The 51,309-nt window shown below is 46.6% G+C and overlaps 1 protein-coding gene and 1 pseudogene across 3 annotated transcripts; both read left to right on the top strand.

Annotated features, from left to right (window-relative positions):
• The first annotated feature begins 1,164 nt into the window (after positions 1–1,164).
• Positions 1,165–26,772, top strand: LOC118670353 (annotated as a pseudogene).
• An 11,393-nt stretch (positions 26,773–38,165) lies between these two features.
• FXYD4 (FXYD domain containing ion transport regulator 4) lies at positions 38,166–42,406 on the top strand. Of its 3 annotated transcripts, none has more exons than XM_036337309.1 (8): positions 38,166–38,707; positions 39,901–39,960; positions 40,779–40,811; positions 40,900–40,923; positions 41,511–41,585; positions 41,689–41,725; positions 42,025–42,062; positions 42,255–42,406. In XM_036337309.1, exons 2-8 carry the CDS (start codon positions 39,921–39,923, stop codon positions 42,272–42,274), a joined length of 267 nt encoding a protein of 88 aa, XP_036193202.1. In that variant the 5' UTR covers positions 38,166–38,707; positions 39,901–39,920; the 3' UTR covers positions 42,275–42,406. The 3 variants fall into 3 exon arrangements, with proteins under 3 accessions (XP_036193202.1, XP_036193200.1, XP_036193201.1); XM_036337307.1 differs by having other exon boundaries at positions 38,169–38,312; XM_036337308.1 differs by having other exon boundaries at positions 38,172–38,286.
• Positions 42,407–51,309: the final 8,903 nt, after the last annotated feature.

The following is a 51,309-nucleotide window of genomic DNA, read 5'->3' on the forward strand; positions in this document are numbered from 1 at the left end:
CTGGAGTACTAGGTGCAGTAAACAAGCCTTTATCCGTAACGGGAAGAAAGCCATGTGTTAGAAGCACTGGAGCAGAGGCTGGAAGAAATGTTAATGTAAATTCAGACCTGAACCCTTCAACTGGAAATCCATCAAGTGAACAGAGTTCAGAGGCAGCAGACACGGGACTTAGTGAAAATGGAGAGAACCCTGTGGAAATTATTTCTGTCACACCTGTAAAGAACATTGACCCAGACCCTAGCCGGTTTGGCTCAGTGGATAGAGCATCAGCCAGCGGACAGAAGGGTCCCAGGCTTGATTCCGGCCAAGGGCACATGCCCAGATTATGGGCTCAGTCCCCAGTGGGGGGCATGTAGGAGGCAGCCAATCGATGGTTCTCTCTTATCATTGATGTTTCTCTCTCTCTATCCTGCTCCCTTCCTCTCTGAAATCAATAAAAATATATATTTTTAAAAGAATATTGACCCAATACAGAATGAGATTAATTCTGATCAGGCTGCTCAGGGCAATATCAGCAGTGACCAGGGAAAGAACAGTAACAGCAACTGGTGCAGAAAATATCTAACAAAAGACAGAGGAGAAAGTAGGTGAATCAGGACCACCTGCCCCTGCAAAGCCCAAGAGAGGACATCGACCTGAATCGGAAGCCTAGGATAATACAACCAAAAATAACAACATAAGTGAACCTCTTAGCAAGGGAAGAAAGAAAGCTATAGGCAGACAGAAAAACCCTGGGGGTTGGAAGTGGTATGCCAAAAGACCCAACTTCAAGATGCAGCCAAAAAGACAGCACCAGCCCAGTGGGCGTGACTCAGTAGTTGAGCATCAACCCATGAACCAGGAGGACGCTGTTCAATTCCCAGTCAGGGCACATGCCTGGGTTACGGGCTCCATCCCCAGTAAGGGGTGTGCAGGAGGCAGCCGATCAATGATTCTCTCTCATTATTGATGTTTCTCTCTCTCTCTCTCTGAAATAAAAACATATTTTACAAAAAAAAAGAAAGAAAAGACAGCACCAATAGAGACAAATTGACTTACAATAGTAACCAGAAAACTCATTTGCAAAGGAGAAAATAAAGGCTAAACAGAAACTGGCTCCAGCTTCTGCAAAAACTTGAATTGAAAATGTAGGCGGCTGAGGGAGCGGGCGGAGGAGGAAGTGTCATGGCGTCGGGCCGTGGAGCTTCTTCTCGCTGGTTCTTTACTCGGGAACAGCTGGAGAACACGCCGAGCCGCCGCTGCGGAGTGGAGGCGGACATAGAGCTGTCGTACCGCCAGCAGGCGGCTAACCTTATCCAGGAGATGGGACAGCGTCGCAATGTCTCACAGCTTACGATAAACACTGCGATTGTTTATATGCACAGGTTTTATATGTACCATTCTTTCACCAAGTTCAATAAAAATCTATTTTTAGAATGCTATTCTGAAAGGTGTGTATAGAAAAATGGACCATGGAAGACTATATACTATTTGTGGATTGTCATTAGGATCTTTTTGCTAAGAAAAGCCTTTGAAAAGGTCCTTAAAATTTTGTTTTGGATTGGAAAATTGGAAAGAAAAGCTTCATAATTTAGATTGATTCTTATTTTCATCTCTTCTGATCCTGTCTGATTCGGTTTATTAGATTGGCATGTAGGTTTGTCTTGAACAGTATGTATCTGTATCCATTTTGGTCTCTTGCATCCTTTGTTTCTTCTACTTTTTCTCTTTTAAATTTGTGTGATTCTTGATCTGTTTCCATTTTCCTAGTATTTCTTGTGCACAGAACTTAGGTCAATGATGGTGTTATGGAAGAGAGAGGAAGCCTTTTTGGTAATAACATTTACATTGAGAGAATTAAGTTTATATTTAAATTGTCTGCAATGACAGTAGTAAACCAATGAATACTAATATAAATGTGGCTTTCCTTAAGTAGCCCTGGAAAATGCTTGTAGAAATCACAAGGCAAAATAGTTTGAAAAATCTTTATGTGGCTACAGATGTCCCATTTGCTGAATCAGGCTTACTTTTCTACATCTAGTAAATTATCTCTCCACAAGACTACACTGATCATTTTGAATCCTCCCTCTTTCATAATTTGTCCCTGTAACATGGTTGGTGTGCTTTAAAACAACCATCTTGCTTACAGCTAAAATTCACAGCTTTAACTTGAAGTTGACTGGTGAACTCCAGGTCACTTGCATTCTAACTTTCACTATTTTATTTAAATGCCATTGTTCAATAAGAAAAGCTAGAATATTAACTTCTATTACCCTATTTAATGTCTTTATATGTGTATGGAGGTGAACTTTAGCATTTTGCATTGACTTGTAATTAGCAGGATAATTGAAATCTGGTGTTAATTTCTATTTTGAAAAGTAATTTTGCACCTTTCATATGTAATTGTTGTCTTTTTACCTTTACTATTAAATCAAAAGTGGTTTTAAAAAAAAAAGAAAAAAAAAATGTCCCTGAACAGAAAATGAAGTTACTTTAGAACACAAACTTTCTGCCTTGAAAGCTGAAAGAAACTGTCATTTCCTTTCCACGTGATCGCAAGTCCTTTGATGGAAATGTACAGCAGGCCTCTTCAGAGAGAAGCTAAAGCAACTCCTACCTCCCCCAAAGCTTTTCTTGCAAAAGGTTAATAATTAAGCAAATTGCGTAACACTTGGTTCCAGTTCCTGCATAGCTGGAGTTTAAAGGCATAATACACCATTAATTTTCATGCTTCCGTTTTTAAAGAAAGTAACAGAATGTCCTTCACTGATGCTGAAAATTCATCAGTGGAATTGCCATGTTACACAAGAAAAGAATGGAAGTCTACTGAATTAATTTTTTAGAGGAAAAGAGAACAGATTAAATATTTGTTTTTCCTTTTGGAAACTTTTATGTATAACTAGAAAAGTGCAACTGGTAGGGTCCCTAGTGGCCTCCAGCTGCTGGCTGAGTACTCCCTCCCTTCACCTGGCCGCCTGCTGCCGCTGCCACCACCAACAATGGCCAGGGCCTCCCTCCCTTCCCCCGGCTGGCCCTGCCCCCTGGTCGAACTCCCAGACAACTCCTGGATGAGGGGACAATTTGCATACTACACTTTTATTATATAGGATTCTTCCCACCTGCCTACTTTTCTGCAAAACTGCAAGATACAGATTGCAGTTCCCTGCTATGAAAAGTGATGTGGCAATTTTATAAATTTTGCTTTCTGACTTTTATCAAAGTGAGAAAATATTTAAAATTATTATTGATTTTATATCACTTCATATTTTGATTTCTGCTCCATTTTAGTTTAATATAATTTGCAATAAATGTACATATTGTTGCTTCATAAAGCATTTAACTTTAAAATGGTTTTTACTCCTGTGATTATGTTGGAATATCTGGAATTTTAAAGGAGTAAACACTGTCCAACATTTGGTTTTATGACGTTTGTCACCATGTTTTTATTATTAATGTTAAAAAAAAAGTCAACATTTTAAAATAGTTGGACTTTGGTAACTTTGTGAAAAACGTCGGAGATGTTTAAGGTTGCTATTAACTTTCAGCATTGTGCTCTTAGGAGGTAAGATTTTTGCTTTGGTTTGCCAGTCTGGGCTCAGCTTCTATGTTTATCCTAGAAGACAACTGTTGCATCAATAACTGTTGCTTGGCACCGTTCCGCATAGGTAACAGATGCACCTTTGTGTACACATAATCATATCTTAAGTTTTTTGCATAAATAAATGCTTCTAGATGAAAAAAAAAGTGTGTAGGTGAGTATTCTCTTCTGTGTATTCAAACTCCTGGTAGTACTTCTCCATGAGATTTCTTTGTAACAACTGGAACTCAAGATTCCAGGATAATATCTTCTAAACATCCAACCACACCACAAATGCTGCCTCAGAAGCACTGAGAGACAGCCAAGCTCTCCTCCAGGAGGGTGTCCATCTTTGCCTCCATGTCCACCCCCCAGCAGGGGAGCAGGCCCTCCTGCCTCCTGCCTTGTCCGAAACCCAGGCCCAAATTCCTTTCTGCTTTGCAGTGCCCCCACCACCAGGGGAGGGCTAACCACCAAGGCCACGGTCAGCTCACAGTCCAGCGTCCAGCAGAGTCAGTGCCTGCTGGAGGCCACAAGCCCCGGCCTTGAGCTCCCCAGCTGCAGCTCTTCCAGGAGTTTTATGGTTTAATTTTATGGTTTTAATCCATTTTGAGTTTATTTTTTTCCTATAGTGTAAGAAAGTATTCTAGCTTTATTTTTTGCATGTACCTGTCCAGTTTTTCCAGCACTGTTTATTAAAGAGACTGGTTTTATCAGTTGTATATTCTTGCCTCCTTTGTGGTAGATTAATTGTGGTAGATACAGGCATAGATTTTCTTCTGGGCTCTGTATTCTACTTCATTGACTTATGTATCTGTTTTTATGCCAGTACCATGCTCTTTTTTATTTATTTAAGGATAAAATAAGTTTTTATTTATAGTCTTGTAGTAAAGGGAATGGAGTAAATGTAGGGAATGGAGTAGAAAAAAGACAAAAGTTGCAAGCCATAAGTTGCAAGACAATTCTTCAGCAGTATGTATAACTGTAAAGAGTTCCTGGGAAGGCACGTGAGCATTTCTTTAATTATTGTCAGCTAAATCCAGTGGCATAGGCAGAGCCACATCCTGGAAACACGCCTTGCCAGAGGCAGGAGTGTTGTCAGCCTGACCTTCAGCCCAGGTGGCAGGGGGTGGGTTTTGTTATTGAAAGCCAGCCAAGCACCAGGAATGAATAGGACTCGAGCCCACCCAGGAATGCGCATACTCTTTGTCTGGACCTTTAGTAAAACTTCCTGGTTGTTGCTGTATAAAATAAACACGCTGTATTGGCTCTGGGTCCCTGTCTCTCCATCAGAGGACAGTGGTCCCACCCGGCCCCAGCCTTTTCCTTCCATCTCTGAGTCTGTCTCTTTCTTTCATTTTCTCAATCCCCAGCAGCCCCTACTCAGGAACCAGACCGCTCTCTAGCCACACTGGACTCGGAAAAGAGTGAAATATTTACATACAACATACTTTTTATTTCCATGTAATGGAATCAAACATGGACTGAGACTACAGAGTATAAACTAGAAATCAGCAAATGTAGGGAATGGAGTAGAAAAAAGACAAAAGAAATTAGCACTAAACACACAAAACCCTTCACTGGGATCTGCTGACCACAGCAAAAACCAGGGCTGGATCTCCCAATGGGGACAGGTTCTAGAACAGTCGGAAAGGGAGTGGGTGGAGGGTTGGAAGGGGCTGCACTGGAGTGCAGGTTTCATAAATTGCTCTTGGTATTTATGCAATAGCAGTTGGCTCAGAACTTAATTGAATTGTAGGACACTCAACTGGTGTTACAGAATTGCTTGGTGTATGGAAAACCTACACATCTGGTTTCAAAAATGTTGTGTGGTAGTAGTGTGAGAATAAGAGAAACATCGGATTGTTTTTCTTACACAAAAAAGTTACTGGCCCAGCTGGCCTGGCTCAGTGGTTGAGCGTCAACCTATGAACCAGGAGGTCACAGTTCGATTCCCAGTCAGGTTGCGGGCTCAGTCCACAGTGTGGGGCGTGCAGGAGGCAGCCAATCAATAATTCTCTCTCATCATTGATATTTTTATCCCTCTCTCCCTCTCCCTTCCTCTCTGAAATCAATAAAGATATATTTTTTAAAAAAACAAAAAAGGTTACTGTGCTTCACCAGGAGAAGTGGGCCACCAGCATTTCTCATCTCCAACTTCAAGCTGAAGAGGCTAAATTCCTAGTGAGTGTGTCTGAGAGGTCAGGAATCCCCTTTCTCAACAATAGGATAATGGCTCCATCTCAGGTGCAGCAGGTCAAGAATATTGGGGTCCGGATCACTGGTTCCCCAGCTCACCAGTAAGGCAGAGGTCCCATACTAGGAAAGGAAGCTGAGAAGACCAGACGCTACCACACCGACTCAGCTCCCTGAACAGGGGCTCACAGATATTGCCCAGAGGGAGAGGCTTCCAATAAGAAAAGAGAGGGGTTTTTTGTTTTTTCCTTTTTGTTAGAGAGTGGAAGGGAGAGGGAGAGACAGAGAGAAACATAGATGTACACATAGAGGGACACATCAACTGGTTGCCTCCGGCACACACCCTGACCAGGGTTGGGATCGAACCTGCAACCACGGTATGTGCCCCAGACTGGACTTGAACCAGGGACCCTTCAGTCCACAGGCCAGCGCTCTATCCACTGAGCCAAACCTGCTAAGGCAAGGAAAGAGAGTTTTGAAACTCTCTCCAAAGAAACTGACTTTCCTTGAAATAAAGTATGAAGTTCAAGTTCCAGTTCAATAGCTCCTCTTAATTTAAAGCAACTAACTAAACTGCAGGCTAGCTAGTTCGCCTGAGAAAACCAGTAGAGACAGTTAAGAGCCCACCTTCTCAAAAACTGTCCTCAAACACTACCCTTGACTGAACTTAATTGGATCAGACTATGAACAATGTATGTCCCAGGGCACTGTCGAAAATAATACAGTAATTAGCCAGTAATTAGTGCAGCCTGGTATTACACATACGGGTGTAGTACCAAATGAAGCAGACAGCTTAACAGAGATCAGGGCAAAGACAGTCAAAAAAAAGCCCTGCTAAAAACATGGTCACCCCTGGGTGAATGTGGAGGTGCCCACAATGCGCCCTCAAGGAATGTCATCAGAGGCTCCTCACTGCAGGGGGAATAGGCTCCACTCAAATAAACTCCTGAGACCACAAAACAACAAAGACAAGTCAGGAAGCCTCTTCCATCCTGTGAGGACACATTGAGAAAGCGGCCATCTGTGAGCAGGCTCTCACCAGACATCAAATCTTCTGACACCTTAATCTTGGAGTTCCTGTCCTCCAGGACTGTGAGAAATAAATGTCTGTTGAGCCCGGCTGGCATGGCTCAGTGGTTGAGCATTGACCTATGAATCAGGAGATCATGGTTTGATTCCCAGTCAGGGCACATGCCCAGGTTGTGGGCTCAATTCCCGGTGTGGGGTGTGTGGGAGACAGCCAATCAATGATTCTCTCTCATCGTTGATATTTCTGTCTCTCCCTCCCTCTCCCTCCCTCTCCGAAATCAATAAAAATATATTTTAGAAAGGAAGGAAGGAAGGAAGGAAGGAAGGAAGGAAGGAAGGAAGGAAGGAAGGAAGGAAGGAAGGAAGGAAGGAATTCCTCTCACACCTGCTAGAAAGGTTAACATGAAAACACTGGAAAATGCCAAGCCTGTGAAGGGGAGAGCAGCCAGGCCTATGCATATCCTGTGCTCCCTATGACTAGCATCTCACTGCCAAGAAGAGACCCAAGAGAAAGGTGGACAGAGGTTTACCTAATAGCACTATTCTTTTTTTTTCCTTTTCTTTATTGATTACGTTATTACATATGTGTCCTTGTCCCCACATTACCCCATCCCACCCACTCATGCCCTCACCCCCCTGTTGTCTGTGTCCATTGGTTAGGCCTATATGCATGCATGTAAGTCCTTTGGTTGATCTCTCCCCCTTACCCCCACCCTCCCCTACCTTCCCTCTGAGGTTTGATGGTCTGATTGCACTATTCTTTTTTAAATTCTTTATTATTGAAAGTATTACATATCTCCCCTTTTCTCCCCGTTGTCCTCTACCAACTTGCCCCCACCCCCAGCCCCGGCCTCCACCCCCCTCCATTGTCTGTGTCCATGGGTTATGCTTATATGCATACAATTTCTTTGGTTGATCTCTTCCCTCCCAACTCCCCGACACACACACACCCTCCCGTCTTCCCTCTGACGATCTGCTCGATGCTTCCATGTCTCTGAATCTATTTTTGCTCACCAGTTTATGTTGTTCATTACATCCCACAAATGAGTGAGATTATGTGATACTTAACCTTCTCTGACTGGCTTACTTCACTTAGCATAATGCTCTCTAGGTCCATCCATGCTGTTGCAAATGGAAAGAAAACTCTTAGCATTTACAACAGCACTATTCTTAATAGCCCTATTTCAGAAACTGCCTACATGTTCATCAGCAACAAAACTCAAATAAATGGAAGTGTATCCACCAATGCAAGACCAGGAATGAGAATAAGAAGGTCTTGCCAAGCTGGCACGGCTTAGTGATGGAGCGATGATCTGTGAATCAGGTTCCTGCCTTTCCAGCAACACTACAGCAAGGTGGCGACTGACTGGGAAAGCCCCCAACTTCTTCAAGCTGGTGGAGAACCTCAAGACCCAGGAGAGCGAGGAGCAGAAGCGGAACAGGGTGGGTGGTATCCTGCGATCATCAAGCCCTGAAACCAGGTGCTGATCTTGTCCGTCCCCATCTGGTATGATGGCTCCAGGGAGGTCCTTGAGGGCTACCTGGCCCAGCACAGCCAGCACTGCGGGCCCTGCCAGGGAGGTGTTCGTTACAGCACTGATGTGAGTGTAGAGGAAGTGAAAGCGTTGGCTTCTCTGATGACATAAGCGGGCAGTGGTTGATGTGCCATTTGGGGGTGCCAAAGCTGGTGTTAAGGTCAATCCCAAGAACTACCGATCATGAATTGAAATGATCACAAGGAGGCTCACCATGGAGCTGGTAAAGAAGGGCATGATTGGTCCTGGCAGTGATGTGCCTGCCCCAGGCATGAGCACGGGCCAGCTGGACATGTCCTGGAGTGCTGACACCTACGCTAGCACCCCTGGGCACTATGGTATTAATGCCCATGCCTTCTCTGGCAGCCCATCAGTCGGGGTGGATTCCATAGACAGGTGGATCTCTGCTACTGGCCAGGGAGTGTTCCATGGGATTGGAAACTTCACCAGCGAAGTTTCTTCATTGAGCATTTTAGGGATGACACCAGGGTTTGGAGATAAAGCATTTGTTGTTCAGGGATTTGGCAATGTGGGCCTGCACGCTGAGATATGTGCATCACTGTGGTGCTAAATGTACTGGTGTTGGTGAATCTGATGGGAGCATGTGGAATCCAGATGGTACTGACCCAAAGGAACTGGAAGACTTCCAATTGCAACATAGTTCTATCCTGGGCCACCCCAAGGCCAACGCTTTATGAAGGGAACATCTTTGAGGCCGACTGTGACATGCTGATCCCTGCTGCCAGTGAGAAGCAGCTGACCAAGTCCAATTCACCCAGAACCAAAGCCAAGATCATTGCTGAAGGTGCCAATGGACTGACAATTCCAGAAGCTGATCAAATTTTCCTGGAGAGGAACACTGTGGTCATTCCAGATCTCTACTTGAATGCTGGGTTAGTGACAGCATCTTACTTTGAGTGGCTGAAGAACCTAAATTATGTCAGCTATGACCATTTGACCTTCAAATATAAAAGGGATATGAGCATGTACTATATAAAACATTTTTAAAATATATTTTTATTGATTTCAGAGGGGACGGGAGAGGGAGAGAGAGATAGAAACATCAATAATGAGAGAGAATCACTGATCCGCTGCCTCCTGCATGCCCGCCACTGGGGATGGAGCCTGCAACCCCAGCATGCGCCCTTGACCAGAATCAAACCGGGGACTGTTCACTCCGCCGGCCGATGCTCTATCCACTGAGCCAAACCAGCTAGGGCTAAACCATGTTTGATAAAGCACAGAGGGAATCTGACATGCCAGACATTCAAGAAATGTATTACACATCTATCTTCCTACAGATACACATGTAGACTGGTTTAAACAACAACACCAAAAAGAAATATAGACTGGTTTAATAAAAATTATATATAAATACATGGAATGGTTAGAGAAGTATAGTGGTTACATAAGTATTGAAAGAATGACAGAAGAAGTGTACCATAGTGTTAAAATTAGTTCTAAGGGAGAGAAATGGTACAAATATGCATATATGCACACATGCTATCTCTGTAGATTGGTAAAGGTATACATTTGTATGTATATAGTGATTAAATAAATATAATTTTTAAATGGACACTAAGTGTAGAGCTCATTTCTTCAGATTTCTTGACAGATCACATAGATACCGTGATTCAAAAAATATACGCTCAGATATTTAAGTTAAGTACAATTGTTAAGGCATCTGGAGTCTGAAAAGTTTTTCCCACCGAAAGCTCATCAGGTCAAGAGAGTGGTCCTGTCCAGTGCTGTGCCCTCGGGCACCCATGGGAGCACATGCCCAAGGGGGCAGCACCAGCCAGCGGTGAGGCTGGATGAGAAATGTGAGAAAGTGATGACAAGGGCACAGAATCAGCACTGAGCACTCAGTATGTGCCAGGTGAGCACCTCCTTTCAAATTCCCTCCAGCAGAAAATTATTCTATTATCCCCAAGTTAGAGTAGAGGAAACGGGTCCAAAAAGTTACACTAGTTACTCTGTAAACCTAACTTGTGAGAATTAGTGGGAGGCAGGAATAGCGCTGCAACAGTCCTTCACTGCCACCTTCTGGCCAGTGGAGATGGGCTCAGTCCTGTTTCCCAAGGTGAACACCTGGGGATGCTGTGCCCTTACCTGCCTGACTCGGAGGCCAGGCCCCAGTGGGGCCAGGGTGGGTAAATGATGGGCCTGGGGGGACTGTGGCCTGGGGGGAGTTGCTGTGCCTGGCATGGAGGGAAACACAAAGGAGATGTCTGGAGCCACAGAAATTTCAGAGATAAGCAAACACAGGGAGGCATTAGATATAGAAATAAAAATTGAACAACTCAGAGACCAAAGGGAAGAAACAGAGAAGACCCAGGAAGAAACAAGGGATGCAGAAACACTAAGCCCCACAGAAGGCTGAGGGCCTGTGGGAGGGTTCTCCAGCAGGAAGGCCCTGGCGGCTGCTGTCCTGGATTCCCAGGCAATCCTCCAGCCCCGAGTGAGCACCCACCTTCAGAAGGCCCTGGGCACTCCAATTCCTAGTCCTTTCTGGGATTTCCTGGCACAAATCAGTTCATCGCAGGGCTTTCCCCAGGACAGGCGAGGTGCTGCCTCTGCTCTGGGGGGCACAGCCTTACAGCTTCCCTGTGTCCCTTCTTTCTCTAGGAGAATCTGTGTGCTGTTCTCCTTTGTACAGAATGTGTATTTTCACATCCATAAAACTCTGTAGCACTTGCCTGAAACAACACTGACTCAGGGTTTCCTTCCATCTGGCTCTGTCCCGTGGAAGCTGATCAAGTTGGAGGGCCTAGAGATCATTCCTGGGCTTTGACCCAGCCTGGCGGACAGACAACTTACTCTGACTTAGTGTGGATGCCTGTGGCTTCAGTGCTCAGGGGAGTCAGCTCAGCAGAACCAGGACCAGCTCCTTGCTGGCACTTAGCAGGCTCCTGGACGGTGCAGGCGAGTTGACAGTAGAGGGACTAGTGAAGGGAGGAAACGCTGACCTCCCCTGCTCAATCTACCATTCATTCTCCTTCCCCACCCTTCGTACCCTCCCCACCCCGTCTCACCCCCAGGCACATTCAACAAACACTGCAATTTATGGCCCAGAGGCCTTTATCCCTCTTTTGTAGGAGGGAGCCCTAGGGGAGGGTTGCAGCAGAACATTCATGGGTTTTCAGTTGTACTTTTTAGTATATTGATGCAACAAAATGAGGGCATAGAGGGCCAGGGTCATTTTCCGGTCAGCTTTGTCTCGATCTTGGATTTGTTTGGTCTAATTGGGTTTTTTTGTTGTTTGTTATTTAGCCCCTGACTTCATCTGTCCTTGAGTTTGTCTGGTACTGATGGCACTAAATGGGTCTGTTATTTATCTCCCAGATCAGGGTGATTTAAATTCTTTATTCTCTGGTTAAAGAGGAGTGGTGTAAATCATTTACTCTCAAGTGTCCTTGGTTGGGGAAGACAAGATCTTGTGGTTAACTAGCTGGCTGTAATTTGCTTGACTTGTTTGGCCCTATTTGTCTAACCGTTTGCCTCGGTTTCCCTTTTCCCACTTGTCAAAAATTCTCCTAACATGTAACTATCCTGCCTCTTCGCTACATCCTAACTGCTCTCCACACCCTGCTCCCCGGGGTATAACACAGAATATCAGCAGTGCCAACTTCATGGGCTGACCGAGGGCTCAGTGAGTTTGCATTGCAAAGTGAGGTACTGGACAGAGGTAAGACTGGGGGCTCTGGAGTCAGACTAGCCTTGGAGAATACACTTAAGCTCTTCAAACTTCGTTTTTCAACTGTAAAATGAGCATAATGATTCTATAAACACATGGCTCACATCTACTTCAATTACGAGAGACCCTGAAGGCCTTGAGAGGTGAAACTTGGCCACTATGGCCCTACCTCTTCCTCTTCCTCTCTAGAATGACCAGCCTGCCCAGCCATGGCTGCTGACTCTCAGAAACACCGTACCACGCCAGCACACACTCCAGGCTTTCCCAAATTAGCAGCCCCTTGCTTCTTCAGAGCCTCCTCCTTCCTGGCATTCACGGAGGGTCCTTAATTAGGCGAATGGTGTTCAGTTGGTTTTCTCACACAGTGTAAACACAATAAAGTGATAGGCAGTACCCAGTCCAGTTTTCTTTTGTTCGTTTGTTTTTATTTTGTTAATGCTCACCCGGGGATATTTTTCCACTGATTTTTAGAGAGTGGAAGGGAGGGGGAGAGACAAAAACATCTATGTGAGAGAGACACATAGATTGGTTGCCCAGACTGGGGCCGGGATCAAGTCCGCAACCAAGACATGTGCCCTTGATCAGAATCAAACCCGAGACCCTTCAGTCCACAGGCCAAGGCTCTACTCACTGAGCCAAACCAGCCAGGTCAGTACACAGTCCTGTTTAACAGCACCACCTTCACTGGGACCTGTGAAACCTCCCATGTACTAGTTAGTATACTCTGCCTCGCTCTTTCCTGCCTTTTACTGCTGTTCAGTGTGAGTGAGTCTCAGCAGATCTGTGTAGGGGCCCTTTAAGAGAGATGCCTTGGGACTCCAACAGCCGTATCAGGACTGCTTTTAATAATAATAATAAAGCCCTAACCGGTTTGGCTCAGTGGATAGAGCGTCGGCCTGCGGACTGAAGGGTCCCAGGTTCAATTCCCGTCAAGGGCATGTACCTTGGTTGTGGGCACATCCCCAGTAGGGGGTGTGCAGGAGGCAGCTGATTGATGTTTCTCTCTCACTGATGTTTCTAACTCTCTATCCCTCTCCCTTCCTCTCTGTAAAAAATCAATAAAATATATTTAAAAAATAATAATAATAAAAATAACCCAAGAAACAATGTATTAGGGAAGAAAAATTTTCCACTACCTGAGGCAGGGGGTCCCGCGGGGGTGAGGCCGACAGAGTCCTAACGAAGCATGCCCGACTCCGGAGATCAGGTTCAAGACGCAGATCTGAACTTTATTGTTTAAGTACAGAGACATATATAACATTCCAGACCAATCAGAAGTTTACAACATCCTTAGGGCAACCAATGGTAGGAAAGTTAGGGTACTATGTAGGGGCTCTAGGGGGCTTACTCAGGCGGGCGCTGCCACTTCCCGGTGTGCCGAGGAAGCTTGTATAGGCGGAGTGCGCTCACGCCATTGCATCCGCCACTGCACTGAGATAAATCTCCTGAGCTCTTCCCACAACTACCATTGAAGACAGAAACAGAAAAAGGGATGCTATAGCCTGGCCAGCATGGCTCAGTGGTTGGGAATAGACCTATGAACCAGGAGGTCACTGTTCAATTCCAGGTCATGGCACATGCCTAGGTTTTGGGTTCAATCCCCAGTGTGGGGTGTGTGTGAGGCTGCTAATCAATGATATATTCTCTCTCTCTCTCTCCCTTCCTCTCTGAAGTCAATAAAAAGATATTTAAAAAAGAAAAAGAGCCCTGGCCGGTTTGCTCAGTGGATAGAGCATCAGCCTGTGGGCTGAAAGGTCCCAGGTTCGATTCTGGTCAGGGTCACATGCCTGGGTATGGGCTTGATCCCCAGTAGGGGGCATGCAGGAGGCAGCCAATCAATGATTCTCTATCATCATTGATGTTTCCATCTCTCGCTCCCTCTCCCTTCCTCTCTGAAATCAATAAAAATTGATTTAAAAGAAAAAAGGATGCTATAATAGATTATAAATTCCTAACTAGGCAGGACATGGCGGGCAGTCATGCCCCAGGCCTATGACTTCTTTAATGAAAGGTTTTAAGCCAGCCCTGTCCATTGTTCTTGTGCCTCTAGGTTAACAGACCTTTGAACAAACAAAAGTAATACCCCTCAGAGGCGCTATTAACATGAGCATACAATCTTGTTAACTACCCTATAAGCCAATCCCCACCTTGCTTTCTCCTTAATTTCAAATGCATAAGAAAAGCTGTGAAACTGTTATTTTCGGGGGCATTTGAAATATTGCTCTGCAGCATATGTCATCAGTTTGGCTCAATAAACTCACAAAATTCTCTGCAGGTTTGGAAGTCCTTAGGTGGGCATATTTATAGTTTTACTACATACACAGCCTTGAACTATATATATAAGCAGTATGCTATTGTTTCACTGGATATGCTATCTATCCTAGTCCATGTATATATGCATGACTAACTAGCTTCACTGCAAATTAAAGTTCTAACCCACAAAACTGCCATATTATCTTTCTCTGCCAATGAAGGTGAGCGGAGCTGCCACCTTGGGAATATTGATTATTTTAGGCTGGCTAATTTTAACAAACAGCAGAGTTGGGAGAAGATATGAAAACCAAATAGAAGTAATCCTTTGTAAGAGGATATTCACATTTATAAAGGACATTTTAATCTGTACATGGAGAAGGCCCTGCATGTAAAGCTGCCTAACAATCTTACCCTTGTTTGTTGTGCTTTACCTGGTAACTTCCCATAACTACCTCTTCACCCCCAACATCTTCTTTTGCTTTTAGCTGAAAGTGGATGGGATTTAAGGTGACAGCTTCCACTATTTTAGCGAGTTATTCAGTGTTCTTGGGTCTCTCCCTTGTAAACAGGAGGTGTACATATTATTAAAATTTATTCCATTTTTCCCACATAACCATCTCAATTTGATATTAAACCAGTCAAAAGAACCTTCGATGGGAGTGGAAAATTTTTCTTCCCTAATACATTGTTTCTTGGGTTATTTTTATTTTTATTTTTATTTTTATTAAAAGCCGTCCTGATGGGGCTGTTGGAGTCCCAAGCATTCCTCTTAAAGGGCCCACACACAGATTTACTGAGACTCACTCACTCAGAGCTCAGCACTGGGACAGCAGTACGCAAGGTGCCAGGAACATACTGTGAGAAACTGAATGGCCTGGCTTCAGGGTAGGAGCTGGAGGAGCAGCTTTCTCCCAGACAAAAATGGTGGTAGAGTGTGGGGTGCGGCTACAGTGTTTTGGACAGGTTCAAGCCTTGGACTGAGGAGAGGGCACAGTCCTCTCATTGCCACGTGCAAGTCCCAGCTTGGAGGGCAGAGCCCTCCCAGCACAATTATAGCCAACAGCTATAGTTGTAAGCTTGAACCTATGGTCCAAACACGTGGCCCCACGTGCCTGAGTGATGTGGGAGTGATAGAGTTCAGGTGCATGTAAATTGAGTGGGACTGAAACCCACAAGAATGTTGTAAATATCTTGATCACGCCCTTACTTTGTCTCGTGGCATCTGCTATAAAATAAAGACACAGCTTGTGGGAGCTGGCACTGTCTCTCCATCAGTGAAGCAGCGTCCCACTGAGACCCAGCTTTCATTCTCTTGTCTGTCTTTTCTTAATCCTTCACTGCCCCCTCTCAGGGTCTCTGAACCAGGTTGAGCTGGCACAGCACATAAGGCGCCCTGGGGCTGAGTATGCCAAGGCCGTGCAGGCTCGCCACAGTAGAGGCCATTGTTCCTTTGCTTACCTTTCCCCTGCAGGCACAAGCCACTCATGCCATACCTGAGTCTCCATCAACCTGGTTTACACTGTTTGCCTATGTCTGGTGATTCCCTGAGACCTCACTCCAACCAACTTACAGGCCCACCCAAGCTGACTCCAGTGATATTTTCATACAAATGGCCTGTCGTGGCTCCTGCTGCAGACTTTTCTAAAATCTCAAAGGTCCACAAAACCCAAACAAATAGCATCTGGCCTCAACATGTCCCGTAACTCTCACTAAGCAGCCTCAAGCTCTGTACTAAGCAGTAGCTGGCTTCGGTTCACAGCTTGGCCTCTCCTGCGTATCTCCATGTCCAGCACAACTGGCAACCATCTGCAGACTGCATAGTAGCTAATGCCAAGAGGCTCCAGGCAGGAAAAAAGCAGAGGCTGACCTTGGACTGTACCTTTGGGAAAACCCCTTAGCCAGCCTATCCAGTGGACAGCTTTAGACCATGCTGGAGCACTACCTAACCACCTCCATGAGCGCCACACTCAAGGGATGGACTCAGTGAGCACCAGAGTCCCACTGAAGAAGGTCGTGTCTGGGTGGGGGAGGGTGGAGAAGGAGGAAACTGCATAGCAGATCCTCTACTGTAATGGAAGTGGGTCCTCTCAGCCAACTGGCCTAGAGGTCAATCCCTCCCATTGATGTGCCAAGAGCAATCGAGGCTCAACTACAATAGAAAGGTGCACATGGCCAACATGGGAAGTGCACCTGGAGCAACTCGGGTGACGGGAGGCTATGCCACTGGGCCCCACAGGACACCCACTACATAAGGCCACTCTACCAAGACCAGGAGACATACCAGCTCCACCTAATACATAGAAACAACCCAGGGAGGCAGCTAAAATGAGGAGCTAAAGAAACATGTCCCAAATTAAATGACAGGACAAAACTCCAGAAAAAGAGCTAAATAAAATAGAAACAAGCAATCTACCAGGTGCACAGTTCAAAACTCTGGTTATAAAGAAACTCAACAGCCCAGCCAGTGTAGCTCAGTAGTTGAACATCAACCTATAAACCAGGAGGTCAGAGTTCAATTCCTAGTCGGGCATATGCCCAGGTTGTGGGCTTGATCCCTAATGTGGGGTGTGCAAGAGGCAGCCAATCAATGATTCTCTCTGACACTGATGTTTCTATCTCTCTCACTCTCTCCCTTCCTCTCTAAAATCAATAAAAATATATTTAAAAAAAAGAATAGATCAACTCAGTGAGAACTTCAGTGAAGAGATAGAAAACATAAAAATAGATAGAAAACATAAAAAAGGACCAGTCAGAAATGAATAATACATTAAAAGGAGTAAACAGATTAGATGAAGCAGAGGATTAAGTCAGCAATTTGGAAGATAAGGAAGCAGAAAACATCCAATCAGAACAACAACAATAAAAAATGAAGATAGTTTAAAGGGCCTCTGGGACATTATCAAGCATACCAATATTCACATCATAGGAGAGAGGAGAGAAAGGAATTTGAAACCTATTTGAAGAAATAATAAAAACTTCCCTATGTGGCAAAAGAAATAGACATACCGGTCCAGGAAATGCAGAGTCCCAAACAAAATAAACCCAAAGAGGCCCACACCAAAACATTATAATTAAAATGGCAAAGTTTAGCCCTAGCCTATTTGGCTCAGTGGATAGAGCATCGGCCTGTGGACCAAAAGGTCCCGGGTTCAATTCTGGTCAAAGGCATGTACCTTGGTTGCAGTCTCCTCCTCGGGCCCAAAGCCTGGTCAGGGTTCGTGCAGGAGGCACCCAATCCATGTGTTTCTCTCATATCAATGTTTCTCTCTGTGTTTCCCTCTCTCTTCCACTCTCCCTAAAAATCAATGGGAAAAAAATCATTGGGTAAGAATCTTTTTTTAATCTATATATATAAAAGCCTAATATGCAAATTGTCCCAGCGGGCGGTTGACCGGGAGTTCGACCACTCACTATGATGTGCACTGACCACCAGGGGGCATGCACAGAACATGGCAGGCATCGGCAGCAGGTGGAGAGCACAGAACATGGCGGGTGACGGCCACGGTGGGATGGTGGAGCAGGTAAGCAGGGGTGCGAGACCAAGGCAGGGTGCCAGTTGCTGTCATTGGGGCGAGCCTCTGGTGGTTACTGAAAATTCTTTGCACCAGTGTGCCACGGTCCCGCCCCTCAGGAGCAGGGGGAGGTGGAGAAGCCCTGAGGGGCAATCGGGGCCAGCAGCCGCCACTCACACCCACTGACAGTGCTGAGCGATCGGGGCCAGCGCCGGCAGCAGGTGCGAGTGGCAGCTCTGGCGCCAGCAGCAGGTGCAAGGTGAGCTGGCACCATCAGCACGTGGGAGCAGCAGGAGCGGAGCTGCCAGCAGACAGGGGACCAAGGGCTGTGGCAGGAGGAGCTGGGCGGGGGTGCAGAGGATGGGCTGAGACCTGCCCCTGTGCTCACCACAGCCTCACGGCCCACAGTTCCTTTCTTTTTTTTCTTTTTTTAAAATATATTTTATTGATTTTTCACAGGGCGGAAGGAGAGGGACAGAGAGTTAGAAACATCAATGAGAGAGGAACATCAATCAGCTGCCTCCTGCACACCTCCTACTGGGGATGTGCCTGCAACCAAGGTACATGCCCTTGGCTGGAATCGAACCTGGGATTTTCAGTCCGCAGGCCGACGCTCTATCCACTGAGCCAAACCAGTTAGGGCCCACAGTTCCTTTCAAGGTGCATGAATTCGTGCACCAGGCCCCTAGTAATAATAATAATAAAATAATAAAATGGCCCTCACCAGTTTGGCTCAGTGGATAGAGCATCAGCCTGCAGACTGAAGGGTCCCAGGTTCAATTCTGGTCAAGGGAATGTACCTTGATTGCGGGCACATCCCCAATGGGGGATGTGCAGGAGGCAGCTGATCGATGTTTCTGACTCTCTATCCCTCTCCCTTCCTCTCTGTAAAAAAATCAACAAAAAAAATAAATTATAATAATAATAATAATAATAATAATAATAATATCGTGGCAAAGTTTAAAGACAAAGAGAAAATGTCAAAAGCATCAAGAAAAAAACAATTAATTACCTATAAAGGAGTTCCCATAAGACTGTCAACTGAATTCTCAATAGAAACTTTGCAGGCCAGAAGGGATTGGCACGAAATAGTCAAAGCAAAGACCTATAACCAAGATTACTCTACCCAGCAAAGCTATCATTTAATTTTTTTTTTATTGATTTGAGAGAGAGGAAGGAAGTGGGGGGGGGGCGGATTTGTTCTTCCACTTATTTACACATTCACTGGTTGATTCTTGTGTGTGCCCTGTCCAGGGATTGAACCCACAACTCTGGCATATCAGGACAATGCTCTAAACAACTAAGCTACCCTGCCAGGGCTACCCAGCAAAGCTATCATTTAGAATTGAAGGACAGATAAAGAGCATCTCAGACAAGAAAAAGCTAAAGAAGTTCATTACCACCAAACCAGTATTATAAGAAATGTTAAAGGGTCTTCTATTTTTTTAAACATATTTATGTGAATATTTTATTTTACTTTTTCCTTTTTCCTTTTTTTTTTTTTTTTTTAGAGAGAGTGGAAGGGAGGGGGAGAGACAGAGAGAGAAATATCGATGTGAGAGAGACAAATTGATTGTTGCCTCCCCCATGCACCCTAACCAGGACCAGGGATTGAGCCACAACCAAGGTACATGCTCTTGACCAGAATCGAACCTGGGACCCTTCAGTCCACAGGCCAACATTCTATCCACTAAGCCAAGCCAGCCAGGGTAAGGGCCTCCTTTAAGAAGAAAAAGAAAAGATAAAAAATATGAATAATAAAATGGTAATAAATACATATTTATCAACAATTACTGCCCAGCCAGTGGGGCTTAGTGGTTGAGCATCAACCAGGAGGTCACAGTTTGATTTCTGGTCAGGGCACATGCCCAGGTTGTGGGTTCAATGCCCAGTAAGGGGTGTTCAGGAGGCAGCCAATCAATGATTTTCTCTCATCATTAATGTTTCTATCTCTCCCTCTCCCTTCCTCTCTGAACTCATTTAAAAGAAAAAAAAAACAATTACTTTTTCTTTTTTTAATCCTCACCGAAGGATATTTTAGCATTTATTTTTAGAGAGAGTAAAATGGATGGAGGAGAGGGAGGGAGGGTGAGAGGGAGATGGAGAGAGAGAGAGAGAGAGAGAGAGAGAGAGAGAGAGAGAGAGAGAGAGAGAGAAACACCAATGTGAGAGAGACACACTGATTGGTTGCCTCCTACAGGCATCCTGACCAGGGCCAGGGACAAAGCCTCCAACTGAGGTACGTGTCTTTGACTGGGAATCGAACGCACAACCCTTCAATCTGCAGGCTAATGCTCTAACCACTGAACAACCAGCCATGGCACAACAATTACTTTAAATGCAAATGGTTTAAATGCTCAAATCTAAAGACACAGGGTACAACCAGCCTTGATTCTCAGCTTGGCCTCTCTTTGGGGCATCTCCAAGCCCAGCACAAGTAGCAGCCATTGCAGATTGGTCTGTAGCTTGTTCTGTGTGGGCCCCAGTCAGGGCACAGGCAGTGGCTGACCTTGCACCTCTAAGAAGGCCCCAGAGCCAGTGTGCCTGGTGGACAGTTTCAGACCACACCTAATTATAACCCTACCACTTCCATATGTGATACACTCAAGCAATGGACTTGGTGAGCACCAAAGTTCCACTGAAGCAAGTCCTGCTCCATAGGGTTGGCTCCTGCACAGCAGCTCCTCTGCTATAGTTGCAGCCAGTCCTTGCAGCCAATCAGCCTAAGGGTCAATCCCTGCCACTGACACCAACAGCAATCAAGGCTCAGCTACCAAAGGACAGTGCACACAGTGCACACAGAGGCACACCTGGAACACCCAGCTCGGGTGACTGGGGAGGCTGTGCACAAGTCTGGGAGATGTAGCAGATCTACCTAATACACAGAAACAAACTTAGGGAAGCAGCCAAAATGTGGAGACAAAGAAACATCTCTATATACAAAAGCCTAATATGCAAATTGTTCCGTCGGCCAGAAGTTCGACCGCTCGCTATGACATGCGCTAACCACCAGAGGGCACGCGCAGAACATGGCGGGCGTCGGCCCCGTGCTCCATGGTCCCGCCTGACACTTGCATCCGCTGCCAGTGCTGGCCCAGCCCCAATAGCCCCAAGACAGGGTAGGGGCTGCTGGCCAGGCCCAACTGCCTCTCAGGGCTTCTCCACCTCCCCCTACTCGCACCGGCTGCTGGCAGACAGAAGACCATGGGCCGCAGTGGGGGCGCAGAGGATGGGCCGAGACCCGCTCCTGTGCCCACTGCAGCATTGCTGCCCATGGCTCCTTTCAAGGTGCATGATTTCGTGCACCAGGCCCCTAGTGCCAAATAAAAGAACAGGAGACATCTCCAAAAAATGAACTAAATGAAATGGAGGCAAGCAAACTACCAGATACAGAGTTCAAAACAATGGTTATCAGGATGTTCAAGGAACTTAGTGAGAACTTCAACAACATTAAAATAGACATAGAAATAAATAAAAAAAAAAATAGAAGAAGCAGTCAGGCTCAGTCAGAGTGGCTCAGTGGTTGAGCTTCAACCTATGAACCAGGCAGTCTCACAGTTCGATTCCCGGTCAGGCCACATGCCCAATTTGCGGTCTCGGTCTCCAGAAGAGGGTGTGCAAGAGGCAGCTGATCAATGATTTTCTCTCATCATTGATGTTTCTATCTCTCTCTCCCTCTCCCTTCCTCTCCGAAATCAATAAAAAATATATTTTTAAAAGAAAATAAACTTTGACACAAATGTGTTATTTTAACATTGTTTTTTGAAACAGCAAATTTTTAGAAGGTTGAAGATTACTCTATTAGGATTGCCTCTTTGAATAAAATTCTTATGTGGATTTGAATCTATTGGAAGTTTGGCACCAGACTGAATACCAGTCTACGCCAACATTTTCTCTTTATCGTTTAGAAGCCCTGAACATGTTTTCCTTCAGATTAAAAGAAAAGACACAAACATTTTATGTTCATAATTTTGTGTTCTTTTCATAGAGAACTTATAGCACTGGACCACCTTAAGATCCCACTTCTACGATGAGCACTTCTTCTGGTGCAGGTGCTACTGTGCTATTTTAAGGACTCACCCGGGGCATCGCTGCTAGGCACCATGCTTGCACACCTTCAGTTGTCTGAAGCCATGCGGAACGTTTTCCAATGCAGGTGAACCAATTTAGGAATGGAATTGAGACCCATGCACCCCACTCTGTCCACACCTAGGAGCTAGAAGGTCTTAGTATGTCAATGTAAGAAACATTCAAGCCTATGAAGAATTTTTGTGAGTTTATTTGAGACAAAACTGTCAATAATTGCTGGGAAGCAAAATCTCAACGGATTGAGATGATGCTCCAGAGAATGACAGTTTTGCACCTTTATACATTACAATCAAAAGAGGAAAAGTAAGTGGTTTACATGAAATCCACTGGTGATAGATTAGGGAGGTGGGAGGAAGCAAAGCAGAGAAATCTCTGGGATTAGGTCAAAAGTAAAATGATAGACACATACTCCTTTTACTTAGTGGGTGCAGACTAGTTAACAGTCAACAATTAACTCAATAACAATGAGGGGATTTGTGGTCTCCACAGAGTGGTGCCTGTGCTTTGAGGGGTCTGGAAAAAGGAAAATTACTTCGCCATTCCAAAGATATGTTATTATAGATGCAAAAAGACGACAGGCTCATTTAAGGTAAAGATTGACCTTTGTCAGGGAAGATACTGGTTTAGGACATGACTACCCACAAAAAAATGCTCTTTGTTAAAAAGATTTTTATTCACCTTAACCGGTTTGGCTCAGTGGATAGAGTATTGGCCCGCAGACTGAAGAATCCCGGGTTCATTTCTGGTCAAGGGCATGTACCTTGGTTGTGGGATCGATCCCCACTAGGGGGCGTGCAGGAGACAGCTGATGGATGTTTCTCCCTAATAGATGTGTCTGTCTCTATTCTTCTCCCTTCCTCTCTGAAAAATCAATAAAATATATATATATATTTAAAAGAAGGTTTTCATTTCAGACCATCCTTTGTGGTTATTTAAGTCTCTGAGTTTGCAAGGCCACCATGCAGGCGGTGGCTAAACTAGCCAGGTTAGCATGTAACCCCTTTTAGTCCTAACACCATCAATGAAAAAGTATAATAGTGTCAACTCCACCCATCCCTAGTGGCCAAACTGGTTCTCCAAGAGCTGTGTGGTAGAGGGCATGGCTTCAGACCCTCACTGTGGAAAATTCCAATGTTGATCATCAGAAGTTAAGATATTAATATTTTACTAGTGTGCTAAGAACTTGAACACACCTTTTGGTGCACGGGCAATGATCAACACTCCAACCAGCTCCAACTAACTCCAACCAAGCCACTGGGCCAGGGCTGCTATTTAATTTTTAATATGATTTTTTCCATTGTTACTATACTTCAACTTTTTATTAGTTCACATTGCTTGAAGGTACTTGATATTCTCTCTTTATAAAATATTTTTATTGTTATTTTTAGAGAGAGGGAGAGGGAGAGACAAACATAATGAGAAAGAAACATCCATAGGTACACGTCCCCTATTGGGGACTGAACAGGCAATCTGGGCATGTGCCCTGACAGGGAATCTAACCAAAGACCTCTTGGTGCACGGGATGATCAACCAACTGAGCCACACCAGCCAGGCTTTTTATTCCCTTCTGTAGTCTGATTGGAGTAGAACACAACACTAGCCCCTTCGCTGATAAAACTACATAACAAATGACTGCAGGGTTTTTTAATTAGCTATTGCAGTGGAAAGACTCTGTCAAGCTTATATTGCATTTGAATCCTTGTAATGCATTCTTTATTTACAGACAAGCTTCTAAAAACTACTGACATTCATAGTGACATTCAATGCAAAAAACAAAACACAGATAGGCTTAAATGTAGATCCTTCCTAATCATAGTGTCTTTGGTCATTTAAGCCACTGTTTTTAGTCTTTCAACTTCAACATTCAGTGCCAGGAAAAACATTCTTTTACTTTATTACTGCCAAATATGTAAATAATTCTTCTTATCAGATACTTAATCTTATTATAACTAACATATAAAGATGTAGATAAACAAATCACATTGAAAGACATTTCTTGGGATTAGAGCCACTAGTTCTAGATAAGAAACCCTTTTTATAAATTATACTCTAATCTAAAATCTGGATATATATTTCATTTCATTGGCTCAGTTTAATCAGAAAAAAATGCAAAGGGAAATTTATGACTGTGGCATACAAATGTCTTAAACCTGTTCCTACCACTGCCAACTCTGGACATCCAACCTAGAAAAAGTGTTCTCTACCACATCACTCTACATCTCAGCCATTTTATGTGTCTTCACTACACGGGTCAATCAATACTTGAAATATTTTACCATCTATTTCCTTTTCCTATTCATCAGCTATTTGAGGCAGGAGCTTTGCACTGACATATTCAGAAGTCCCAGTTCCTGGAAAAGTGCTAGACCTATTGTGTGATTCAAAATATAGCATTAGCAGCAAATCAGAGTTGAATCCATCAATAAATATTAATATAGAAAAATTAAAAATCAGCACTGAATCAATAAATAAATGTCAAGTAATTATATTAGAATGAAAATATACTAGTTGTAAAGTCAAATTATAATCTATTAAATTAAAAAAGCATGGTAGCCGAAACCGGTTTGGCTCAGTGGATAGAGCGTCGGCCTGCGGACTGAGAGGTCCCGGGTTCGATTCCGGTCAAGGGCATGTACCTGGGTTGTGGGCACATACCCAGTAAGAGGTGTGCAGGAGGCGGCTGATCGATGTTTCTCTCTCATCGATGTTTCTAACTATCTCTCTACCTTCCTCTCTGTAAAAAATCAATAAAGTATATTAAAAAAAAAAGAAAATTTAAAAAAAATTTAAAAAAAAAAAAAAAAGCATGGTAGAGCCCGAACTGGTTTGGCTCAGTGGATGGAGCGTCGACCTGCAGACTGAAGGGTCCCGGGTTCGATTCTGGTCGGGGGCATGTGCCTTGGTTGCGGGTACATCCCCGGTGGGAGGTGTGCAGGAGGCTGCTGATTGATGTTTCTCTCTCATCGATGTTTCTAACTCTCTATCCCTCTCCCTTCCTCTCTAAAAATCAATAAAATGTTTTAAAAAAAAAGCATGGTAGAGCCCAGCCTGCATATCTGTGGCTGAATGTTGACCTATAAACCAGGAGGTCATGGTTCAATTCAAGGTCAGGACACATGCCCCAGTTGTGGCTTGATCCCCAGTGGGAGGCATTCAGGAGGTGGCTGACCAATGATTCTCCCTCATCATTGATGTTTCTCTCTCTCTCTCTTCCTCTACCTTCCTCTCTGAAATCAATAAAATAAATTTTTTTTGAATCCTCACCCAAGGATATTTTCTCATGATTTTTAGGGATAGTAGAAGAGAGAGGGAAAGACAGAGAGAAACGTTGATGTGAGAGAAACATCAATTGGTTGCTTCCTGCAGAGCCCTGACTGGGGAGGAACCTGCAACCAATGTACGTGCCCTTGACCAGAATCAAACCTGGGACCCTTTGGTCCGAAGGCTGATGCTCTATCTACTAAGCCAAACTGGCTAGGGCAATAAAACTTTAAAAAAAGAATTGTACACCTGAAACCTATATAATTTTATTAATCTATGTCACCCAATAAAATCAATGACAAGGAAAGGAGGGAGGGCGAGAGGGAGAGAGGGAGGGAGGGAGGGAGAAAGGAAGGGGGAAGAGAAAAAAGAAAAGAGAATCCACATGCACAGTTTAATACCGAGTGTGGTGATGAGCTGTGTAAACTGTAATAAGAAAGGAAAAAGAAAGAGCCACCCTGAAGCCAGACGTGCAGCTGCATGGCCCAGCGCTTCACTTAACCTCTTCACCCATTTCCTCGTCCTGAAATTGGGTGCTGAAATCCGCCCTTACAGGCTGTGCGGGCGACATGCGTTGACATGTGGGAGTCCTGGAAGAGCACCAGGCAGCACAAAGGCTGCTGCTGTGAACCACGCTGCTGTCACCCACAGCGAGGAGTACAAGTGCCGGGAGGGGTCACAGCCGCAGGGGGAGGCACGGCAACAGATAATCTCCCAAGTGCGGTGCTAAGCGGGCCAGTGTGGCCAGGAGGATCAGGGAGTGACTGACATGGGGGAGCTCCATGGAACAGAGACAGGCTCGGGGAGGAGGGAGCCTGAGGCCACCGAAGGGGTTTATGTTGCTGTTGTCTTCTGTTGCTAATCCTCACTGGAGGATACCTTGACCTGAATCATATATCCACTGAGCCAAACCGGCCAGGGCCAGAAGGATTTGTTTTATTTTATTTTTTAACATATTTGTTATTTATTTCAGAGAGGAAGAGAGAGAGAGAAACATCAATGATGAGAATCATCGATTAGCTGCCTCCTGCATGTCCGCTCCTGGGGATGGGGCCGCAACCATGACCTGGTTCACAGGTGAGGCCCAACCACTGAGCAGCTGGGCAGAGGGCTTATCTTTAGAAGCGGGCTGTGAAGTGGGGTGGGGAGCGGGGGATGAAACAGGTGGGTCTTGGAGGTAATGCTGAGAAGGCTGGTGGCACTGAGTGGGGAGCGCCCTGAAAGGTCCCGGGTTGGATTCCGGACAAGGGCACGTAACTCAGTTGCAGGCTCCTTCCCAGCCAGAGCCCTGGTTGGCGCATGGGATCCATGTGTTTCTCTCACACTGATATTTCTCTGTCTTCCCCTCTCTCCTCCACTCTCTCTAAAATCAATGGAAAAACATCCTCGGGTGAGGATTTTAAAAAAGAATATGAAAAGCGTTGATGAGAAGCGGCATCGCCTGCCTCTGCTGTGAACCCTTCCCGCTTCTCTCTTGCCAGGTCTTCACTCTCATCCCAGAAGGACGCCGCCGAGTCTCCCGGCCGGAAGCCCTCCGGCCCCGGCTCCCGGCCCCACGCCCCGCGGGCCCTCCGCGGCCGGGCTCTGCGCCTCTGCAGGCCCCTCACCTCAGCTCCCCTCCTGCTTCTAAGGCGCTGCTACTGAAGACCGCGGCCTCCAGAGCCCATGACCCGCTCCGCGGAGCGGGCGGAAGAGCCAACAAAGACCCAGCGATGGGTTAACCGAGAACGCGACCGCCACGGGAGGGCGCGGAGCAGCGGGCACTCAGCGCAGTGCGGGCGGCGGGCGGCGCAGCCGGGCGGCAGCAGCCAATCCGCGCGAGGGGGCGGGACCGCTCCGCGGGGGGAGCCCCTCCGCCACTGCCTCCCCACCGACGCCCGCCTCAACGGCCGTCCCTAGGTGCTGATTGGCTGGAAGCCGCCACGGCCTTGCTCCGATTGGCTGCTTCTCCACTCCTTCCTTGCGGAGGTGGAGAGCGTGAATCAGGAATGGCCTCTGCGATGTGACCTCCTGGAGGTGGGGGAAGTCGTTCCTGGAGGCTCTAGTCTGTGAAAGGGAGCGGGGCCTTCACGCCAGACTCCTAGGGAGTGGCTGCCTCGGGGGCCCCAGTATTCCCCGTCTTGAGACCCACACGCCGTTTCTGTACCCCCTTGTCCGGAAGGCTCGGAGGCCCCGCTGCGCGAAGGGTCCGCCCCGCAGCCTCCCCCACGCGCTGGCGGTCAGCCGAGGCTGAGTTCGGGAAGAGAGCCCTGGTCCCGCAGCCACCACCCTGCAGGTGGCCACCCTTCCCTCCCGTCTTCCGCCGCTCACTCCTGCTCTCGCGTAGGCAGCCTGTGAGCAGTGAGGCTGCCTCCCCCGCACCCCCCACCCCCACCCCCGCCCCTACCCCTACCCCCGCGGTCCTCCAAGGGAGTGAGCCCCAGATCTGCGGGCCCATGACCAGGAGGCGCTCAGCACACAGGGGCCCTGGGGAACATGCGAGTGCCACAGGGCCAGCATCCAGGAAACCCTCCTGCTCCCAAATGTCAGCTCACAAGCCATGCTTGCTCACAGGAAGTGAGTGAACTGCCAATGGTTAACCGCGGCACCTGCAGACATCTCGAGTAGAGAGCTCAACGGCAGTACCTCCGGGGAATTTGTCTTCATTAACGTATTAAAATCATACCCAGGGAACCATTTGGGCTCGGCATACCCCAATTCTTCCCTGAAATCGGCTCCTTTTTTTTTTGAAATTCATCACCCCCGTATCCCACCTTCCTACTTTAAACCCCTTAAAAGCCCCCTGACCTCCCCCTTGGGGGAGAAGGCCTATTTCCGAGCGTGACTCACCCTTCTCCACTCCTGGGCAAAGAAGACACTTTCTACTCTGCTTGACCCGAGGGATCCGTCTCATTCTAGTTCTATTAGCCTGCGCAGAAGGGCCTGCATTTGGGTCATTGGCCCCAAAAGGGTTGGCAACAAGAGGGCAAGAAGAGCAAGGGGACCCCTGAGGGAGACAGCCCAGGGAGTGGGTCCAGATGGGAGAGTTCTCAGAGAACAAATTCCCTCTGCTCACCTCTGGTTCTCTTACAAATGGGGTATATTTTGCCCTGACTAGGTATGTCACTTGGTTACAGCAGCCTCCTGATACACCAAGATTGTGGGTGTGATTCCTGGTCAAGGCACATACAAGACTCAACCAATGAATGCATAAATAAATGGAACAAGAAATTCTCTCTCTCTCTCTCTCTCTCTCTCTCTCTCTCTCTCTCTCTCTCCTCTCTTTCAAATCAACAAATAACTTAAAAACACGACAAAAAAGGGGTATTTTTCCTCCTGCACTAGAGCCCTCAAAATAGACAATCTCAGCCTCCCACGACGCCTGACATCCAGTCCACCCTAGAAGATAGAAAAAGACTCATGTTATGCTCCCATGGAAACAAAATGGGGTGTTTGGGTCCAAGTCCGTTGTCTCGCAAAATCGAAGCATGAAGTCACAGACAAAAATGGTTAGCAGAAGCAAAGTTTATGGAGAGAAGTCAGTCCTGGAAAAAGTGCAGCTAGGGTTCCAAAAGCAGGCCAGTGTCCAGAGCTTCCATGCCATGCTGCAGCGAGGTGTAGTTCATCGTCCAAGCTAACTAAAGTCCATTAGACCACGTGTGGAGTCCCACATGGCCATAAGACACGTGGGCTCAGGGGAGTATATCTCCTGCCACAGGAGTGTCAGGGGGCTGGGGAGAGGGCATGGCTTTTTTGCCTAGGCCCTAGGGGAAAGATACATGTTTGCTAGCTTCTGATTGGTTTTTTCAAATAATTCTGCCTTAGCAACATCCTTGGGATTGTTTTCTATGCCTCACTGCATTATGACTGGTTATCTGCAAGCTGCCTGTCTTTGCAACATCCATACTTTTTTTAAAAAATTTTTTTATTGATTTCAGAGAGGAAAGGAGAGGGTGAGAAAGATGGAAACATCAACAATAGAAGAGAATCATCCATTGGCTGCCTCCTGCACGCCCTACACCGGGATCAAGCCTGCAACCTGCTCAGATGCCCTGACGGGGAATCAAACCGTGATCTCCTGTTCATAGGTCAATGATCAACCATTGAGCCACACCAGTCCATACATTTTAAAGTTCACGTCTCCCGTACTCAACCTTCTTTCCCCATCCAGCTGGGTTGCCTTAGCAATTTTGCCTAGCTGGGTCTAGTTCTAGGTCATTTTGCCAGTCTCCGTGGTTTTTCATGGAACCAGGCGTGGTCAGCAAGCTGTATTCTACCCATGCCTGCAATGCTCCATTTCCCAGCCCCTGTGGTCCCGTCTCTCTCTTCCTATCCCTCTTCTACCTAGCCCTCTTCTTCTATCTCCTCACCTCTATATACCAGACAAGATATAAGCCACTTCCCTTTCATTGTACCTTTGGCAATGTTAGAATGTCCTATTTCATTACCTTTCCTCAGGGAAATCAATGGCTTTCAGGATATATCTTTCTCACAGGACAATAGGCAGTGCTTGGAGAAGGGGGAAAGCACAGTTTGGGAGTGTGGGAGCTGTGGCAATGATTTGATCAGAGGAGGGAGTCCTAGGTGTGAGTGCTGATTTTCAGCCCACTCTTGGCAATAGACTTCTCTCCTGCCACAGAAGGTCCTTTGTACGCTTTGCAGTGCTGAGTCCAGAGGGGAAAAAATAGTTCAGAGCTGGATCTAGCAGTTTCCTCTCAGCTTTTGGTACCTCCAGGCTTTCATCTGCACCCACCCAACTGAGGCTGGCTCTCCATCACCCACTCCTCCCAGCCTTTCATCATCTGAGGTCTTAGTGCCTCTTTCCTAGCTCTCCCATCCTAGATAATAAAAGCCTAATATGCTAAGTGTCTGGTCGGCCAGGCTGCCATTCAACCAATCAAAGCATAATATGCTAATGATATGCTAAGGCCACTCAACCGCTCACTGTGATGTGCACTAACCAGCAGGGGGCAAGTACTCCAATTGGTAGGTTAGCTTGCTGCTGGGGTCTGGCCAAACGGACTGAGTGAGACAGGCCAGACATGCCCTGGAGCCCTCCCATGGTCCCTCCCCGGCTGGCCAACCTTCCACATGCCTCCCCAGCTCCTATCATGCACCAGTGGGATCCCTCAGCCTGGCCTGTGCCCTCTTGCAATCCAGGCTGAGGGACTATCCCCACCCCCACCCTCCCACCCCCGCACAAGTGTACAAATTTCATGCACCGGGCCTCTAGTGTAGTAGATAAAAAAATCAGACCCAAATGGATGGCTCCAGGGATTCAGATGAGAAATGTATATCCAAGCCCTGGCCACTGTGACCCAGTGGTTAGAGTGTCTGCCCGAGGACCGAAGGGTCGCAGGTTCAATTCCCAGTCAAGAGCACATACCTGGGTTGCAGGTTCCATCCCAGGCCCTGCCAGGGTGTGTGCAGGAAGCAACCAATTGATGTGTCTCTCTCACATGGATGTTTCTCTCTCTCCCCCTCCCTCTGTTCCGCTCTTCTCTAAAAATCAATAGAAAAAGCCCAGCCAGTGTGGCTCAATGGTTGAACCAAGAGGTCACGGTTCAATTCCCAGTCAGGGTACATGCCCAGCTGGCAGGCTCGATCCCCAATGTGGGGTGTGCAGAGAGCAGCCGATCAATGGTTCTCTCTCACCATTGATGTTTCTATCTCTCTTTCCCTATCCCTTCCTCTCTGAAATCAATAAAAATATATTTAATAAATAAATAAATATCAATGGAAAAAATATCATCGGATAAGGATTAACAACAACAACAAAAGAAATGCATATCCAAGAAGCAGGGCCAGTGGGCAACCCTCCTTGAATGTGACTTCCTGAAAACATCCTTCACTGCCAGTCCAGCCCTCAGGAATCACATCTTGAGAGAGTAGCTGTTCATTCTAAACACTCCTAAGGAATAAAAGGACAGTATGGTAAATACATCGTAATATGTAAAGCTTCTAATGTTTTCTATACCTAGTTTTGTGACCATTTACAAGTACTGGGTTTAATATCTAAGAAAACAATTCATTAACCTAGGAACTGACTTGACACCACTTCCATTGCTACCCGTCACTGAGTGTATAAGACAGTCTATGGAGCCTCTCGAAGCGGTCAGATGCAGGACTCAGCCATGGTACACCTACACCTACAGCCAACTTGGGCAAGAAGAGATGAGGTGATGACTTACCATGGTGCTTGCAGACATTACTCACAGGTAGCTAGGATCCTCTTCCTCTTCCTGATTCTGCCCCAGACCTAACCGGTCCTCTACCTTGGACCAGTGTCAATATCACCTAGCTTAGGTGACTTTTCCTTTCTACTTGTTGAAGGTGATAATCCCTGGTGGTAAAAGGGATAGTAGCTGGTCAGAAGAGGTCAGAAGCTGTAGGGCAAAAGCACTAGACCCTTTGGAGCAGTGGATCTGAAGTTCTTCTCATATTTCATGGAGACCTTCCAAAGCAAAGATGGCACTTGGGACTTAAAGTGTCCCCTTCCTACAAATGCCTGCTTTCTTGCTGCTTATTTCCCACTGTAGCCTGACAGGGCAGAAGAACTCAGCAGGGGAGACTAGAAACTGGTTGAGTGTCCAGAGTGTGACCTTATGCAAGACCTTTCTTTTCTCTGGAATGCCGTTTTCCCATGGGGATCTCTCTAATGATGATCCCCCTTTTCTCATGCTGCAGATCCCTCTCTGTGTACATCAGGGCGATTCCCAACTCCAGTTAACAGCTCCTGCGAACTGAGCAGCCTAATCAGATGTCATCATACCATAAACATTCAAAGCAGGCACTTTATAGATAAGTAAACAGGTTCAGTCAGTTGCTCAAGTGCACATAGCAAGTAACTAACAGAGCCTGCATTTGACTCCAAAGTATGTGGCTCTTAATGTTTCTTCTGAATCTTGAGGTGAACTTTCCACACACCAGGCCTGAGAGGCATTCACTCCGCAAGTCCGCATTGAGGGCTGATGGGGTGGCCCCGAGCCCCTGCAGCACTTCCACCCCAAACCTCCCAGGTAAAACCTGCCATTGCTCCATTTTATGGGAAAGGGAACTAAATGAAGCCCAGAATGATGACGTTTCTTGAGATCCCCCAGAAAGCGAGTGGCAGAGCTGGGCTGCAAATCCAGCTCTTTCTGACTTCAGAACCTCTGGTCAAACTCTGTGCAGAAGCTGAATCTTGAAAACTGAGCTCCATGAAAAATTTCATGAGGAAATGCAACATATTCACACAAGAAATGCCCCCCTCCCTTCTTACTCACCGGAATTCCCCCTGCCCTGCCGGTGGGGCCTTGTCTGTTCCCTGCCCCCAGCACTGGGAGCGTCTGATGGCTTCTTGTCCTCACTGACTCAACAATCATTGGTTGGAAAACTGGCTGCCTACATGGAGGAGAGGAAGAGACCGGAGAAAGAGGCAGGCCACTTCAGATAGATAGGTGGAGGTTTAACAAGCAAGGGGACTTACTGTCTTGGTCAAGCACAAGGGGAGTAAATATCTGCATCTGCCGGCCAGAATCTTAAACGTTTATATAGAGCCCTTAACTGGGCGCAGTGGTACAGTCCCATCAAAAACTGTTCTCAACAACACCTTTCTCTCTCAAGTTTTAGTGTTAGCCCTGGCAGTAATTATATTTATTTTTGTAATGCTAGCCTCTGACTTAAGCTTTGATTGCCCAAGTATGAAATATCCATTTCAAAGAAGGCTATCTCAAAGAAACACATGGCTAGTCATATAGATAAAGAGCTAAAGAACCAGGTCGCCTCCCTCCATTGAGACTTCTTTGCTCTAAGAAATTTGATTTCAATAACTGGTCATTAGGACTATTTGTTTTTCTTTCTCTTCTCGGACTTTAAATTCCAGCTCTAATGTTTTGGATCCACCAAAAAAGTGTGAGCCCACGAAACCCTAGGCTCCCACCCTCGACCCTAATACTTGCAGAACCCAGGCTCTTTCTCTCTGTTTCCAATGAAAGGAAATTTTTGGACTGGAACCCGGATTCTTTGTCCACTGGAATCAAAGAATGAATCCACGGACAGAAAGTAGTATAGTAAAGGTGGAGATTTATTGAAGAACAAGTACAGACTCCCACATGGGGAGTGGGAAAGAGTCCCACAGAATGGACCCCCAAGTAGGGAGGGGGAAAGGGTCCCACTGAGTTCCTTTTCCCTATGGCTTATAAAGGCTGCAGATCCTGGTGCCTTGATAGCCCCTCTGATTGGTCACTCTTCCCCTAGAGTGGTTATTATAGTAACTCCTGTGCTCAAAGGTCACACCTCACATGGGACATGGAGGTTCTCCCTCTCCTTCCTCATTGTTTTCCTATTCCCGTTGGGCTTTCTTCTTCTCCTTCTGGATGAAGGGCTTCCTTCTCTTTATTTTGTAAATATCGACCTTTTGCTGTTCCCAGCTCCCTCATCCTATGGAAATGTACCTGTTGCAGTTTTTCAGCTCCCTTATTCTATGGAAATATACCTTCTGCTGCTCTGCAGCCCTGTGCTTCCTCCATGGTCCCCTTAATTTCTAAAATTTCCTAAATCTGTCCTATTTTACTCCTAAAATTCCTGTTTCACCAACCTCATTGAGTGGTCCCAGGTGTGCTGTGTAATTTCCAGGTTCTAGGAGTAATAAAGCGTGTTTTTTTCAAAGTTTCTTGCTGGTTATAGTTGAAGGGCATCTTGCAATCATAACAAGAACCTCAAGAACTGGTTGTTGATAGGCTGAGCTCAGTACAACACACAAGGATGCCGAAACCGGTTTGGCTCAGTGGATAGGGCGTCGGCCTGCGGACTCAAAGGTCCCAGGTTCGATTCCTGCCAAGGGCATGTACCTGGGTTGCGGGCACATCCCCAGTAGGAGATGTGCAGGAGGCAGCTGATCGATGTTTCTCTCTCATAGATGTTTCTAACTCTCTATCTCTCTCCCTTCCTCTCTGTAAATTTTAAAAAAACACACACACAAGGCTGTGTCCCTGAAACAGTCCCCATGTGGGGTTGGAAGGCAGAGCATACATTTCAAGAACATGGGGCGAAATGAGGAACCTTTGATTGCCATGGTCCAGCTTGAGGGTCAACTAGCAGCCAAAGGATTACCTCCTCCAATCCAGTCAAAGTCTATTTATTGGTGTCATAGTGGGGCATTGGGACTAAGGGAGGCAACTTCCCTGCCTTCGGTTGGTCACCATGCAGTGGGAAAAGCAGCGAACAGAGAGAAATTCGGGAAAGGGGGTTGCAGAATAGAGAGGCCCAGGGTCCTGTAAAGCCAATGGCACAGCCTAAAGTAGGGGTGGGCAACCCCTGGCACGCGTGCCAAATGTGGCACACCAGTAACTTTTGCTGACACGCGAAACTCTCTCTTATAATCTTCCATTTACAGTTTTTTTCTTAATATCGACTTTTTTATTTTTCAGATAAATTCAGTGTAGGTACATCTTAGATAAGTAAATAATTTTACATAACAAGTTATCTTAAAGATCATAGACATGGATTGACGAGAGAGGGGAAGAGCAATTTCAATAGTGTCGAAAACGAACTATTGAGGACTTGGAATGCCATTCCAGAAAATTTTTTCTGTTTAAAAAACTTTGCAACAGCGTTACTCTCCATGTTTTCATCCACATACGCTTGTGAGTCTTTGTTCTCAGTGATGAATTTTGTTAAGTCTCGTAATAGGAGTAGCCTGACGGATGAAAGTAGTAGCTCGTGCATATCTCTGAAGGTCACGAAATATAAACCTGATGTAAAATCTCTGTCATCAGCGATGCAGCAGCAAAAGTCCCACTGATAATATCAAACGGAGTCATAAAGTTTTCTGTCGGACTATCAGTGTACATGTATACATTAAAAAATAAATGCATTTTTCATCATCATATACTGTGTTTTTGTTGCTCGAATGAATTTTATTATTTCTTCAAAGTTCTTCACATACATACACCTTAAGAGATATCAAGTAGGCGTAACATGCCGAACCGGTTTGGCTCAGTGGATAGAGCGTCGGCCTGTGGACTGAAGGGTCCCAGGTTCGATTCCGGTCAAGGGCATGTGCCATGGTTGCGGGCACATCCCCACTGGGGGGTGTGCAGAAGGCAGTTGATTGATCTCTCTCATCGATGTTTCTACCTCTCTATCCCTCTCCCTTCCTCTCTGTAAAAAATCAATAAAATATATTTAAAAAAAAAAAAAAAAAAGTAGGCGTAACATGTTCTCAAAAAATTAGGGTTGGCACGCAGAAGAATTTTGAGTCAGAGATTTTGCTGGTTTTGGCACGCACTCACAAAAAGGTTGCCCACCCCTGGCCTAAAGGTATGCAGTGGAATGAGAGGCCAGAGGAGAGTTGGCCAGCAGCACATGAATCAGGCCTGGGGGCCCACTCCTTATCCTGGTGCTGGCGGCCTCCTCCGCCCACCCCCCAGAAGGTAGGGAAGAAACCCGGGCTGGCCTGGGTGGTTTCTGAATTCCAGCTGTCAGCCTCCCTGGATAAAGTGGGGCCTGGTCAGAGGGTGGATGATCCTGAGGGGTGCATCAGCCCCAGCTCTCCCCGTCCATGAACACCCAGTCCAAGGAAAAGCAATGGGACCATTGAGCAAATGGAACTTCAAGGCCAGGCCTGACTCCATGTCAACTTGTTATGGGCAGAAATAGAATACTGGGGACTAGCCATAGTTATAAGAAATATTAATCATGCTTTGTTAACATTGATTGTGAAACCGGACAATCACAGTAACTCTCTGTGCTGCCGGTCACTGCTTGAGCCAATTAAGCAGAGACAGCAGTATGGGAGAGCAGCAGGTCATTCATGAAAATCTGCTCTGCACCCCACCAAAAGCCAGCTGCTTATCTTGGGTAGGACAAAGATCACATGGGGAAGTAGGCAAAAAGAATAAGAATGGGTATGCAAGATGGGTATTACGGGTTTGGGGAAGTAAGCAGTGCAGGCTGGGGTGGGACTCCATTGTTTTGGCAACAAGATTGTTAATCTTTCCATGATAACAGGCAGTTCTTGAACTACCCTGGGCTGCATTCCAACACTGACTCCCAGGTCCCGGGGGCGTACAACTCCTAGCCAGGTTAGAACGTGCTACCTTTAATCAGAGTAAAACAATTGTTAGGGGCAAAAATAGAATATTGGGGACTAGCTGTAGTTATTAGAAATATTAATCATGCTCTGTTAATCACGATTTTGTTTTTCTTTTTTATGTATTGTGGCCTCTGTCGTAGACAGAATTCTGTGGGAATAGTCCAGCCTGAAGTGGGGCTGGTTGTGAAGCAGCCCTCTTTGCTGTAGTATCAGCTAGGTTGTTTTCTGTAATGTTTCTGTTTTCCCTTTGATGTCCTTTGTAGTGAATTACAGCTACCTCTGCAGGTTTTACTACAGTTTGTAGGAGAGTATTTCCTGGAGGTGCTGAATAGGGGAGTTCTTTGCTGTTAAGAGTCCCCGTTGTTTTTATGTTGCCATATGGGGGAGGAAGGCATTCCTGGAGTCGGTAAATATGGACTTGTGTCCTTTTCTCAGCTGTAGGACTCTGGTCAAGGCAATGAACTCAGCCTTCGGTCAAAGGCAATAGGAGGCAATGCCAGGCTTCAGTATATCTAGTTTTCTTAATGTCTTTCTTTCTAAACTTATTGCCATTAGTAAACCATACTTTATCTGGATTATCTAATAGCTGGTATTTGAGATCAGCCCTGTTTGAATAAACTTGTTTTTCTGTTCTTACGCAGGAGTGCAAAATTTTCTCCTTTTCCTCCACAGGCACGAGGAATAAGAGTTTGACATACTTTGAGAGTCATCAGGGGAGTCTAGGAGTAAAGCCTGGTATCTAGTGAGGTGTCCCCCGTAAGTCATATGGCCTTTAATTTCTAAGAACCCTTGAATCTAGTGTGGGGTCAGGACCTCTAGTGGCTATCCCAATGTTAACATGGTGGCCTATTTTACCAGGAGCATTGTGGTTGCAACAGCCCTTAAAAATGCTAGCCATGCCCGGCAGGCATGGCTCAGTGGTTGAGCATCGACCTATGAACCAGGAGGTCACAGATGACTCCCAATCAGGGCACATGCCCGGGTTTCAGGCCCGATTCCCAGTGTGGGGCATGCAGGAGGCAGCCGATCAATGAATTCTCTGTTCATTGATGTTTCTATCTCTCCCTCCCTCTCTCTTTCTCTCAAATAAATAAAAATATATGTTTTTTAAAATGCTAGCCATGCCCTGACCAATTTGGCTCAGTGGATAGAGCGTCGGCCTGCGGACTGAAAGGTCCCAGGTTCGATTCCAGTCAAGGGCATGTACTTTGGTTGCAGGCACATCCCCAGTAGGTGTGTGGGAGGCAGCTGATCAATGTTTCTCTCTCATCAATGTTTCTAACTCTCTATCCCTCTCTCTTCCTCTCTGTAAAAAATCAATAAAATATATATTTTTGAAAATGCTAGCCATGCCTGGCCAATGTAGCTTAGTGGTTGAGCATCGAGCTATGACCCAGGAGGCCACAGTTGATTCCCAGTTGGGGCACAGGACCAGATTGTGGGCTCAATCCCCAGTGTGGGGCATGCAGGAGGCAGCCGATCATTGACTCTCTCTTATCATTGATGTTTCTATCTCTCTCCCTCTCCCTTCTCTGAAATCAATAAAAATATAATATATTACAAGAGGCCCAGTGCATGAAATTCATGCATGGGTAGGGTCCCTAATGGCTGCTGGCTGGGGCCTCCCTTCCCCTGGCTGCCTGCTGCCCCTGCTGGCCAGGGTGGGGCCAGCTCGGGTAAGGGGCAAGTGGGTGGTTGGCTGGCCGGCCCAGCCCCTTGGTCGAACTCCTGGTCGAAGGGACAATTTACATATTAGGCTTTTATTATATAGGATATATATATATATATATATATTAAAAGTCCCCTTCTCCTCAAGGGAAGGGTCAGAGGTTCTGCTCATCCTTCACCCTGACCACCACCTCAGTCTCTGAGCTGCCCTGGAGCTCTGCTCTGCACTGGGTGTGGCAGGGCCAGCCATCTCCTTAAAAGCAAACCCGGGGAGAGAGAGCTGTAGGAATCTTACAGAGTATGACCAGTTCCCTCCTGTTGGAAGGTATTGTTGCCCTAGGCGAGGCTGCTGGGTTTAAAAAGAGCTGGAACCCACTAAGCTGAACACAGCCCCAGCGGCCTCCTCAGACCTGCTCTGCGCACCCTGCCCTCAGGTGAGCTCAGGAGAACTGGCTCTCAGGTGAGTAGGCGACTGCTAGGACTTCAGGCGCCTAGGTGGAGGGGTGGGGGCAGAGGGAGAGCCCAGAGGACCAGCCTGAGGAAGGGGTGGAGGTGCCTGGATGTTCTCGGTAACAGGGGTCGTGTTTGGGGGTTTGAGAACTGGAGGTGTCTATTCTGTGACCACTGTCAGATGGATGGTGGGTTGGGGGCTGGAGGAAACAGGAGCCAGCCTTTGGCTAAAGAATGTGTAAAATGGAGTTGCAACCCTCATGATCCAGGAATTCCAGGGCGTGAGAGGAAGAGAGAGGCAGGCTAGTCTAAAGGAGGGCTGGCTTCAGAGACTGCTCAGAGGACACACCCCTGCCTTCAGGGGCAGCACGCTAAAGGCCAACCCTTCATGGCAGTAGGACCTAGGTATTTATGTATTTATTATTGTAACACGTTTTACTGTGTGCTAGCACTGTTTTTAGACTTGACAAATTAACTCACTTAATTTAGTCATAACCTTATGAGGCGAGGCTGCTAATTCTAGTTACCCTCATTTTAAGGACAAAGAAGCACAGAGAGATATGTAACTCCCTGAGTCACACAGCTGTCAAGTGGCTGAGAGTGGATTAGACTTCCCTCCAGCTGAGCCCAGCAAATAGTAACAATGGCTTCAATAGAACACTGACCATCCCTATCCCTCCCTGCAGCTAACAATCTGCAGAAAGTTGGGAAGGGCCTTATCTCTAGGGTAGGGCCACCCAGGGACTAGTTCTGGCACCCTAAGGCAACATGGATGTCCCACCCACCAAGCAGTTTCCTGCCAATAGCAGCTGGAACTCTGAGTGGAATTTGGGGCAGCCTGGAGCAGGGTCCCTGCCGGGCTGGGGTGGGATGGGAGGCTCTGTCTGCCCCTCACAGTCCTCCCACTTCCCTGGTAAGCCGCTGGCTTCTCTGCCCAGCTCGGACTGGGTGCACCCTTTGTGTGAGGTTAGGAGAGCTGGCATCATAGCCTGCATAGTACACCTGAAACTATTACAAAATACTATTGAATATAAACTGCAATTTAACATTTTTTTTAATTTAAAAAAAGGGGGGGGGGGCCTGAGTTAGAACAGTAGCCCTGTTCACCTGACCTTGGGTCAGACATCTGACATAGATTTTTTTTTTTCCTCACCCGAGGATATTTTCCATTGGTTTTTAGAGAGAGTAGAAGAGACAGGGAAAGAGACAGAGAAACATCGTTGTGAGAGAAACACATCGATTGGTTGCCTCCTGCACATGCCCTGACATCCAAGCTGGGGAGGAGCCTGCAACTAAGGTATGTGCCCTTGACTGGGATAGCACCTGGGACCCTTCGGTCTGCAGGCCGAGGCTCTATCCATTGAGCCAAACGGGCTAGGGCCTGACATAGATTTTAGCAAAGCCTTATAGGCACTCACTATGCAAAGGCACTGCTCTAGGCACTTTTATTAATCAATCCGTATAACTCCACATACACTATTATCTCTAATGAGGAAACAGGAGTTAGTAACTTGCCCAAGATGGCCCAACAAGCAAATGCACCTTTGGGGTTGGGGCCCTGCTTTCCCACCTGACTCCAGCCTGACCTCCCCCTACAGCCCTGCCCTGCAGCTGTAACATGGAGGGAGTGACCTGGGGCCTTCTCCTTGTGCTGGCAGGTGAGTCCTCCAGAGGTGATCCTCTGCCACTCACATTCCCACTAAGGCAGTGAAGACCAGGGCAGCATCTCTCAAGGGGGGCCTGATGTCAAATGTGTTGTTGTTGTTGTTAATATATTTTTATTGATTTGAGAGAGAAAGAGAGAAGGAGAAAGAGATAGAAACATCAGTGATAAGAGAGAATCATTGATGGGCTGCCTCCTTCACGCCCCACACTGGGGATCGAGCCTGCAACCCGGGCATGTGCCCTTCACCGGAATCGAACCTAGGACCCTTCAGTCCGCAGGCCAATGCTCTATCCACTGAGCCAAATCAGCTAGGGCTCGAATAAATGTGTTCTCATTTACACTGTCAATTTAAAGGGAAGAGATAGTACAGGAAATAATAGTACAGGGAAGAGGTGGAAATTGCACAATTTATTCTGGGTCATTGAACTCGGGGAAGCCTGTAACCATCTCTTGGCATGAAGAGAACAGCGTCGCCATTTCTTTAGGAAGAAGAGGGTCAGCTAGGGTCTGTGTTGGAAACTTCCCTGGAGAGGGTAGAGATACAAACACGCCATCCCATTAGAGTGCAAGAAAGAATAGCAGGAAGCCTGAGAAATAGCAGCAAGGGCTGTGAGTGAGGGGACAAAGGCTAAGGGATGGGAGACAACCTCAGCAGCACTGTCTGGGGCTGGAGGTGTGAAGGAGGGAACCAGCCCCAGGATGCCTCCTAATGAGCTGTTACCCTTGCCCTTTGGGCTGAGGTCTGCCTGCTGATTCATGTTGAGACCAGTGTCATGAATGATCACCAAATCCTCTGCTTCTCCCACCCAGGCCTGCCTGCCTTGGAAGCCAATGACCTGATTGGTGAGTCCTGCTGTCCCACATTTTCCCTCTAAGATCCCACATCCTGCCTCCAACTTTTGGTCCTTACTTACTTTTTTCTTTCCTACAGATAAAGACAGTTCCTTCTCTTATGGTAAGAGCTGATATCCCTCCCACCACCCCTTCCCTTGCCTATCCTGAACCTCTGCTAGAGGTTGGTGAAGGGTGATGTAGAGCCCAGTGCAGACAGAGCGGGGCTTGAGGGGGTGAGGAAGGAGGGGCAGCAGGGGCTGGGGCTGGAGATTAAAGCGCCAGTGTGGTCACTTACAAGAACAAAGGCCAACATGCAGGCTGGCCTTTGAAAGGACCTCCTTCCAGCATGGAAGGAAGGCACCAGTCATGTTTAGGAAGAAGATTCTGGGGAAGTAGCTGCAGGCAATGGGCTGCTGGGTGGCCAGGTATCTCACACCAACCTTCTTCCTTCCCCTCACTCTCACTTGCCTTTCTCAGCACCCAGTTCCCTGCTGCCCTCCAGCCCCAAAGTGGGTCTGCACTGTCCTCCAATGCCCCAAAATGCCCTTGAGCTCCCTCCTCACTCAGATAAAATGCCACCATTCAGAAAAGCCTTCCTTGATCATCCCTTAACCCCCGCCCCCCACTTTTTTTTTTTCTGTGCTCACAAATACCTTGCTGGAGTGCTGGGGTGGAGCAGGCTGGCCCCAGCTCTCTCTCCTCTCCTAGACTGGGAGGCCCTGCAGCTGGGCGGGATGATCTGCGCTGCGCTCCTGTGCATCGCTGGAATCTTGTTCGCCCTGAGTGAGCTGTGGGGCTGGCGGGATGGGGCGGAGGGAGGGCATGTGAGAAGAGGGGTGGCCCAGGGTCCCCAGGCCCTTTGCATTGATGTCTCTTCCTCTCACAGGTGGCAAGTGCAAATGCAAGCACAATCGCAAGCACAGGTGAGCATAAGGCCCCTATTGTGTGCACCTCAAGCTGAGCAGACTATTGTGGGGAAAATTCCTATAACTTGGAGAAAGAGGACAGCTTGGTGGCTGCTCCCTGGGCTTGCAGTGGGATTATTCACAGATAATCCACCCTGAAGGGGCCCCACATCAGAAAGCTCTGAGCTCTGCTATTGTTTAAAATGACCGTGGAAGAATAGCAAGGGGGCAGTTGGGGACCCTCTCGGGAGGGGGCACCAGGCATCTTGGTGGAGGACAGAAGGTCCAAGTATACTAATCTGATGTTCCTTTCGTAGCCCCTTATCTGAGAAAGCTGTTCCATTCATCACTCCAGGTGAGACGGGCTTCTTTGAGGGGCTTCTGGGCATCAGTCAGGGTGACCATAGCATTTGAGAGTTAAAAAATGATATGCTATGTGTCAGGCGGGACTGTCCCAAGCCAGTCCAGCCTTGGGGCTGCCCAGGGCTGAGCGGGGCGTCTGTGTAGTGACCATGTTGTGAAGACCTGACTCCCATTCTCTCCACAGGCTCTGCCAGTACCTGCTGAGCGCAGGACCAGCTTCGTGGGACCACCAGGGCCAGCTTCCATGCTGCTCCCTCCCCACTTGGGGGCCTTAGGCTCCTTCTGATCAGGAGGCTACTCAAAGCTTATTTCCAAATTAAACTGGTCTCACACCTCCCCTGGCCTGTGACCTTCTGTGGACTGGGCAAGCCAGGCAGGAGCTCTGACATTTTGCTCAGGAAAAGCCAGGCCCTCAGCAGGGTGGTTGCTCATGCTTCCTGGGACCACATGTCTGGCCTAAGGCCTATGCCCAACATGTCTCCCATTTTGAGAACCTCCTGATACTTGATTTCCTACCCCCTTGCCTCATCCATGCCCCATTTGAGACACCTCAATACCAAAGGCCTTACAATTTCCACACCTTGCCTAGAGACCCTAGGAGTCCCAATGAGCCAGGTACCCATGACATCCTGTAACCTAGAATGATCCCGTGGCTCTCCCTCCACTAAACCCCGCCTCACTCAGGGAGAGCTCTCTGTTGCTCACACAGCCCAGGAAATGCAGCCATTCCTTCACTGCCCCACTCTAGTAAAACCCTCTATAATGTTCACACCAACCCATGGACCTTTCCCTCACTTAGGTAATATCCCAAGACCCCACTATATGCTGCATCCCAAGAAGACCACATAGTGCGTTTAGGACCAAAAACCACAAGCACAAGGAGGGTTCAGTACTCAGGGTACTCTACTCATGAATGACATGTGGCCAGCCTGAGGTAGTTTTAGTTACTTGCAGCAAGTAAAGGACACCAGGGATTCACATACAAAACTCTGCCTCTGAAGGGAGCCTTAGCCACTGCTTATATACACTACTTGACCAATTACATGTTGATTTCTTTGCAGTTGGCTACACTTAACCAGTTGAGTTCCTGTCAAGCGCTTCCTGTTTACAGCTACTTCTGCAAAGCATTTAGCATTTAGCGGGAATAGAATTTAGTAAGAAGCACCCAGTCCCCTAGAACCTTGTCCTATCTACCAATATTCAAAAATCCACCCCTGAAACCCCTCACTTGAAAGGTCCCTGCTTGCATGGACTGGGGCCCTCTCCCACCTCAGCAGCTGCAGCCTCGCTGCTCTTGCCAACCTCCACAGCCAAGGGTGTAAGGGTGCGTTCAGTGGAGACCCTGGGGCAGTAGAAGTCTGCTCTGGCCCTGCCTGGCAGTGGCTCCCAGTCTAGGTCTGGATTGATGGGGCAGCCCCTTTTGATGTTGCTTCAAGCCAGCTCTCTGATGGTGTCCTGCTCCAAACCCCCCATTTCTCAGTGGTGCCAGCTCTGGAAAGAACGATATGGCCTAGACCAGTGATGGCGAACCTTTTGAGCTCGGCGTGTCAGCATTTTGAAAAACCCTAACTTAACTCTGGTGCCGTGTCACATATAGAAATTTTTTGATATTTGCAACCATAGTAAAACAAAGATTTATATTTTTGATGTTTATTTTATATATTTAAATGCCATTTAACAAAGAAAAATCAACCAAAAAAAGGAGTTCACGTGTCACCTCTGACACGCGTGTCATAGGTTCGCCATCACTGGCCTAGACTTTGGGTTCCTGGCGTCAGGAGGTCAGTGGGCAGGTACCCTGCCTCCTTCCTACTCACATCCCCAGGCCCTGAGGTCTGGAAATGGTGTGCTTAGACCTGCTTAGAGCCCTTCAAGCAGAACATGTAAGGGGAGGTTTCTAAGGTTAGTCCAGAGCTGCAGCAGGAGCTCAGGACCCTGACTGGGATGCAGGACGCCTGGCTGAAAGTGCAGCCGCTGTCCGAGCTGAGTGACCCGTGTGAGCGGAGTCACGAGAGTGGGCGGCTGCACCAAGCGTTGATCCGCAGACAGATTCTCCAAGCCCCAGCTCTGAGCGGGATGGGATGCACACCCGAAAAGAAGAGTGGGTGGGTGCATGAGCATCAGCGGGTGATGTGGTCAGGCCAGAGGTGACATCTGAGGTGACTCAACTGTGAACAGTAGAAGAGCCAGCCACGCAAACATCTTTCCTAGTAGAGGGCACAGTGTACTGGTATGTGAGCGACCTGCGGGGACACTGGCCTTCATGCTTTTTCAGCTCTCCAGGAAAGCCAGTGTGACTCGAACACAGGCAAAAGAGGAGGCAATGTGGCCACTGCAAGGAGTACCACTGCCCCCTGCTGAGCTGGGACTCGAGGGACCAGGAGCTGCAGGGGAGGGGAACTCAGGTGCTGGAGGAGCAGAGCGCGAAAATGTGAAAATGCGATCCCCAGAGGAGGGCGCAGGCGGGCGAGCCACCACAGAGCCTTCCCCAGGGAGTGCGTGCATGTCCCTTCCCTCCTGGGACACGGAGGGTACTGGTGTGAGTGGATTGCATGTGAGCGAGTAAACATGAGCTCTGCCTAAGAACGCAAAGTCTGTGACCCTTTGTGGGCTGCAGCATGGAAACGATCTTGGCAGGCGCCCCTCTGAGTGCCTGACAACTGCTTCTTCGGAGAAAGTTGGGTCCCCATCGTCTCATGCTGTGACAAACTCTGTTTGAAATCCTTTCAGCAACAAGGAAACCCCAGCATATCCTGGGAACCTAAGTCATTTTGACTCACGATGCCAAGCGCACAGGGAAGAGCATTCCATATTCCTCTTCCCGTGTTGGTCCAGTGGACGGACACACACACACACACACACACACACACACACACACACACACACACACACAGGAACACACAGTTTGCTCTGCTTGCAGCCTGCCAAGCATGGCTCCATTTAAGTTTTGCTTGAACAAATTCCACAGACCCAACTCCTATAAGCACCGATTATTGGGTAAGGGCCCCGCGACCTGCAACCCCAGTGTGCGTGTGTGGGAGAGGGTGGGTGCTCAGCGTCCCTGAGCCTTGTCCAATAACAGGCTAGCGCCTGGTGGTCTAGGCTGATTCTACCTGTCCCAGGCCCCCCAAGGGGTGCAGGGAGGGTGTCTGGGAGCCTTGGGCTAATCCTGGATGGGAGAAGTCAGGACTGTGGACAGACTGACAGAGGGTGATGCAGGATGGATCGGTGTTATCCCCCCTAGGCTGCCAGTGGATCCCTGCAGGTGGGCTGCTAATTCCCAAGGGAAGCGAGCTCTTCCCGGCTCTGGAGGAGGGCATGGGAAAGGTTGCCATAGGATGGGGGAGTCTCTGCCCCGGCTTCCTGTGTGCTCGAGACCCATTCATGGGGCCTTTCTCTCCTAGGGGAGTGGGTGGCTTTAGTCGAAATTTCCTCCTCTTGTCATTTTCTCCCAGATGAGGTGCAGCCCAAGAAAGGACCAGAGAAAACAAAGGGTAATCTTCACTTATTGAATCCTTAGGATGTGATGGACACATAAACAGTTCACATGTTAACGCAATATCCCCAGCAACATGAGACACAGACTTGCATTATCTCCTCTGTGCATAAGAGGAGACTCAGGCTTTCTTGCTTTTGAGCCATTTCTGAAGAACTAGGCTCCACTGCCTTTCTGGTATTTATCATCATCTGAAAGAACCCAGTGACTGTGCCTGTCTGGGGACTCTATATCCCTCCTCCCCTTTAAGCAATCTTATTTTTTCTAATTGCAAACATTTTTCATGCCTATTATAGAAAACTTGAACATTACAGAGATATCTCACTTAGAAGATAAACCAATTTCTAACCCAGCACCCAAAAATAAATCAAGGTTAGAAGTTTGATATAGTCTAGAATTCTATCATACATATTTCTATAATTCTGGAGATCCTGCCAGGTTCCTACGGTAATCAGTAGTTCATTACTTTGTATTGCTGAGTAGTAGTGCGAGAGAGTGCTTTTAAAATGAGAGCCTATTAATTTAAGAAGTTATAAGGTTTATTCTAAGATTAATGACTTGAAAACACTGTAATATTTGTTTCCTAGAAAGTACCAGCATCTTACCCTAAATTTTTGTGTCAAATACTATAAAACCCAGAGTAAGAAAGGCTCACAGCTAACACAGGAGCATGTGACCGGAACCATCTGGGTTGATTACTGGTTAGGTCCTATGCCTGGCTCTGGAGAGGGATTTATTACTCAATCTCAATGCCGCCTTCAGAGGAATATTCTTAAAGCAAGGTCAGATCAACTCTTGTTCAAAATGCACCAAAGATCCCCTACTTAACTTTCAGAAAAATCCCCTTAACATGGCCTATTGACCCTCGGGTCTGACCCCAGCCCCATATCTGACATCAGTGCTCCAACTTCACCTGTGCTCTCCCACACTCAGCCCGCCTCCTAGACACACCACAGGCTGCAGCCTCAGCTTAGGGCACTGCACTCCCCTCCCTCTGCTGGGCCTTGTCCCTATTCCCCAGCATCCCTGCATCCCCAATTCCCTTCCTATAGGACCTTTCAGAGGCCTCCCGGGCCACTCTACAACTACACCACCAGCACTTGTCCTCCTCATGTTTCCTGCTTCTACTCTTTGTATATTGCCTTAATTCATACAATATTTAGATTTCACTGATTCATTTAATGTTCTCCAAAGTAATTCAAATTGGCGCCTGCAGAATTTCCTGGGTTTTGGCTCACAGATTTGGTTCTGATTGCCAGTTTTATGATTTCCACTGAATACATAATGGCCATTTTGAGCTTCTCATGTTCTCAAGGGAATAAAAAAAATCTGATTGTAGTCTTTCCACCAATCTGACATGTTATAGCTCATGGATCTTATAGTTACTCTGTATCTAGACTTTATATTCACAATACCTGGTGCTTGGATATATTTATCAAAAATATCCAGACATAGCCCTAGCTGGTTTGGCTCAGTGGACAGAGCCTTGGCCTGGGTATTGATGTCTCCGGTATGATTCTGCGTAAGGGCATATGCCCAGGTTTCAGGTTCGATCTCCAGTGGGGGGTGTGTTAAGAGGCAGCCAATCAATAATTCTCTCTCATCGATGTTTCTATCTCCCTCTCCCGTCCTCTCCGAAATCAATAAAAATATATTAAAAAATATACATATCCAGGCATAAAAGACAAACTAGTACCAGACAGATAACACAAATACAAAGATGCAGATATTGGAAAGATTAGGCCAAGATTTGAACTGATTGATATGTTCAAGGAATAAAATGATGTTTGGAGATTATCAGAAAAAAAAAATTGAACCTATGAGTTGTGAGTTAAATTGTGTCCTCCACAAAGGTATGTTCAAGTCCTAAACTCCCAGTACCGGAGACTGTGACCTTATTGGAAATTGGGTCTTCCCAGATATAGTATTTTTAGGTGAGTGATACTGGACTAGGGTGGGCCGTAGTCAATGACTGGTGATGTCCTTATAAGAAGAGAAAAATCTGCACCCAGGGAGAAGGTGATGTGGCAACAGAGGTAGAGAATGGACTGATGCAACACCAAGATTGCCAGGAACTATCGAAGTTAAAAATAGGTAAGGAAGAGTTCTTCCTTGGAGAGTTCAAGGGAGAATGGCCTTACCAACACCTTAATTTTGACATCTCACCACCAGAACTGTGGGAAAAATAATTTATATTAAAAAAAAAAAATTAAAAATTTCAGAACTAAAAATTCTTTTATTTTTCAAGAACTAAACGTTCTTAAGGAGAAAACCAAGATGGCGGCATAGGTAAACACCGGAAATTGCTGCCTCCCACAACTTCAAAAATACAACTAAAAGACAAAACAGACATCATCCAGAACCACATGAAGGCTGGCGGAGTGGAAATTCTACAACTAGAAGGAAAGAGAAAAGCACTGAGACTCAGAGGAGGTGCAGAAGTGCAGAGGTACAGAGGTGCACACGGCAAGGGCTGGCAACTGAGGACTCGGCTGTCTTTTTGAATTGGGAGGAAATCTCAAGCCCCCGACTGCTCTGAACTCCAGTTCCGGGAAGTCTCTGGGGACCCAGACTCATACGGGGAGAAACTGGACTGTGTGGCAGCGGGCAGAACTCAGAACTCAAGGGTGGCTTCCTCTCAGAGGTGCTTGCAGGGATTACCAGGACACTGAGACACTGGGCCTCTTAGGGCAGGGCTGAGGATCAGCCATAGCTGCTTGCTCTGCCCTGTTGATCCCCTGAGACCCTGCACGACCCAAGCTTCTGCAGAGGCTTTTGCATATGAATACCCTGGCCCCTTGCAATCTGAAAATTACCTAACAAACTGCAGCTGGGCCTGACGGACCCAGAACCTCCAAGAGAAGGCCTAAGGCCCCACAGCAGCTTGCATTGCTTCACAGCTGGGCCTCATCTGGGCACCTCCAAACCCCAAACAAGGAAGGGGAATCTGCAGATCTCTTCGTAGCTCCTGTTGGGTAGCCTCAGGCAGAGGCTAAATTAGCACCTCCTTAGATCTAAGAGCCAGATTACAACTCCTCAGATCCATAAAGGACACACTCAGGGGGCGGACTCAGTGAGCACCAAAGCCCCACTGAAGCAAGTCTTGCCCCAGAAGGGTGTCTTCAGCACAGAAGTTCTCCCACTGTAGACACAGCTGATTCTCACAGCCAATTGGCCTGGAGGTCAATTCCTCCCAGTGATACCAAGAGCAATCAAGGTTTAACTACAGTGGGGTCATGACTTACAAGTGTCCCGACTAACCAGTTTTTTGAGATACCAGCTGTCTCTCGGCAGATTTTTTTTTTGCATTGAGTTGACAAAGTAATTTGAGTTAATGAGCTCCTTAATGAGCTCGGTCTCAAAACGAATTAAATTCGTAAGTCAAGGCCCCACTGTACAACAAGACTGTGCACAAAGCCCACAAAGGGGTGCACCAAGAGTGTCCACCTCAGGTAATTGGGGAGGCTGAGCCACTGGGCCCTATAGGACACCTAGCACAGAAAGCCACTCTATCAACACAGGGAAGCATAAAAAATGCGGAGACAAAGAAACAGGGCACAAATGACAGAAATGGAGGAAAGCAAACTACTGGATATAGAGCTCAAAACCACACTTTTAAGGTTTTTCAAGAACTTTCTAGAAACCGCCGATAAATTTAGTAAGACCCTCAAAAAGTCTGGTGAGACCGCCGATAAATGTAGTGAGACCCTCAAGAAATCTAGTGAGACCCTCGAGGTTATGAAAAAGGACCAACTAGAAATTAAGCATACACTGACTGAAATAAAGGATATTATACAGACTCCCAACAGCAGACTAGAGGATCACAAGAATCAAGTCAAAGATTTGAAATACAAAGAAGCAAAAAACACCCCAACCGGAAAAGCAAAATGAAAAAAGAATCCAAAAATATGAAGATAGTGTAAGGAGCCTCTGGGACAGCTTCAAGAGTACCAACATCCGAATTATAGGGGTGCCAGAAGATGAGAGAGAGCAAGATATTGAAAACCTATTTGAAGAAATAATGACAAAAAACTTCCCCTACCTGGTGAAAGAAATATAGACTTACAAGTCCAGGAAGCGCAGAGAACCCCAAACAAAAGGAATCCAAAGAGGACCACACCAAGACACATCACAATTAAAATGCCAAGAGCAAAAGACAAAGAGAGAATCTTAAAAGCAGCAAGAGAAAGACAGTCAGTTACCTACAAGGGAGTACCCATACGACTGTCAGCTGATTTCTCAACAGAAACTTTGTGCAGGCCAGAAGGGAGTGGCAAGAAATATTCAAAGTGATGAATGTCAAGAACCTACAACCAAGATTACTTTATCCAGCAAAGTTATCATTCAGAATAGAAGGTCAGATAAAGAGCTTCACAGATAAGGAAAAGCTAAAGGAGTTCATCACCACCAAACCAGGATTATATGAAATGCTGAAAGGTATCCTTTAAGAAGAGGAAGAAGAAGAAAAAGGTAAAGATACAAATTTTGAACAACAAATACACATCTATCAACAAGTGAATCTGAAAATCAAGTGAATAAATAATCTGATGAACAGAATGAACTGGTGATTATAATAGAATCAGGGACACAGAAAGGGAGTGGACTGGCTATTCTTGTGGGGGAAAGGGGTGTGGGGGATGCAGGAAGAGACTGGACAAAAATCGTGCACCTATGGATGAGGACAGTGGTGGTGGCGGTGAGGGTCGGGGGTTGGGGGGGGGGAACTAGGTGGAGGGGAGCTATGGGGGGAAAAAAGAGGAACAACTGTAATAATCTGAATAAAGATCTAATTAAAAAAAAAACAACTAAACATTCTTAACTGAAGTTAAGAACATAATTGATGTTTACAACAAATTAGACTCAGCTGAAGAGAATTTGTGAAATGGGAGATGGATAATAAGAAATATCAAGCCCTAGCCAGTTTGGCTCAGTGGATAGAGTGTGGACATGTAGACCGAAGGGTCCTGGGTTTGATTTTGGTCAAGGGCACGTACCTTGGTTGCAGGAGGCAATCAATCAATGTGTTTCTCTCACATTGATGTTTCTGTCTTTCCCTCTCTCTTCCACTTTCTCCAAAAATCAATGAAAAAATATCCTCAGGTGGGGATTAAAAAAAGACAGAAAGAAAAAAGTATTATCAAGATATTAGAAAAAATGCATTAAATAAAATTCAAAAGGTATGAATGACTTAAAAAAAACAGCTTAAGCCCAGCTGGTGTGGTTCAGTGGTTAGGTGTCAGTCTATGAACCAGGAAGTCATGGTTCAATTCCTGCTCAGGGGACATGCCTGGATTTTGGGCTCTAGCCCCAGTAGGGGGTGTGCAGGAGGAGGCCAATCAATGACTCTCTCTCATCATTGATGTTTCTATCTCTCTCTCCCTCACCCTTTCTCTCTGAAATCAATAAAAACGTATTTTTTTAAAAAAAACCTTATACTAAGCCAGAAATGGAAATTCAACTAATGTAATAAAGGGTATGCAACCAATAATCAATAATTTTAATGGATGAATACTGAAAGCTTTCTCTCTGAAAGTGGGAGTAAGATATTATCTGACCCCAACTTTGTTCAGCATCACATTTTCTTTTTTCAGCATCATCTTTTCTAACGATAAAAAATAAACTTATCTAAGAGCAGGCAACTAGGCAAGAAAAGAACAAAGTACACAAGGATTAAAACAATAAAACTGTCACTATTTTTAAAATGGCAGTTTTGTATGTAGAAAATCCGAAGAATCCACATTTA

This window comes from Myotis myotis, unplaced genomic scaffold, assembly GCF_014108235.1.
Source record: "Myotis myotis isolate mMyoMyo1 unplaced genomic scaffold, mMyoMyo1.p scaffold_m19_p_15, whole genome shotgun sequence".
NCBI lineage: Eukaryota > Metazoa > Chordata > Mammalia > Chiroptera > Vespertilionidae > Myotis > Myotis myotis.

Excerpts from the sequence above, each read along its gene's own strand:
- FXYD4 (XM_036337309.1), top strand. The coding sequence starts at position 39,921 with ATGGAGGGAGTGACCTGGGGCCTTCTCCTTGTGCTGGCAG. Across the intron at positions 39,961-40,778 it reads CCTTCTCCTTGTGCTGGCAG|GCCTGCCTGCCTTGGAAGCC; the intron begins GTGAGTCCTCCA and ends TCTCCCACCCAG. Across the intron at positions 42,063-42,254 it reads TGTTCCATTCATCACTCCAG|GCTCTGCCAGTACCTGCTGA; the intron begins GTGAGACGGGCT and ends TTCTCTCCACAG.